General features: G+C 40.5%; 1 long non-coding RNA gene across 1 annotated transcript; it reads right to left on the reverse strand.

Annotated features, from left to right (window-relative positions):
* Positions 1-44,533: 44,533 nt before the first annotated feature.
* On the reverse strand, positions 44,534-54,884 carry LOC132229421 (uncharacterized). Its single transcript, XR_009451681.1, has 3 exons — positions 54,756-54,884; positions 52,195-52,267; positions 44,534-44,740 (listed from the first exon to the last, which is right to left on the reverse strand). It is a non-coding gene; the product is annotated as an uncharacterized LOC132229421 (long non-coding RNA).
* Between the last annotated feature and the right edge of the window lie 17,205 nt (positions 54,885-72,089).

Raw genomic sequence — 72,089 nt, forward strand, 5'->3', positions numbered from 1 at the left:
TTGGATCGGGAGACCCACATAGATTGGAGCTGGGAGTAAAGGGAAGGACATGGCAACATTCAGATGGCTACATTTCTAAAATGCTTCTGTGTCCTCTGAGAGGGCTTGTAAGTATGTTTCTATTTATTGCTTAACAAGTGAAAAGTTTCTTACCCACAAATATGTTTTGAATTTTTCCAAATGTTTTTTCAGTGTATCTCAAAATGGTCCTGCTGTTTTTCTCCTCTGCCCCATGGATGGAATGGACTGTATCAACATCGCTGTCAATTCAAACCAACACTGTCATAGCTGGAATAACCCCCAACCAAGTCACTTTATCAGTTAGATGTTTTCACCTAAAAATTGTAAAAAGCCCAACTCACACCAATTTAAACAATAAAGAAATGTACTGAGATATATAATGTCCAATTAAAAAATAACCAAACCTGTAGAGAATTTTTATAATAGTTGGTTTGAGCCAAATTGATGACATATGCTGGGGAGCATCTCAAATGCTCCAGAGAATGAGTTATGCAGTTTCTATTATGCATTTGAAATTAAGGAGGGAGCTTGAAGATTAATGAAGGCAGGAGAAGGCAAGGCAGGGATGGGATTACAGGCTAGTTAAGATTATGTGCTCTCATGCTTTAGAAGGAGGCATCTGAAAGGGGGTATTTCAAATGTTTATTAGCCTAGATGGACAGAAACAATGGACAGGGCTTGATTAAGGAAAGAGAAGCCTTTTACTAAAGAAGTGTGGGGCGTGGCTACTCACCATGATCTGTCAGTTAGGAATTTATAATCATATCACCCTGTGAGGTTACTTTCCATAGAACGCCTTCTGTAACCAAAACCAAGGTTTGGCTTTCTGCTGCTGTGAGAGCCAAATTCATGAGATAGGTGCTGGTGAAAAAGGAAGGAGGATTATTCAAGTGCCAGTCACTTGAACAGATGGAGACTCTTGTCACAAAGCCCATCTTAACATCTCTGTGCAGGTAGAAATTTTTATAAGGAGGAAGAGGGAAAGCAGAACAGGAGATCAAAGGAGGGAATTGAAAAGTTCTCTACATGCAGACCAGTACAGTCCATTCCAATAAGGACCTCAAAACTGGTCAAGAGATGGTTGGTGTGCATCATCCTGGTTTTAAGTCATCCTGGTTCTACGACTGAAGGTCAGCAAATCTCCTAGAGCTGGAATGTCTGAAGGTCAGAGTCTGCGTCCTTTGAAGTCAGTTCCTAGGATTCTTATACAAACACTAGTAGCCCGGTGCACGAAATTCATGCACATTAAAAGGGAATTAATTGCCCTAACTGGTTTGGCTCAGTGGATAGAGCATCGGCATGCAGACTCAAGGGTCCCAGGTTCGATTCCAGTCAAGGGCATGTACCTTGGTTGCGGGCACATCCCCAGTAGGGGGTGTGCAGGAGGCAGCTGATTGATGTTTCTCTCTCATCAATGTTTCTAACTCTATCCCTCTCTCTTCCTCTCTGTAAAAAATCAATAAAATATATATATATTTTAAAAGGGAATTAATTAGCAGAGATATTTTAATATTGCTATTTGCCCTTTCTCTATAATAGAAATGTGAGAGATGAAAGGAAATTAGTAAAATGTATATGAAAATAATATATAAATTTATTAATAAATAAACAGTAACAAAATGATATAACAGCAGAGGCATGATATAAAAACAACAAAAACATGATATGAAAACAACAAAAACACGATATGAAAACAATAAAAACATGATATAAAAACAACAGTGATGCAAACAACGACTGATAAAGTGATTAAACTTATTCTAACATCTCCCTGTATACCACATTAAGAGTGAAGACACTTTCAGAGTGCTTGACTAATTTCCCTTGTGATGAAGTACTTAGAACTTTAACTGTAACATCACATGATCTTCAAACTCTAGAGAAAGCAACATATAACTGACCATGTGCAAAAACGGGTTCAGGTAGGAATATGCCTACTTTGTCTAGAGTTTGTCCTTGTGATTTAACAATAGTCATCACAAATGTTGGAATCATGGGAAACTGTCGTCGAATCAATTTAAATGGGAGGCCAGTGTCAGATGGGGACAAATTAATTCCTGGAATCAAAACAACCTCTCCCTCTACAGATCCTGTTAATACTTCAGCTTTGATAATGTTAGGTCGTAATCTTTTGATAATAAATCTGGTACTGTTACAAAGACCCCATTTACTATTGAGATTTCTCAATAGCATGATGATTGCACCCACTTTCAATTTTAATTTATGACACAGCATTCCCGAAGGAGTAATACTATTAAGAAATCCGATGGGAAAATTTTCCTTTTCAGCATCATCTGTGGAATCAATGGAATCATCACTCAAATATGTGTGAAAATCTCTATCGAGTATATCCAAATTTTCTTCATTTAATTTTTGAACATGCTCATTTTTTGGACATGTTTAGATATATTTTTAATATTATCTATAGCAGTGGTTCTCAACCTTAGAATTGTTTCTTTTTTATGGGGTGGGGCCACAACATTAGTAACAAAGAAACAGAATTTCCAGAGGATGAGGCCCAGAAATCAAGATTTTAAAAAGATTCTCAGGTGATTTTAATGTACAGCCAAGGTTGAGAACCACTGATCTATACATATAGTATTTCCAAAGTTAGCTTCAATAATAGATCCATTACAAATCATTTCACTTCCATGTTCTGCTCCGAGGGTGGGTTCCTGCCTGAACCTTGCCCTCCAGGAAACAGCTTGGGGAGGGTGCAGCTGTTTCCAAGACGACCGCTGCAGGACTGACTTCCTTCTGGTTGGATGCGCTTCTGGCTGTGATGTTACACCCAGGGTTTTTATATAAGTAGATTAAAACTTTATTGTGGGGAGGTGCTACAGTGTTTTGGACAGGTTCAAGCCTTGGACTGATGAGAGGGCACAGTCCTCTCATTGCCACGTGCAAGTCCCAGCTTGGAGGGCAGGGCCCTCCCAGCACAATTATAGCCAACAGCTATAGTTGTAAGCTTGAACCTATGGTCCAAACACATGGCCCCACGTGCCTGAGTGATGTAGGCTTGATAGAGTTCAGGCCCCCACTCAGGTTCACCCTTGGCCATGCTGGCACAGCACACTTTATAAAGATATGCCTCCAAACTCCGAGGGTGGGTTCCTGCCTCAAACCCCGCCCTCACCGGAAACAGCTCCGGGAAATAGCTCAGGTGAGGGTACAGCCATTTCCAAGACAACCCCTGCAGAACTGACTTCCTTCCGCTTGGTCGCCAGACTGGTCGTGATGTTACACCACCCAGGGTTTTTATATAAGTAGATGCTGCTTATCAACAAGCTACATATTAGTCAGAGTCAGCATTTACAAAAACAATGTCAAAAGAATGGTGGGATGGGTTATAATTTCCCACTGTTACACATTTTTTGTTCACAATAACCAAAACACACAAGATATGAAAAGTCCATAGTTGGTTGATCCAATGCTCAGCTGTCACCTCAGAGCCAGATTTTTCTGTCTCTCTGCTCTTCTACCCACAACCATCAGCTTTATTCTAAGATTAATATTCCTATAGTCATAGGATGGTTTTCAGTGGCAATTGGGGCTACATGTTTCCTTACTTAACTTTGGCAGAAAAGAGTTGTTTCCAGAAGCTCTCCTGCAAAAACATGAGGAAATTTCCTAAAGGATCTGAAAGTGTCTCCTTGCATTTCATATTCCTGGTTTGTGTCCATGCCAATTCCTGAGCCACTATCAACAAAGCAGGAGTTACCTTTAGACCAACCAAATCCTCCCTAGGAGTTGGGGAATAGGATCACTTCCCCTGAGGCAAGTTGTAAAGGGTTGGATACGTGAGTAAAATTGTATTTCATTCAGAAGATGGAAGAGCAAATGGATGCTAGATAGGCAAGAGATAATGTAAATCATGGATCAGAAAGTGTTATTATTTTAATTTAACGGTGGGTTCATTTTACTAATATCTTACTTTGAATTTTTCACATTGTTTTTTTGGTTTTCTTCATCATGGTATTTCTCACAAGAAGTTCTTAGGAATTAACCTAAAGGTGCACAGTCCTTTCTCCTCTCACTCTGCTGAATTTGGGCCTGATTATCTCCGGATATTGTTCCTGCCAACCATTTACCACCGAGAGATGTGACTAATTTGCTTCCACTTCACAGAATTTGAGAAGGTACACTGATGAGCTTTGGACTGCCCATTCAATTGTTCCATAATCCAATTTATTCTTGTTCGGGTCTTTGATCAGTTTGCTTTTTGATACTAAGTCACACTTTATTATATTTTCATTTTTTTTAAGTAAACTCTTTATTTTTAAGTCATAAGAAATAATACAGAGAGATCCCGTGGGCCTTTTACCCTGTTTTCCTCCGTGGTATCATCCCACAAAACCATAGTACAACCAGGGTATTGACACTGATGCAGTCAAGATATGGATAGTTACATTACCAGGAGGATCCTTCATGTTGCCTTTTGAAAATTATTTATTTATAATTTTTATTTGTGGTTAAATACACATAAAATTTACTATCTTAACATTTTTAATTGCACAGTTCAGTTGTGCTAAGCATATTCACACTGTTGCACAACTGCCTTTACTTTTGATTGTTTCTTCTTCATTCTCCAGTCTTTGGTAAAATTTAAGCACCTATTCTTTGCCTGGTCTTGTAATAGATACAGGTAAGGTGGGCATGTCACAAGCAATGTTTAAAATGGGAAAGCTGATTACAAAAAAATTTTAACCTATTGGGGGAGGGGAAACACATGTATACGTGACAAATTTTAAAAAATAGATAGTATATTTCCCAAAAGACAAATTATATAATAATTAAACAATTCTTCTGTCTCCTACATCCTTCCCTCTTTTCCCTTTGTGTGCCTCTTTTTAGTCTTCCCCAAACTCTGCTTCTCTCTAACACATCTTTCTTTTTCCTTCTATTTCTTTTCTAGATATTTCAGAAGCCAAGATTTGTGAAACTGATTGCCTCTTGTTATAGTCCAAAGTGATTATCTATTTAATTACGGTATTCTAAGAACTTTTCTATTTTTTTTTCACCCTCCGGAAATTTATGAAAATCACAGGGACTTTCCTTGGAGGCCTCATCCTTCTATCCTTATTTACTTTGGTCTCTGTCCAGCAGGTGGCGATAAAGGATAGTTAATAGAAGTTAATATGAGGCACAATTGTAGGAAAAAAACCTGTTGGATTTTATACCAGTTGAGTCATTCTACTTGATTGCATAATAAGCAAAACTTTGAATGGCTTATCCTTTGAATATTTTAGCACCTGAGTCCCTATTGAATTCGTTAGCACTCTTTTTGCCTTAATTCTTGATGATCTCAACATCCTTCCCACATCCTCACTTCTTCAGTTCCTTGACTTCCTCATATCCCTAATCTCTTCCCATTGGAGACCCCGAATTTTTTTCTTCTAACTTCTTCTCTTTTCTATATAGATTCTCACCTTTGGTGATCTCATCCAGTGTGATGGCTTCAAATATTGTCCATGTACGATAACTACCAAACAGATTAGTATCTCCAACACAGACATCTTCCCTAAGTCCAGGCTCCCCTTGGATATCCCATCAGAGTCTTAACATGACCTGCCCTAAATACAACTCTCTGCTTCTCCCAAGGCCTGTCCCATCTCAATGAATGGCACCTCCACCTCCCCATGGCTCAGGTCCCAACCTTGATAGTTATCTTTGACATATCTCTTTCACTGTTTTTTACATGTTTTTATCGTTTTGGGGTTTTGGTGGGTTTTATTTTGTTGGTTTGTAGTTGTTTTTTAAAGAGAGGAAGAAAGGAGAGAGAGGGAGAGAGAGAGAGATCAATTGGTTGCTTTCTATACACACCCTGATGGGTATCAAAGCCGCCACCTGGGTATATGCCCTGTCTGGGAATCAAACCAGCGACCTTTCGGTGCATGGGACATTGCTCAACCAACTAAACCATACTGGTCAGGGCTCTTTCACATTTTTTATCCAGTCCTTTAGCAGATGCTGTCAGCTCTTCTTTTAAATACATACAGAGTCTGACCACTGCTCACCACCTGTGCCCTAAAATTCTTGTCCAAGTCACATCTCTCGCCTGAATTATTCATCTCCCTGCCTCTGCCCCATCTCTGTTCAGGCTGCTTAGAAGACAGCAGCCAGATTAGCCCTGTTAAAACATAAAAAGAGATTTTATCACGTTTCTAATCAACATTACAAAGATTTCTCATCTCACACTAAGTAGAAGCCAACTAATTACAACTGCCTACCAGGCCATATATGACCAGCTTCCTCCTCCATCCTGTATTCTCTTGTACCTCATCTCCTGATACTTCCCTGTTGCTCAGACATGTCAGGTGTGTTCCAGCCTCAGAGCCTTTGTGCTTTGTGTTCCCTCTGCCTGGGACGTTCCTCGCCCAAACAGCTGCACCTCGCTCTTCCACCTCCTCCAGGCCAATGAGCTCTTCCCTGACCACCTGACTTAAATGCACAGTCTCATCATCATTCTCATAATTTTCTAGCCTAACGCTAGCTTTATTCTTCTCCATAGTGATTACACACACAGAGACATATATATTTGGTTTATTGCCTGTTTCTCCCCAACTAGCATACAAGATCCATGCGGGTGGAGAATTGTGTCTGTTTTGTGCCCTGCTGCATTCCCAAGGCCAACAAGAATTCCTGGCACATGTTTGACCCTCAATACAAACTTGTCAGATGAGTGAATATATGAATGATTACTCTGCATTGAGTAGTGATTGAATCCCAGAATATTTCTCAGCTCATAAATACCTCAAAACACTCATAATGTACAGCTATTTTGCCCTTCTGAACTACAAGTATAATCAGATCTACAAGCCATTGGCTGAGGTTTTATTGAAAGGAAAGATTAAAACTCAGAACAAACCAACTCACAGGCTTTTGCAAATCAATTACCTACATGTGCTCTGCCAACAATCCCCTTTCCTTGATCCAGCTTTTATCTGAATGTACAACTCCCAATGGCATGCATTCTACAAGGCTGAACCCAATGACATGTTTTATAAAATACCAGTCAGTGCCAGAAAACATCCGCACCCTTAGAATCATCTATAGATTTAGGTTTCCAAGCTTAGCCAATGTTTTAGAATCCTGAGAATGGATGAGTGTAATTTATTTTTTGAACCACATTAAATTTTTCCTGTAGCCACTTAAATGTCTGTAAGCCCTAAGATACTTACACTAATTTCATTTTTTAAAAAGGATTTTGGGTCTCCATCCTCCAAATTACAGTGTGTCTTAAATTTCAAATGTGAAGGGTATTAGTAAATCATTTCTCTAGATTTTTGTCAGGTGAAATAATCAGTGTATTTCCTCAAAAGAGTGAGATCACACCCAAACTCTCTCTTTCGTACCAATCAGATCTAAACTAGTAAAGCCTTTTTGGGAGGTTGGAGTAGGAAATGGTGAACAGGGTATTAATTCTGGTGCAGAGAATATAGTGGTCTAAGGAAATTCTTCTTGGAACTTTGCATATTTCCATAGTTTGTTTCCTGAAAACAGTTGACAGATCCAGCTAAATGATATGCCCATCCCTCACTAAAGTCTGACTCTGTCTTTTCACTTCAAGTATTTTTATGCTTTAAAGAAAAAGTCAACAGAACAGAGAACCCAGAAGTCGACCCAAGCCATTATGCTCTATTAATATTTGACAAAAGTGGCAAGAGCATAAAATAGAGTCAAGACAGTCACTTCAATAAATGGTGCTGGGAAAATTGGACAGATACATGCAAAAGAATGAAACTAGACAACCAACTTACACCATACACAAAAACAAACTCAAAATAGATAAAAGACTTAAACCTAAGATAGGAAACCATAAAAATCTTAGAAGAATCCATAAGCGCAAAATATCAGACATTTGTCATAGCAATACCTTTACTGACACATCTTCTAGGACAATGGAAACTAGGGAGAAAATAAACAATGGGACTACACAAAAACAAAAAGCTTCTGCACAGCAAAAGAAACCAACAAAACAGCAAGAGAGCCCACTGCCTGGGAGAACATATTCGCCAATGTTACATCCGACAAGGGTTTAATCTCCAACATTTACAGAGAACTCATACAACTTAACAAAAGGAAGATAGACAATCCAATTAAAAAATGGGTAAAGGACCTATATAGACACTTTTTGAAAGTGGGCGTTCAGAAAGCCAAGAGACATATGAAAACATGCTCAAAATCACTAATCATCTGAGAATTGCAAATCAAAACAACAATGAGGTACCATCTCACACCTGTCAGAATGGCTATCATCAACAAATCAACAAACGACAAGTGCTGGAGAGGATGTGGAGAAAAAGGAACACTCGTGCACTGCTAGTGGGAATGCAGACTTGTGCAGCCACTGTGGAAAACAATATGGAATTTCCTCAAAAAACTAAAAATGGGCTTGACCACTTGACCCAGTAATCCCACTTCTAGGAATATATCCCAAGAAAACAGAAGCATCAATCAGAAAGGATATAGACACCCCTATGTATATAACAGCACAATTTACAATAGCTAAGATTTGGAGACAGCCTAAGTGTCCATCAGCAGATGAATGGATTAAAAAACCGTGGTACATCTACACAATGGAATACTATGCTGCTGTAAAAAAGAAGGAACTCTTACCTTTTGCAATAGCATGGATGGACCTGGAGAGCATTATGCTAAGCAAAATAAGCCAGTTGGAGAAAGATAAATATCACATGATCTCACTCATTTGTGGAATATAATGAATAACATAAACTGATGAACAAAAATAGATTAGACTATCCAACCTCAGAGGAAAGGCGGTGCAGCAGGGGTGGGGGAGAAGAAGGAGTTAGAGATCAACCAAAGGAGTTGTATGCATGCATATAAGCATAACCCATGGACACAAACAGTAGAGGGGTGAGGGCAGGTGCTGGGGGGTGGGAATGGCTGGGAAGAGTTCAATGGGGGAAAAAGGAGACATATGTAATACTTTAAACAATAAAGAATTAAAAAGAAAGAGAAAAAGAATGAAAGAAAGAGTCAATGAAATTTTTGCTTATATAATTTACCCTTGACTACCTAGCCTTTCATGCAAGAGGTGTTAATTTAGCATGTATTTTATGCTGGACACTGTACTAGGTCTTAGAAACACAGAGACTATAAGGTTCTCAACCTTGGCTACACATTAGAATCACCTGGGAATCTTTTTAAAATCCTGATCTCTGGGCCTCATCCTCCAGAAATTCTGTTTCTTTGTTATGGGGTGGGGCCACATTAGTAACAAAGAAACAGAATTTCCAGAGGATGAGGCCCAGAAATCAGGATTTTAAAAAGATTCCCAGGTGATTCTAATGTGCAGCCAAGGTTGAGAACCACTGCATTAGAGAGATATGCAAACTGATCATCAAAATGCACTGCAAAGCATCCCAAATTAGAACAGAGAGAAGAGAAAGAAACTGTTTCTGAAGGGTTCTGTGATAGTTTCATTAAGAAAGTGACATTGAAGCTGAATCTTGACTGATGAGTGGGAGTCTACCCCAATATAGAAACAGGAGAAAAAGACTCTGGGTGAGGATTGCATAGGCAAAGACTGAAAGTGTGAAAGAAGACAGCATGTTGGTAGAATGGGCAAGTGTTTGGTTCACCTGAACTGGAGATACAAAGGGGAGGAAGATATCCTGGAAAATCTGACCTGCTGTGCCCCTGCTCAACTTTGGGCTTTGCCCTGTAAACATGAAAGGGCTTTAGCCAATGGAAGAATGTGCCAATCTGTCTGAGGATGATTACTCTGTCATGGTGATTCTCAAGATGTGGTTCCAGACCAACAATAGCAGCCTTATCTGGAAACCCGATAGACACCCAAATTAGAGTCCTAACCCCAGACTTCAGAATCAGGAATGCTGGTCAAGAGGTTGGGAATCTGTCACATCAATCTTACAGCTGCTTCTGAGGCTCCTCAAGTTTGAGAACCTCTGTCCCAGTAACAGCATGGAAGGTGTAGTAGAGTAAAGGCAGATGGAAGCTTCATAGCTTGTTCCAAAGAGCTCAGCCCTGAGGAAAGAAAAACACACACAAAAAGCCAGGGACAAGAGTTTGGGCAGTACAGGATGCATTAGGGAGAACTTTCTGGCACCGCTTTGGCAGAAGAGAAGCACAGAATATCTGGAGTACCAGTTTTCAAATCTCACTAGTTACCACAATTTTCTGGGTGTTTTCAAAAATAGCTAATCTAATAAAAGAGAAACATGCAAATTGACCATACCTTTGCCACACCCAAGCCACGCCCACCAGCCAATCAGAGCGACTATATGCAAATTAACCCAACCAAGATGGCAGCTGGCAGCTACGGAGCTGGAGCAAAGCAGGAGGCTTGATTGCCCCAGTGATGGAGGAAGCCAAGCTTCCTGCCTGCCCTGGCCAGCTGTGGCCTTCACTAAAGGCAACAAAGTTTCAATTATAGAAGATAAATAAATCACAGATACCTGCTTCCAGCCAGCCTCCACTGGGAGCTTGGGTGGCTGGGGGCCGTGGCCAGCCTGCAAACAGCCATCAGCCCCTCACCCAGGCTGGCCAGGCACCCCAGCGGAGACCCCCACCCTGAAGGGGCTGTGGCCAGCCTGCAAACAGCCCTCAGCCCCTCACCCAGACTGGCCAGGCACCCCAGGGGGGGATCCCCACCCTGAAGGGGCTGTGGCCACCTGCAAACAGCCATCAGCCACTCACCCAGCCTGGCCAGGCACCCCAGCAGGACCCCCACCCTGATCTGGGACACTCTTCAGGGAAAACCAGCCAGTCCCCACCCATGCACCAGGCATATAATAAAAGGGTAATATGAAAATTGACCCTAACAGCAGAACAACTGGGAATGACTGGTCACTATGACACACACTGACCACCAAGGGGCAGACGCTTAATGCAGGAGCTGCCCCCTGGTAGTCAGTGTGCTCCCACAGGGGGAGCTCTGCTCAGCCACAAACCAGGCTGATGGCTGCCAGCACAGCAGTGATGGTGGGAGCCTCTCCCACCTCCTCAGCAGCGCTAAGGATGTCCGACTGCAGCTTAGGCCTGGTCCCCGCTGGCAAGTGGACATCCCCCGAGGGCTACTGGGCTGCAAGAGGGATGTCTGACTGCCAGCCAGCAGGTGGACATCCCCCGAGGGGTCCCAGACTTCGAGAGGGCACAGGCCGGGCTGAGGGACACCCCCCCCCCGAGTGCACAAATTTTTGCACATCAGGCCTCTAGTATATAATATCGGAGCCCCATTATGACATACCAAACAGAATCAGTTTCCTGTTTTGGGCTCTTCTTCTTCTACTATTCTTATATCTTGATTACATTTTGTGTTTTCTGTTCTTGGAATCTTCTAAGGTTCCATCTTGCTAAGGTTCTTCAACTACTTGCACTTTTGAGGGATTTCCGGTAAGTACCACCTGCCTTCTTTATATTGGAAGGGAGCCTTACAGCATCAGAGCTGGGAGGGGCTGTCACTACCCAGAATTGGTTCTCAATTCTGGCCATTTATTAAATCTGCTATAGACAGGTTTTCTTTGTGGGGTTTTTAAAATACGAATGCTCATGATCCACCTCAAGCAAATGAAAGTAAGAATTCCTGAGAGTGAAGCATTTCTAAAATGTTCCTAGGTGATTCACATGAGCAACTAGCATTAAGAACTGCAAAGTAGTCCATTACCTTCATCTTAATGTGCATTGTCAGAAAAAGAAAGACCCTAGGCCATTAAGGGCATAAGCCACTGTATGAAAATGTGTAAAGTGGAGGGGGGTGAGTACTGAGAAAATATCGTTATATTTCATAATGAGGACAACACTGTGGAACTTCCAGGCACAGATGGCCAAACAAAGCCAATTATTAGACCCTATCCCCGATAATTAAAGCAACAAACAAGAAATTGAAAACAAAGATAAAAGCCAAAAGGAAACAATGAAAACTTACCAGGCATAATTAAACAAAAGAAAGGAACAACCTTCATGTCACACACTTTGACAAAGAAGCAAGGAAAGGAGCAGTTGGTTCTGGAGCGGGACTGTCTGGTGTGACTCCCACATGCTTTCTGCTCCCCCAAAGCACTGCTGGGGAGATGGGGATGAATCAACAAAATCTTGAGTCTTCTCATTGGTGCCTTTTGATTTGCAGAGCAGTAAACCAAGAGTTTGGATTGGAATCCAGGGGGGTAATCGTAGGAAAAAATCGTAGTCTTCCAGATTAGAAGTCCTTCTCTCTCCTGGAGTCCTTGAAAGATGTTAGAAAGACTACGTGGCTTCCCACCCTTCAAGACATCGTATTGAACGGGGGCGGGAGCGGGCGGGCGGGGGCGCCAAAGGGGGGATGAGCCAAGCCTCACGGGAGTTGGATGTATCCCTTGTTGGGTGGAGTGGGCCCTGTTACATTTGATAGAATCTCAGAACACTTTAAGAATTCATGTCTCCTGGGTTCAGACGTCAGCCTGAGCTTGGCTTTATTTCTGCCCTCTTCAGACCTCCAGACAACAGAAAACTGACTTAAAAGCAACAGTGAGCCTTAAATCTGGAAAGGCACAATAAATTTGTCTCAAAATAAGGTAGGGAACATGTCAAATAGAATCCATTACACTGTATAAGAGCAATTAGGCATTTGAGCAGAGCTGTCTAAAGTATGCATAATTTCTATCTGCTCTACAGGAGTTCTACAACTAAAAACAATACTAAACTCAAAGAAAGTGAAAAGAAGAGAACATGCAAAAGAACCGGTCTGGTAGAAAATATAAACCAAAAAATAGAGGTAGATTTCCCATGAGTACATCCTGCTATAGCAGATTCTGTTTTTGGAAACAAATATTTAATGTTTATTCAAGAGAATTCTAATACTGTTCAAGGAAATAGTTTTAAAGGAGTTGTGAGGTAGGAATCAGATCCTAAAGGGTAAAGGAGGGAGCAAGGGGTAGGGAGTAGGCAGGGGTGGGCAAACTTTTTGACTCGAGGGCCACAATGGGTTCTTAAACTGGACCGGAGGGCCGGAACAAAAGCATGGATGGAGTGTTTGGGTGAACTAATATAAATTCAAAGTAAACATCATTACATAAAAGGGTACGGTCTTTTTTTTCAATAATTTTATTCATTTCAAATGGGCCGGATCCGGCCCGCGGGCTGTAGTTTGCCCACGGCTGGAGTAGGGCTTTATGATGATGATGATGAGTGAAAAGAGGAAAACCAGAAGTGTGAGGGTTTATCTGAGGAAAGACAGGAAATTGTGATTATTTTCGTTATTTTTATTATAATGAGTTGGAATCACCGAACATATTTATATGCTAAAAATAGTAATAAAAAAATACAGAGATTTGGTCTTAAAAGAGGAGATCCTGACACATGCTGCACCATGGATGAACCTTGAGGACATGATGCTGAATGAGTTAAGCTGGTCCCAACAAGACAAATGCTGTGTGGTTCCACTTACGTGAGGTACCTAGAGTAGTCAGACTCAGAGCCTGAAAGCAGAGTGTGGTGGCCAGGGGCTTGGTTGGGGTTGGGGGATGGGAGTTGTTTGATGGGTGTAGAGCTTCAGTTTTGCAAGCTGAGCGAGTTCTAGAGAACTCTACACAGCCATGAAATTTACCTAACACTACTGTGCACTTAAAATGGCTAAGGTGGTAAATTTTATGTTATGTGTTTCTTACCACCACAATTATTAATTAATTAATAATAAATAATTATTCTTAGGGTCCAAATTGCCACCTTTCATCACCTTGCTTTGAGGGTGGCTGCTCATCTGGTTAGAGTGCTTTCCATCCTCCCTAAAGGAAAGGAATTCTGATTCAATACAGAGGAGACAAAATCCAAAAGACAGAGAAAGACTGAAATTTAGAGATATCGTTTTAGCCTCTCGGTCAAGTTATACCAGAAACAATAAGCCTTGGGAATTTTCAGTTAGGAGAGAAAACAAAATTCCTTTTTTCCCTTTAAAAAAAAAAAAAAAAAAAGGAATGCTATCAGATCTAGCCTGACTTTAATTATATCCTTCAGACCACAATGTAGGAAATGACTTGGACTAACTCATTTTTAAATAATAGGTTAATAACTTTTCATAATAAGTTAATAATAGATTACAAGTACTCTACCACAACTTAATCTTCATTTAGTTCACTATGTATTAATTAATTGCTTAGAGCTTGGCTATGGCACATTTTCTGTACAATCTAAGAGCTCTGGCTGGGTTCATTAGCAGAAAAATGAACTGTGGCCTCTGTGTTAAGCAACAGCTTTGCTTTCTCAGACAAAACTGTTTCAAGTCGACTCCCATGCTCCAATATCCATATAAGTTCTGGAATTTTCACAGATGGATTTGAGAGATAATTCTTATTCATTTTGTAACCATTCCCCTTCCATGCATCCAGTTTCCTATTTCATTATTTTTATCTTTACTCAAGCTGGAGGGCCTGCTCTACCCATAATGAACCAGGCCCCATACTGCTTTTTAAGGTAGTCAGCAAGGGTCTTACTTTTAAAGCACCCAGAAATGTTAATTTGAGGGGGGAAGGACCCAAAGAATAGATCACATAAAAGATGAATGGAATGGGTTTCGTATTTCTCCTCGTGCAATACAAAGAGAAAACTTTCATTGGCTTTAATTGCTTCCTCTTTCATTGATCTCTGGCTCTTATGATGAGGAAGTACAAGATAGATAGTTAAACATAAAAAACTGTCTATACTTAGAGTATCCTCTGACGAAAATGACCAAGAGCTATTGCAAAAGATAGAGAGTTTAGCCCTAGCCAGGTTGTCTCAACGGATTGAGCATTGGCCTCTGGACTGAAGGGTTCCAGGTTCAATTCCTGGTCAGGGGACATGCCCCGGTTGCAGGCTTAATCCCCAGTGGGGGGCATGGAGGAGGCAGGCGATCAATGACTCATCATTGGTGTTTCTCTCTCTCTCTTTCTCTCTGAAATCAATAAAAATATATATTTTTAAAAAGATATAGAGAGTTTAGATGAAAGAGCTGAAAACAAAACAGCCATTATAGACCAATCAATATAGGAAACAAGTGTCTGGTGTGTCAGAATAACAGCTCTCTAGGAGAGGAATATTTTGGAACTGAAGATGTCCCAGGTGACTTTTTCAAAACCCAGTTGAAATTATAGTTTGCAAAGAGCATCATAGCATAGTTTATTTAGCACTAGAGCATAAATATTTTTAAGTGCAGCATTTTCAGTTGCATCCATTCTTATAATGGTTGCACAATATTCCACCCAATGGATATATAGCCTATATAACCTTTTTAACATTTCTTGTGTTATTTAGTACTTTGGCTGTTCCTGATATTGCAATATTGGATATAACCATGGTAAACATTTTTGTCCATGTAGATTTTCCCAACTTGTGAATTATTTTCTTAAACCAGATTCTCAGAAAAGTCATTATGGAGTCAAAGGGTAAGGACAACTTTGGCCAATATTGCTCAGTTGTTTGGAATGTCGTACTGCACATCAAAAGATGGTGGGTTCAATTCTGGGTCAAGGCATATACCCAGATTAAAGGTTTGATCTCCGTTTGGGGTGCATATGGGAGGCAACCGATCAATGTTTCTCACATCAATGTCTCTCTTTCTCTCTCTCTCTTTCTCTCTCTCTCTCTCTCTCTCTCTCTCTCTCTCACACACACACACACACACACACACACACACACACACACACACACACACTGTCTCTCTCCAAACTCAATGAAAAACATATCTTGGGGTGCGAATTTTTAAAAAAGATGTAAGAACATTTTTATTGTCCTCGGTTCATGGTGCCTAACTGAGATGCAAAATAAATTTAGTCAATTAAAGATTATTCTCACTTTCTCCCTGTTAACACTGACTATAATTAAAATAATTGTTATTGTAATTAAGAGGGAGGAAATGTTCATTCTCACTCATGATTACTACTGAAAATAAACATTTTTCATATGTTCTTTACTAATGTATTGCCCTTTTTGCAAATTGTTTGTTCATGGGATAGTTTGTAAACCAATAGCAGAGATGAGGTCTATTCCTGGCACCCTCAACCTCTTTCACTCATCTCAACTACCTGTGATTACAGGCCAGGAAAATTCCCACAATGCTTTACTCTTACACTAGGCAACTTGATAGGAACATTCACATTGTGCAGGGGCTTCTGTGTTACCCACTTCCTTCTTCTGGCTGCCCTTTACCTCCTATGAGAAGGGATACTGCTATTTCTGCAATTGGAGAATTCATTCCTGAAATCAGTGGTTTCCAACATTGACTGAATGTTAGAATCATCTAGGGAACTTTTAAAATTCCCCATACCAAGCACAGTCTACTCACCAATTAAGTAAGTCTCTGGAGGTGGATCGTGGCATCAATGTTTTTGAAAGCTCACCTGAGGATTCCAAAGTGCAGCCAAGGTCGAGAACCACTGCTTTAAATTCACAGTTGTAGGAGCACTATGCCTACACTGAGGGGACAAGTGCCCATTTGCAGGGGCCTCTGCCCCTGGGGAGCTCACAGCTGGGCGGTTTGGGTAGCAACGTACACGCTGAATGTTATGTGTATGTGTATACATAGATAGACACACACAGAGAGACATGTACATACACATAGAGGGTGTCCCAAAAAATGTATACACACTTAACAGCTGATAGCCCAATTTTAAAAACAAATGTATTTTAATAAACACTGCCTTTATAATTATTCAAAGTGTGCATACACATTTTTGGGGACACCCTATATATCCACCACTTTATTAACTACTACCTATAACTTAAACAATCAGTGGCATTAACTTAATGGAACTTTTCTGCACCCAGTTTTTGTCATTAAGAGGTAAAGTATATAAAAACAAAGAGACTTGTTCAAAAGACACAAAGGCTGAAATAGTTTGTGACAATCTCTACACTTTCTGTCACTACCAACCTACAATACCAATTTCTCAAGAGGAAGACCTTACGGCACCATCTGCTTCTGACTTGCCTGAGAAATGGTTGGTTATGTTCACTATGATGTTTTTTCTAAGGCAAAATATATGTTAGAAAATATATTAGAAAAATCATTTAAAGACTAGAGACAAAAATGGGTTTTCACTTTATTTCTCTTAAGAAATTTAGACCCATGTATATCCCTCCCTCAGGTTTCTGCAGTAGTACCAGCCTGTTCAGTAGGTGGTGCTTTGGACAAACTCATTCGTGGGTGGGTTTACCACAATTAACGTCCCTGAGAAACAAGTCTCATTCTGTGGCAGAAATGGCTGTTCATTCATGGTCCACATCTGAAGGAATCAGAAACGGTTTTCTTCCCTTTTGCTAATTGAGAAATAAAGGTGAACAATATTTATAATTATCATTTCAAATATTGTCTTTAGAATTTAAAAACTCTACCTTATCATTTTATTGAATTCTACTCCATTTGCCCCCAATTATCAAGACAATTATAGGCTTTGAAATGGCTTCACAGGCTTTGTCCTACAGATATTTACTGCCTACTTTTTCTCTTGAAGCCAATAATGAAATATAGCTCCCATCCTCTATATTAAAACCCAAACACACATTAGACCTGGAGGAATTGGATTTATGTTTATGGCTTAAAGCATCTGAATGTTATCTGAGACGGGATTAAATGGAAAGCATTCCTGACTCTTCTCAACAGAGGCAGTGCTGCCCCTGGCCCTGGGCCCGGTTGACTCCATGGCTGGAATGAAATACTGTTCAGCAAATGACAGGCCAGGCTCAGAAGCACCACTGGGGGTAGAGTGGCTGCCCATAGAGGTCGAGAAAATTCTCAGGAAGCTAGATCAGAATTTCCAGAGGCAGCTGGTCACTGCCATTCCTTCAGCTACCCTGGAAAGGGCCGGATTCTTGACCATCCAGGAGGCCCAAACACCACATTGCTTCCAGAGTTCATCTTCATCCAACCCAGGTCCTGCCTTGTGCATTCTTTCTGGCATCTATGTTGATATAGATCGCCCAGCAATTTTCAACCTTCTTCATCTCATGGCACAGATAAACTGATTACTAAAATATTTTATTACTAAACTATATTACAAATATATTTTCTGCTGATCTGAACAAAAAAATAGGTATGCTTTTAATTCATTCACACCAGATGGCTATTGTGTTAGCTGTTGTCAAAATATCAGTGGCCCTGACTAAATAGTCAGGTATTGCATGTTTTAAAGATTCTTGCAGATCACTGGTTGAAAATCATGGAGATACACCATCGGAATGAGTTTGGGCTCTTCTGTTGTAAGAGCCAGCAAAGGCCAAAGACATGTTTGCTTCCTTCTAGCATTAGAAGAAATGCTGTCTCACAAAAACTGGCTATTAATGAGAAGGAAAAACAACAGTAATATTTCATCCTTCTATTGGCATGGCCTCGAGTTTGGCTGGTCTCTGATCTTGCCTCAGAAAATATGATGCACTTGACATTCATAGCAATTTCTTGGATGAGGATATTGTTGCCTGCGTGTTTATGTGGAACTATTTCTGATCAACAGTTGATTCTCTTTCCTGTCACCCTCCAGGGACCAAGCCAGCCCTGGGTAGGAGTAGCCAGTCCCCTCACTTCACAGGGCAGTGCCCCCCACCTGTGCTGGTGCTTTCACGTGAACACTGCTGCCTCCTCCTAAGAAGTGTTCTCCAAAGAACATGGGGTATAGAATGAACGCTCAGTAAATATAGAAGATAAGAGAGAGGAAAACGTGAGCACCAACCACGTTACAGCTTTCAAAAGAGAACAATATTCTGCTCTCACCTCGATGGGGAACCAGGACATGCAGGACAGGTGGACACTCGTATCAGATGATGCTCTCCCTGTGTGAGGCCAGCCACACAGGTGTTCATATAAAAACAACAAAGCAGAAGGAAGCTGTGGGGAAAGTGATGCTACTAGAAGTGTGGCTCTTCCTAAATGCCCATCTACCCTCCTTGGGCTGTGGGAGGAGGAAGAGGGCATCCAGAAGAGAGACTCAGATGACCTAGAAACAAAAATGAGGTCAGAGTCTGGTTGGACCAAATAGGACTCTTGCTAAGTAATCATGCACCCAGGATTTCACATAGTCTCCTTTATCCTCAAAACAACCCTGTGTGATATCATTCCAATATTACAAATGAGAACATCAAAACTTTAAAATATCACACAGTAAGTGGTCAAGTCTAAACCCAGTTTGAAACCAGGCCTATCTGCCTCCAAGCCTCACCCTCTGCAGTATATCCCAGCAAGAGGTCCAGGTTTTCGGCTTAGTCTTCCAGCCTTTGTCCTTACCCTTCAAAGAAGTATTCCTGAATGAAGTCTAGTTACCCGCAAGGAACCAGGAATGGAGAAAGAGCAGGATAAGGAAAGAATTTTGTTTTATTCAGTGATGAGTTAGTGCAACAAAGCTGAGCCTAATGGTAGAACTTGGTCTGTTTTCTGTAGCTGCCAATACTTTGTCTTTTTTAAGGTGGTGACATGTACTACAAGTACGTACTCTTATTCTTAAAATATGGGGACATAGCTCAAAACTACTTTTATCAACTCCCCACCCCCCACCCTCAAAACCTCAGCTTTAGTTCCTCAACAAATAAAAGGTGTATTTAAAATAGAACAGAGATTTTCTTGGTAGACACAATATTACAGTGCTTATGAAATCTATAGATTATCCATTCACTAAATATTCTTTACATAATAGCACTTAACACAGGCTCTTAAACAGAATATGACCCATTTTAATAAACTTGGCATAGCAGACAGAGATTTCCACTTGTTCCAGAAAGGTTCTGTCAAAGGAAACAAAAACCATATTCAAAGCATCAATTTCCAAGATTTGCACTACATAAAGGAGGAGATGACTTAGCGACAGTGAAAGATCTCAATATAATTTCAGAGACTATCTGCAGAAAGTGACTTTTCCAGAAAACTGAGGGCTCTTGGATCCAGGAGTGACGCCCTTGCCCAGGTTGAGCCAATCACAGCCTTTTCCTGGCATTTGAGTTTACCTTGGGGTGGGGGGGGGGGAAGGAGAGAGAGAGAGAGAGAGAGTTCCGTTCTAGTTGTGGAAACAGCAAGATGTAAAATTTCACACAACATTTGTAGTGAAAATGAGGTCAACAGGGAAAAGCATAGACAAAGCACAGACCCTTGTGATATGCAGGTCTCTCATTGCAGTTTTTCAAGTGAAGCTGCATCCTGGCTGTCTTGCCGTTGGGCTGTTGGTTTCCTTTGGTTATAAAAGAAACCCCAGTATCCTGTTAAATACCTCTTTGTATTTAAGCCTATCTTTTATCATACTGAAAGAAAAAAAGCAAAAAAACCTCAAGGCTATTGTACAATCAAACTGAGGTCAGAGTATGGTTGGGACCAACTAGGAAATTTTTTGTCTCAAAAAATTTCAGGATTCTATCAGAATTTTCACTTTTGATGTAAGGAGGCTAACTTCTTTGATAGAGCTGGTCCCTACCTTAAAAGCGCCCTGTAAGATCTGAGCAAGATGAAAGTAGTCAGAGGACATCTCCGTGTGGATCGGACATTTACATAAAGGACAGCACTCAGCTCCGCTGCATAGGAGCACTCAGCCTGCCTGGTGGAACATGCTAATAGTCCGACACTCCAACCCTGGGCTTGTCCACTGCCCACAAAGAAGCTGCACTGATGAGCCTGTGAGACCCAAGCTTTTGAATGCAAAGATGAAAATTTCAAAACAGCACTCAGTAGAGATGTTGAGGGGTCCAAATGCATTGAAGTCGTGCCAGTAATTAACAAGAACACTTAGAGCAGTGGTTCTCAACCTTCCTAATGCCGCGACCCTTTAATACAGTTCCTCATGTTGTGGTGATCCCCAACCATAAAATTATTTTCGTTGCTACTTCATAATTATAATTTTGCTACTGTTATGAATTGTAATGTAAATACCTGATGTGCAGGATGTATTTTCATTGTTACAAATTGAACATAGTTAAAGCATAGTGATTAATCACAAAAACAGTATGTAATTATATATGTATTTTCCGATGGTCTTAGGCGACCCCTATGAAAGGGTAGTTCGACCCCCAAAGGGGTCGCGACCCACAGGTTGAGAACCGCTGACTTAGAGGATGCCATTTATATGAGTGAATACCACTAATGATTTTTTTTCCTGGACAGAACTTCAAACACCAGGCTATCACATTCAAAAAAATCTATAGTCCAATCTCTGTGAAGCCTTCCTAAGCTCCTGAAAATCAGGTCCCTCTGAAGGAAGGAGCTGGCGGGGGGGGGGGGGGGGGGGGGGCGGGGGGGGCGGTAGTTAGGAGGCAAGCTGAGAAGAGAATGTTCTCCAGTTATACTGCAGAGTCTAAGGAAAGGAAGAGAGCTCAACCCCATAGCAGGGCATTTGCAAGTACCACCTCCTGCACCCTTGGGCCTAATTTTCTAAAAGAATAAGACACATCTCACCAGACAAGAGGAGAAGAGAAAGGACCAGTTCTAGAGAAAACATTTAACTTTGTAGCTTGTTCTGTCTCCTATCCAGCACCACCTACCTCCTACCTATAAGTCCCCGTGCCACTCTCTCCCACTCTACAATGCCCATGTAGTGGTCAAAGAGTGTCCCACTCCAAGTTCATGTCTAACTAGGACCTCAGAATGTGACCTTGTTTGAAATAGGGTCTTTGTGGATGCAATTAGTTGAGAATCTTAAAATGAAATAATCCTGGGTTTAGGGTGGGTCCTAAATCCAATGACTGTGGTCCTTACAAGAAGAGAGAACTCACAGAGACACACACAAGAAAAGCCATGTGATCGTGAAGAAAGAGGTTGGAGTGATGCTGCCACAAGCCAGGGAATGGCAGGAGCCTCCGGAAGCTGGAAGCGGTAAGGAAGGATCCTTACCTCTAAGACCTTCAGAGGAGGCCTATGGCCCTTCTGACACCTTGATTTTGGACTTCTAGCCTCCAGAACAAATTTCTTTTGTTTTAAGCCACCCAGGTTGTAGTAATTTGTTACAGCAGTCACAGGACTCTAATACAGCCTTTGAGGAAGTCCCTAGACCACCTTCCTCATGCCGAGAACCACAGTACCTATGCAGACCTCTTTTCTCCTTCCCTCATCCTACTACATTTCCCCTCCACTTTTCTATCCCAGTGTCAAAGGCCCCATTTCTTAAATGTGGCTTATGTCAGGTAAAAATTCAAAAAAAGTCAATTCTCATCAGAATATACAATATCACCATTTGCCTAGAACATTTTCATTTTAGAGAGGATTCTTAAAAACAGATCTTTAATTGGTAGAATTTTTATATGGGAGGACATATTTGAGGAATAGGCTCACTTATTTATTGAAGAAGGAGAAGAAAAGCTCACCCCTGGGGTTTTCCAGGTTCAGAATGTGGTGCCTTTAGAGGAAACTCAGAGCAGGAACTAATTGATTCCCATCAGCCAAGATCATATAAAAAATTCTTCTCTAATCTTCTTGATGTATTCCACCACCATCTTCCTAGCCTGGCACCCCAGACCCAGAAAGACATGAGAGCTAAAACAGACCTTAGGGAGCTTCTCATTTTTATTGATCAAATCAGTGCTGATGTCACACAGCTCACCAGTGGTAGGACTCAGGCAAGAACCAAGGTTTCTTCTATTCTGACATAGGCACTGACTTGCATTGAGTGCTGACCATGTGCCAGGTGTTGTGCTCAGTGCTTTGCATACAGATTAGAGCATTTAATTCCCTCTGAAATAAGAGATTAAAGTCACAATACATGCAAGAATGTACAGGAACCATTCATTACAAAACAACAACAACAACAACAGGAAGAAGATGGTGTAAAATACTTCTTTTCCCATTGAGAACTTTTCAGCCCACTGGCTCAGAGGCATCTGAGCGGTCCTTCTTTTTCAGGTCTACCTCTGGTCTCCTTCACTCAGAATCCTCTTCCTTTTCCACCCGTGTATTTCCCCAGCAGGTTGGTTGCCTCTGGGGTGGGCATTGTGGGGTCCTCAGTGTTCTGAGTCTCAGCCCTGTTTGTCCTGGGAAGGGCTTGCCAGACCTTTACTAGGTCCATAGAGGAGCACCCTCATTGAGGGACATCTATAGGAGAGACCCTCCTTTTGCCAACATGGCCGTGCTCACAGCAAAACATCAGGACTATGCAGTTATCCACACAAAGCTTTGCTTTTCCTTCTTCCTTACTTGGACCCATTCAGCACTGAGATTGGGAACGATCAAAGAGAAGGAAGACAAAAAACAAAGAAACAACAAAGCCCCTTCACCTTGCCACCAACAGGAGCACATAGTCTGAAGCTGAATGAGGTGAAGTCATTGGCCAAGAAATAGGTCAAGGGGTCAGCTTCAAATCCAGATGTGTCTTTATCTGCTTTGCCTCATTTGTTCTCTGGGGAGCTGAACTGTAATTCTGGGCCTCTGTTCCCTTAGCTCTCTCCTAATGCCCGTGGAAGCCACCTCAGCCTCGGTCATTCCCTTGCTGGGACTCGCCTAAGCATAAGGGTAACTTTTGGAAGTGGCGTGAGCTCTGAGCAGCTGGAGAGTCACCACTGCTTATATCTCCCACTGCTTATGTCCATGACGTTGTAGGTAAGGCTCATGTTTGCCTTCACAATGTGTGACTCAGATATGCAATTGCATAGCTTACATTTCCCAGTTCACACTGGCCTGGAGGGAAAACAAGGCCTGTGTTTGTTCGGGGTGGCAAAATGGTGCTCAGAGACTGAGTTTGTTTTTGCCACTATTTCATTTAACACAGGTTCATTGTAGGAACTATAAACATTTCACAAGACAGTAGCATAGGGGCTAATGTCTCTTAATAAGCAAATAATATATAACATATTCCAAACCAATGATAGATTCATTGCACTAATGTTTCAGGCAAGGAGAAATAAAAAAAAAAATACAGCTTTTAAAATTTAATTGGAAGAGTGCCTTTATTTTTATTTTATTTTTCAACTACAGTTTACAGTCCATATTATTTTGTATAGGTTTCAGGTGTTCAGCATACTGGTTAGACAATCATATACTTTACAAAGGGTTCCCCCGATATTTCAGGTACCCATCTGGCACCATACATAGTTATTACAAAGTTATTGTCTCTCTTCCCTATGCTGTATTGTACACACCCATGACTATTTTGTAACTACCAATTTGTACTTCTCAGTCCCTTTCCCTCTTTCACTCAGTCTCCCAAACACCCTCCCCTCTAGAAACCACCAATTTGTTCTCTATCTATGAGTTTGATTCAATTTTGTTTTTTCATTTATTCTGTTATTTAAATTCCACATCTAAGTAAAATCATATGGTATTTGTCTTCCTCTGTCTGACTTGTTTCACCTAGTATAATACCCTCTAGGTCCATCCATAGTAAGATTTCATTCTTTTTTATTAATTTTTATTCTTTTCTATTAATATTTTATTTCATATATGTACAAAAACTTCTTTAAAATATATTTTTATTGATTTCAGAGAGGAAGGGAAAGGGAGAGAGAGATAGAAACATCAATGATGAGAGAGAATCATGCCATGAGCCTCCAAAAGAATCATGCTGTGGGCCTGGCCTGGTAGCTCAGTTGGTTAGAACATCATCCTGATAAACCAAGGTTTTGGGTTCCATCTCCAATCAGATCACATACAAGAATCAACCAATGAATGCATAAATCAGTGGAACAACAAATTGATGTTTCTTTCCTCTCCTCTCCTCTCTCTCTCTCTCTCTCTCTCTCAAATCAATCAATAAAATTTGTGGGTGCCTCTGAAGTAGGTAGAAACTTCTTCAATGCATTACACAGATACCTTTGCTAGATCAGCTATTCGGGGTTATTACCTAAAGACTTTTATTTGTTGGGGACTTGGATATAACTATATGTCCATGCCTTCCTCACCCTTTATTCCTTCCTGCTTGTTTGAAAATAGACTTAGTGGCTGCAACTGAAGCAACAAACATAGGCCATAGGTGACAGAAAATGAGGTGATGGGTTGCTGATCATTCAGCCAGAAGGACCTCATGTTTCTGATGCCATAGGATACTACACCAACTGAACTGCTTGCTTCCAGGTGCTTATATGAAAGGAATAAATTTCTATCTCCTTTGAACCACTGCTATGTTGGGGTTTGTACCTCACAGTAAACCAAATCCTACTAATATTCGTTAGCTTTGTTTGTACTTAATATTCTCAGTTAAGTGTGCTTAGTGCAAGTGACAGAACAGTTGGCTATTGGGGGTTTGAGCAATAAGACATTTACCTGTCCCCCATTACAAGAAGTCTGAAGGTAGGGAGTTTCAGGGTTTGTTAAAGAAAAAAATCACAGGCCCAAAAATGGCATCATTCTGCTAAAAGCCCATGCTACCAAACCTAGATTTAATATCTGATATAATTGCAGTTTCAACTTCTCCCAGAAACATAATCTTAATCAACTAGTCTAGAATTTCTGGTCACCCATCAGGAAGGTAACCTGTGGGCTCTCTCCATCCCCCATAGAAAGAAGAAGCAGCCTTCATAATAAACACCCTTATGTTCTCTTCCCCCAAAGAAAAGATGTTCTGGCCCCCAAATAATTTTTTTTCTAATAAAAACCTCCTATTTTGTGCAACCATTTAAAGCCCCTTCTAGTTGCTAGACAAGATGCTGCCTGATTCATGAGCAGCTTAATAAAGCCAATTAGATCTTAAATTAACTCCTTTGAATTTTGTTGCTTAACAATTCTGTGGTTCAACACCACCAGGACCTTGGGGCAGTTTCTCTGGTAATCATGGCCTGCTGCGTGTTCACAGTCTGGCTGCCGCAGCTCCTCACATAACAGCATCCAGAGAAAGAAGGAGCTCTCTCCTTTATCAGGTAGAAAATCTTCCCCATGAGCCCCCAAGCAGATTTGTACCTCATTGCTCACCCCTAGTGCAGTCACTACAAAGGGGAGTGAGATCGCCAAAACTGGTGGAGCCTATGGTCACTTATTCCTGGGCCGGGGCACTTAGTCATTCGAACCACACACCATTGTTCCATTAGCGAAGAAGCAGGGAGAGTGGCTGTTGTGCGGGGGACCACTGTTCTCTGCCCTACTAATTAAAAAGCACACACTGCGGGATACAGACATTCTGGTCCTGGATTTGATTTCACTCTACAGTCGTGTTGACATTGTTCTAAAATGCCAAAACTTATTTCGTTCATTTGGGGCTTTTCCATTTAGAGGAGACTACCCCATGATTTAAGGATAAAGGAGAACTTTGTGTGAACAATTCTTAACTAACCTTATCATTAGGAAAGATTATGATTTAATCATTTATGCTCTCAGCACAAAGCAACCTCGCAGAGAAACAAGTGCTATTTATTTTAAGAAATACCAGCCTCAGGGGCTCCCAACCATCTCCTCTCATTCTGGATTACTGGTTCTCTTCTTGAATACTGTGTCTCCCCTTCCTCCTCAGACTCTAGCTCTCCTCATCTCTCTCCCTCACACTCTTTCCTCCTCCTTCTTCCAAACTTGCACTTCTCTTCTGTTACTGTTCTTTTTCTCTTTATTTATTTTGTCTTTCTTGCTCCTCCCTGCCTTTCAACTTCTCCTAATACTGAAGTATTTCTGATAGGATCTGTTGTTTCATTAGATTTGTTTCCTGTTCATTATTCTTACTTTTAAAAGCAGGTGAATTAAGTGTGGGGCATCCCCTTTGCAGAAAAAGCTTTCACAAAATTAAACTAAACTACATGAAAGCAAAATAAAGACTTTCTCCCATTTTTCTCGCAGGATTGATCAATTACATTCAGTATTTGGTCTGCTGAGGGAAAGAACTAGCAAAAAGCAATATCTTATTAGGCTCTCTTCTTTACTTGATCTAATCAACTCAGCCAAGCTCTGGCAGACAGTGCAAAGCCATATGGGCTGTCATGAAGCCCAGCAAATATTCATGTCGCTGGATCCTCTTGGGTACTTGGCTACCAACACAGAGATCTGGCTGGCACCCAGCACTGAGGAAGAGAGTCCTGCATGGGGTGGTAGAGACTGAATTGTGTCTCCCAAGTCTCATATGTTGAAATCCTACCCCCCACGGTGACTGTACTTGGAGATGGGGTTTTTACAAAATAATTAAGATTAAATGAAGTCATAAAGGTAGGACCCTGATCCAATAGAATTGTGGCCTTTTAAAAAGAGATTCATTCTCATTCTCTCTCTCTCTCTCTCTCTCTCTCTCTCTCTCTCTCTCTCTCTCTCTCTCTCTCCCCCCTCTCCCCTTCTCCCTGTGAGGACATATCAAGAACGTAACTGTCTGCAAGTTGAATCAGCCAGTACCTTGATCTTGGTACAGGCTTCCAGACTCTAGAAATGTGAGGAAATTAATTTATGTTGTTTAAGCCACCCAGGCAAAGATATTTTATTATGGCAGCCCGAGCTGACCAATACAAGGGGCACAGTGTCAGAGCCTAGGGATGAGAGACAAGACTAAGACAACATGAAACCGCTTTCCCATCCAGCCTCCTCCCAGCCTGTAGCTCAGACCCCACCTCCCAAGTAGGCTCTGCTTGTTCATCCATTAACCAATGGCACAATAAACTCTAGCTTCAGAGAGTGGGGTGGGAAGGAATGAAACTTTCCTGAAATGAATTATATCTCTCACATGTGTGAATTCTCTATTACTTCTAGAATGATTTCTTTCTTTTAAAATTTCACTTATTAAAATTTTTAGTATAAAATCTATAAAATATAAGAATTCTTCAAAATTAGCCATAATTATTATATCCCTCAAAATTAACAATAATCCATCGATATTATCAACTTTCTGGTATCCAGTATTCATATTTCCAATTGTTTCATGAATGCACTAATGTGTGCATTTTTATTTTTACAAATTGTCTAATTAAATCAAATCCAAAAAGGCCTATCAATGGCAGGGGTTACTATGTTGCTTAAGTTTCTTATAATCTATAGAATCCTCTTTCATCATTTTATTAATTAAAGTTTTTTGTTATTGCTTTTGTCAAATAATTTTATCCTATAGTTTCCATGTTTGGATTTTCATGGCATTTTAACACGTTACTCTCGCCTTTGTAATTTCCTGTGAATGCCTAGTTGGACCTGGAGGCCTGATCAGAGTCAGGATGAATTCTCTTAAAAACTGCTTCATGTAGTCCCATTTGTTTATTTTCTCTTTAGTTTCCATTGCCCTAGGAGCTGTATTGGTGAAGATATTGCTTCGGCATATGCCTGAGATTTTGCTGCCTGTGGATTCCTCTAATATTTTTATGGTTTCCCATCTTAGGTTTAAGTCCTTTATCCATTTAGAGTTCATTTTTGTGTATGGAGTAAGTTGGTGGTCTAGTTTCATTTTTTTGCATGTATCTGTCCAATTTTCCCACACCATTTATTGAAGAAACTGTCTTGATTCCATTGTATGTTCTTGCCTCCTTTGTCAAATATTAATTGAGCATAATGGTTTGGGTCGATTTCTGGGCTCTCTATTTTATTCTATTGGTCTCTATGTCTGTTCTAGTGCCAGTACCAGGCAGTTTTGAGAACAGTGGCTTTGTAATACAGCTCGATATCTGGTATTGAGATCCCTCCTATTTTGTTCTTCTTTTTCAGGATTGCTGCAGCTATTTGGGGTCTTTTTTTATTCCAGATGAATTTTGGAGAGTTTGTTCTAGGTCTGTGAAATATGCAGTTGGTATTTTAATGGAGAGTGCATTGAATTTATAGATTGCTTTGGGTAGTATGGACATTTTAATGATGGTGATTCTACCAATCCATGAACACGGTATGTTCTTCCATCTGTTTATGTCCTCCTCTATCTCTTTTTTCAGTGTCCTGTAGTTTTCTCAGACAGGTCTCTTACCTCCTTAGTTAAGTGTATTCCTAGGTATCTTAATTTTTTTGGTGTGATGGTAAATGGGATTATTTTTTTTAAATCTCTCTTTCTGTAAGTTCACTATTGGTGTATAAAAATGCCACAGATTTATTGGCATTAATTTTGTATCCTGCTACATTGCCAAATTAATTTATTAAGTCTAATAATTTTTTGATGGAGTCTTTAGGGTTTTATATGTACAGTATCATGTCATCTGTGAATAATGACAGTTTTACTTCTTCTTTTCCAATTCGGATACCTTTTATTTCTTCTTCTTATCTAATTGTTATGGCTAGCACTTCCAGTACTATGTTGAACAGGAGTGGTGAAAGTGGACATTCCTGTCTCATTCCTGTTCTTACATGAAATGGTTTTAGTTTTTGCCCATTGAGTATGATGTTGGCTGTAGGTTTGTCACATAGGGCTTTTATTATGTTGAGTTATGATCCCTCTATTCCCATTTTTCTGAGGGTTTTTATCAAGAAGGGTATTGGATTTTGTCAAGTGCTTTTTCTGCATCAATTGATATGACTATGTGATTTTTAACTCTCAGTTTGTTTATGTGATGTATCATGTTTATTGATTTGTGGATATTGTACCATCCTTGCATCCCCGGGATAAATCCTACTTGGTCATGCTGTATGATCTTTTTGATGTAATGCTAGATCCAATTTGCTAGAATTTTGTTGAGGATTTGGGCATCTATGTTCTTGAGGGATATTGACCTATAATTCTCTTTCATTGTGTTGTCTTTATCTGGTTTTGGTATTAGGGTAATGCTGGCTTCATAGAATGAGCTTGGAAGTGTTCCTTCCTCTTGAATTTTTTGGAATAGTCTGAGGAGGATAGGTTTTAGTTCTTCTTTGAACTAAAGAAGACGTTTGGTAGAACTTCCCTGTGAAGCCATCTGGCCCCGGACTTTTGTTTGCTGGAAGCTTTTTTATGACTACTTCAATTTTCTCCATAGTTATCAGCCTATTGAGATTTTTAGATTCTTCCTGATTGAGTTTGCAAGGTTGTATTTTTCTGGAATATGTCCATTTCCTCTAGGTTGCCTAGTTTCTTGGAATAGAATTGTTCATAATATTTTTTAACAATCCTTTGTATTTCTGTGGGGTCTGTTGTTATTTTGTTTCTGATTTTGTTTATTTAAGTCCTCTCTCTTTACTTCTTGGTGAGCCTGGCTAGATGTTCATCAATCTTGTTTATTTTTTCAAAGAACCAGCTCTTGGTTTCATTGATCTTTTGTATTGTTTTGTTGGTTTCTATGTCATTTATTTCTGCTATGAACTTTATTATCTCCTTCCTTCTGCTCACTCTGGGCTTTTCTTGTTGCTCTCTTTCTAATTCTTTAAGTTGTAGAGTTAGATGGTTTATTACCATTTTTCCCCACTTTTTGAGGTAGGCCTGTAGAGCTATAAACTTCCCTCTCGGGACTGCTTTCACTTTCCCATAGATTTTAGATTGTTGTGCTTTCATTGTCATGTGTTTCCAGGGTGTTTTTAATTTTTTCTTTGATCTCTTTGGTTACCCAGTCATTGTTTAATAGAATGCTATTCAGCTTTCAAGTGTTTGAATTTTTTTTTGATTGTTTTAAAAAGCTTCTGTACAGCAAAAAGAAACCATCAACTAAACAATAAGAAAGCCCACAGCATGGGAGAACATATTTGCCAATGTTCTCACCTATAAGGGTTTAATCTCCAACATTTATAGGGAACTCATACAACTTACAAAAGGAAGATAAACAACCCAATCAAAAGATGGGCAATGGACCTAAATAGATACTTTTTGAAAGAGGACATAAGGAAGGCCAAAAAAAATATGAAAACATGCTCAAAGTCACTAATCATCCAAGAGATACAAATCAAAATAACAAAAAGGTATCATCTCACACTTGTCAGAATGGCTGTCATCCACAAATCAACAAACAGACAAGTGCTAGCGAGGATGAGGGGAAAAAAGAGCCCTCATGCACTGCTGGTGGGAATGTAGACTGGTGCAGCCACTGTGGAGAATAGTATGGAGTTTCCTCAAAAAACTAAAAATGGAACTCCCATTTGACCCAGTGATCCCACCTCTAGGAATATATCCCAAGAACCAGAAACACCAATCAGAAAGGATATAGGCACCCCTATGTTCATAGCAGCACAATTCACCATAGCTAAGATTTGGAAACAGCCTAAGTGCCCATCAGCAGATGAATGGATTAGAAAACTGTGGTACATCTACACAATGGAATACTATGCTGCGGTAAAAAAGAAGGAATTCTTGCCATTTGCAACAGCATGGATGGAACTGGAGAGCATTATGCTAAGTGATATAAGACAGTCAGAGAAAGATAAATATTACATGATCTCACTCATTTGTGGAATATAATGAACAACATAAACTGATGAACAAAAACAGATCCAGAGACAGCGAAGCATTGATCATACTGTCAAACCTCAGAGGGAAGGTAGGGGAGGTGGGGGTAAGGGGGAGAGATCAACTAAAGGAGTTGTATGCATGCATATAAGCCTAACCAATGGACACAGATACCGGGGGGGGGGAGCATGAGTGGGGGGCGTGGAGGGGGGCAATAGGGGAATAAGGACACATATGTAATACCTTAATCAATAAAGAAAAAAAACTGCTTCATAAGTGGTACTGTGTTCTTCCATGTGGAGGAATATTCTATCTAGTTGTTTTTCTTTGTGTGATGTTGGCAGCTACTGATGATTAATATGTAGATCCATGAATTGATTAAGTGATGTAAAATGATGGTACTCCTTCATTAGCTGGAATAATTCTATTAAGAGAAACTTCCCTTTGTCTACTATTCAGTTATCAAGTGGTACGGTTCATATAGAAATATCAGGATAAATGCTTGATTATTTCCTATTGTTTATCCGTGTTAAATTAATGTGTTATTCAATAATGCTCTCCAAAGATGACCAATTACAAATTAGCTTGAGTTGCTCTTTTGTTTTGTCCTGTTTTTTTGTGTGTATGTGTAACATTACAAATGTGTGAATTTTAATGTTTTATTTTTCTCAAATCCATAGAGTGATTATTTTTGATAACATGAAGTTGTTCAATCTTTAGAGCTCCTTCAGTTTGGTCCTGTGTCTTTCTGACATGCCTTTATTAAATCATCTGTGAAATCTTTCTTCTTTGATTTCTAATATAAAAAGATTCCCAGCATCTTCCTAGACATTACCTGCCTCAGACCTAGAATCAGTCATTTCTCCAAAGAGCTCTTTCCTTTCAGTGGGAAGTGGTCTTTTAAACAGAAATGGACAATTTTGTAAAAAAAAAAAAAATTTTATAAATTTTAAGATGAAATACATTATGAGAACATATTGATATTTCCTATTCAAAGTCAGGAGTAAAAGGTTTATTTAACCTTTTCTATGTTAAATATGTCCTTTCTCCTATACCAATTAAACTGGTTGTAAATGACACTGGAAATGATAGAATTCAATTATCACACCATTATTTATTTGCTTTATTCCACAATCCTATATAATAAAGTGGTAATATGCAAATTGACCATCACTCCCTTGGACACGATAAGCACCCCATGTGGTCACAAGATGGCCACTACATGGTGGCCTGCAGGCAAGGGCAGTTGTGGGCGATCAGGCTAGCAGAGGAGGGCAGCTGGGGGAGACCAGGCCTGCAGCGTAGGGCAGTTGGGGGGGACCAGGCCTGCAGGGGAAGGCAGTTGAGGGGACCAAGCCTGCAGGAGAGGGCAGTTATGGGCACCCAGGCCTGCAGGGGAGGGCAGTTATGGGTGACCAGGACAGTAGAGGAAGGCAGTTGGGGGGACCAGGCCTGTAGGGGAGGGCAGTTGGGAGCGACCAAGCATGCAGGGGAGGGAAGTTGGGGGCAACCGGGCCAGCAGGGGAGGGCAGTTGGGGAAGACTGGGCTGGCAGGAGAGCAATTAGGCATCAATCAGGCTGGCAGGAGAGTGGTTAGGGGGTGATCAGGCTGGCAGGCCGAAGCGGTTAGGGCAGTGGTCGGTAAGCTCATTAGTCATCAGAGCCAAATATCAACAGTACAATGATTGAAATTTCTTTTGAGAGCCAAATTTTTTAAACTTAAACTGTATAGGTAGGTACATTGTTATTAACTTAATTAGGGTACTCCTAAGGCTTAGGAAGAACCACAGTCAAGGGGCCAAAGAGCCGCATGTGGCTCGCGAGCCGCAGTTTGCCGACCACAGGGTTAGGGGCAATCAGGCAGGCAGACAGGCGTGCAGTTGGGAGCCAGCAGTCCCGGATTGTGAGAGGGATGTCCCACTGCCGGTTTAGTCTCAATCGCACAGGGGTTGGGACTAAACTGGCAGTCAGACGTCTCCCGAGTGGTCCCAGATTGGAGAGGATGCAGGCTGGGCTGAGGGACACCCCACCCCGGCACGAATTTCATGCACCGGGCCTCTAGTACAGACATAGCAGTCTTAGAGAAAAAATGCCACCACTCACCAACAATAAATACTGTCACCAATGTTAAGAAATTTTTTATTTTGTTGTTTGTCTTAAAATATATCTCACTGGGGACATACAGTTAAATTATTGTGTTTAAGTGTCCTGGAAGAGTTTTCTTTGTGTAGCCATCTTACAGAATATAGATCTGAGTCATCTGGGGAAGACCAAGCCAGGGCAGAGGTAAAGGACCAGCCCAGAGAGAACATCATGCTTCCCAAGACAACCACATGCTCTTATATCTCATTTAATTTTATCCCATGTTTCCTTCAGTCAGTCTCCCTGACTCCAGGTTCCTCTATTACTCACTCCATGCTTTGCTAGCCCAGCACTACCTTCTAACCTTCAAATTTCAGATATTGGTGGTATAGTTATCTTTACCCTATACATGGAGATATAAATCAAGATTGACCAAAAAAAAAAAAAAAAGTTCATACCCCTTAAAATTTTTTTTAAAATAGGCTTTATTTTCTAGAATCCTCTGTTTCACAGCAAAACTGAGCAGAAGATACAGAGCGTTTCCATATACTCCTGCTTCCATTTATGCATTAGCCTCCCCATGACCAGCATCCCCACCGGAGTGGTACATTTGTTACAATCAATGAACCTATATTGACACATCATCATCACCCAAAGTCCATAGTTTACCTTAGGGTTTCACTTTTGATGTTTAACCTTCTGTGGATTTGGACAAATGTATAAGGATATCTATCCACCATTAAATAGACTCGTTTCACTGCCCTAAAAGACCTCTGTGCTCTGTCTAGTCTTACTTCTCTAACCACTAGCCCCTGGCATCCACTGATTTTTCACTGTCTGCATAGTTTTGCCTTTTTCAGAATGTCAGAGTTGGAACCATACAGTAAGTAGCCTTTTCAGATTGGCTTTTTTTCACTTGGCATTATGCATTCAAGTTTCTTCCACATCTTTTCATGGCTTGATCGTGTATTTCTTTTTAGCACTGAATAATATTCCATTGTCTCAATGTGCCACACTTTACTTATCCATTCACCTACTGAAGGACATCTTAATTGTTTCCAAGTTTTGGCAATCATGAATAAAGCTGCTATAAATATCTGTGTACAGGTTTCTGTGTGAACATAACTTTTCAATTCCTTTGGGAGAATACCAAGGAATGTAATTTCTGGATTGTATGGTAAGAATATGTTTCGTTTTGAAAGAAAATGTCCAACTGTCTTCCAAAGTGACTTCCATTTTGCATTCCCAGCAGCAATGAGAGTTCCTGTTACTCTACATCCTTGCCAGCATTGGGTGTTGTCAGTATTCTGGACTTGGGTCATTCAAATAGGTGTTAGAGGTATCTCATTATTTTAGTTTGCATTTTCCGGATGACATATGATATGGAGCATTTTTTCATATGCTTATTTGCCATCTGTATATTTTCTTTGGTGAGGTTTCTGTTAAGGACTTTGGCTCGTTTTCTAATCAGGCAGTTTATTTAATTATGGAGTTTTAAGTGTTCTTTGAATATTTTGGATGAGTTCTTTTCCAAATATGTCTTTTGAAAATATTTTCTCTAAGTCTGTGGCTTATCTTTTTATTCTCTTGACAATTTGCAGATCACAAATTCAATGAAGTCCAGCTTATCAATTCTTTCTTTCATGCATTGTGTCTTTGGTATTATATCTAAAAAGTTATTGCCAATCTCAAGATCATCTAGATTTTTCTCCTTCTAAACATTTTACAGCTTTGTGTTTCACATTTAGGCCTATGATCCATTCTGAGTTAATTTTTGTGAGGGGTGTGTCTTTACTCATTTTTCTTTTGTATGTAAATGTCTCCTTGTTCCAGCACCATTTCTTGAAAAGACTATTTTTGCTCCATTGTATCATCTATTGCTCCTTTGTCAAACATCAACTGACTATATTTCCTGGGTTTATTTCTGGGTTCTCCATTTTTTCCATTGGTCTATTTGTCTATTCTTTTTCTAACTGTATAATAAGTCTTGAAGTCAGATAATATTAGTCTTCCAACTTTGTTCTTCTCCTTAGCTGCTGTGAAGAGTCTTTTAACTCTTCATATAAATTTTAGAATATGTTTGTTGATATTCACAAAATACCTTGCTGGATTTTATTAAGATTGCATTGAATCTTTAGATCAAATTGAGAAGAACTAATAATCTTGACAATATTGAGTCTTCGTATCCATGAGTATTGAATATCTCTTTACTTAGTTCTTATTTGATTAATATACCTTTGATGCAATAATTTCATTTCTTTTTTTAAAATTTCTGATAAGTAAATCACCCTAAAAAGGAAGAAAACATATATGCAGGATTGATTTTATTAACTCAAGGACTACAAGATAGTTCTGAAACTTTAAAATGAATAAAAAAATTTCTAGGGAACATGTTGAAAATATTGATTCTATTTGTGACTTTTAAGGACATTTCCTTGACCACCAATTAGGTTGGGTACCCTCTCATATGTCTATTGGCTGTCTTCTTTTTCTTTTTTGTGAAGTGCCTGTTTATATGGGAATTTTCCTTATTTTTTTTTCTGTGTTCTCAGTTCCTCCCTTATTGATTTGAGGTTTTAACATATTAAAGATAGTAGTCTTTGTTTGGTACTAATACATGTTGCAACTATTTTTTTCTATTCTGTGATACTCTTTTTCACTCTCTTAATGATGTCTTTTAATTAACAGAATTGTTAATTTTATTAAAGTTAAATTAATCAACCTTTTATTTCGTGATTAAGAAATTCTTCACTATTTTGGGGTCATTGAAGTCTTTCTATCTTCTATATGCTTTATAACTTTGCCTTTCATGTGTAGTCATCTTATCTACCTGGAATTGATTTTTATGTATGATTTGAGGTAAAGGTCCACTTTTACTTTTTTCTCTATGGATAGTTACTTGTCCCAGCAGTACCATTGAAAAGTCTATTTCCTCCCACTGAGCTATCCTGGTAAATAACTTTCCTTATGAGCATATCTCTGTTCCTGGAGTCTATTCTATTCTATTGTCTGTTTACCATTCCTGAATCAATACTGTAGCCTTATAGGATATGGAAAGACAAATTTACCTCTTGAAATTTTCATCAAGTGTGTTTTGACTTTTTTTATTATTTGCATTTCCGTACACTGTAGAAACAGTAATTCAACTTCAATAAATAATCTGATTTAAGCTGTATTAGGACTGAAAGGACTAAAGTTCAATTTAGGGAGCATTGGCATGTTTAAGTAATAATCAATCTTCCAATCCATGAACATGGTGTAACTCTTTATTGATTTAGGTCTCTCTTAATGTTCAATAAAGCTTTATTATTTTCCCCATAAAGGTATTTTATATGATTTTAGGTTTATTCCTAGGTAAGCCTTGATGTTCATATTTAAAGTATTCTCTTTCTTACTTCATTTTCTAAATATTTGTAGCTAGCACATAAAATGCAAGTGGTGATAGCAGATGCCCTTGTCTGATCCCAACAACAAGAGGACCAGTAGGTGAAGTGGTCAGAAAGTTAACGGGCTATATCATGTAGGGTTCTAGACTTTTGAACGACTTGGGATTCTCTGAGTGCAATGGAGAGCCACTGCAGGGTTTTGAGCAGAAACATTACATGATCTGACTTGCACCTTAAAGCTGGCAGCTGTGTTGGGAATAGACTATAAGACAGCGAGCATGAACAAAAATAGCAAGCATGAAAACAGGGAGACCAGTTGGGAAACTACTGCAAGAATTCAGATGTAAGGTGGTGGTGGTTTAGAAAAGGATGATAGTGGGGAGCCATGGTTAGGTTCTGGATATACTTGGAAAGTTGAGACTACAAGATTTTTTGATAGATTAGATGTGGGTCATGGTTGGGGAGGGAGGAAGATAAATTAAACTGGCTCCAATTTTTTTTCACACATGTGGCTGGAAGAATAGTTAATGCACTTTTGGCAGATAACATTTCAAGTTCATTTTGTTACATGTTGAGTTTGAGGTTTCTATTAGACAGCCAAGTGGCATTGTCAACTAGTAATTGACCTTAAAATTGGAAGAGAAGTCCAGGCTAGAAATAAAAATTTGTGAGCCTCAGCATATAGATGGTATTTAAAGTAAATAGTCTAGATGAGATTACAAAGAAGTAAGTATACATAAAAATATCAAAAGTGGAGCCAAGGGTTCACCCTGATGAACCCCAACTTTAAGAGTTTGTGGAGAAGAAGAGAAATCTGCAAAAGAGTTAGGGAATAAATAGACAGTGAAGTAGGTGGAGAGCAGAGTAAATATGCTGTATTGGACACTAAAGAAGAAGGTATTTCAAGAAAGGAAAAATGCTCCTTTACTCTGTCAAATGTTATTGATAGATGAAAGCAGAAGTTGGCCATTAGATTTAGCAAGGTCATTTGATGACCTTGATAAAAGCTTTGTTTAGTCAAGTGGTAGGGGAAAAAGCATAAGTGAGTGGAAAGAGAATGGGAGAAGAAATGTTGAGCCTTTTACTATAAATAGAAGCAGAGAAATGGGTAGATGGAGGGAGATTTGGGGCCAAAGGGGTGTGTTTTTTTCTCTAGGAGGCAAAAATAAACATGTTGGTATGTTGACAGAAATAACCAGATAAAGAGTAAAAAAAAAAATGATATGGAACTAATAGAAGGGACAACTGATAAGCAATGTTCTTAAGTAGGAGAGAAGAATGAGACCTAGATCAAATGGAGGGCTTGTGTATAGATAGGAGCATGGATAAATTCATCATATTAATAGGCAAGAACTATGTCAGTGCAGATAAGGGCACTATAGGGGAATACTTGCATAGCAGAGGTCTGTGGAAACCCTCTTCTAAGTATTTTATGTTTCTCAGTGAATTAAGAAATGAGGTCATCAGCTTAAGATCCATAGTTTCAAAATTTTTAGAACAAACTTGCTCATACTATACTCTTACTAGAGGCCCAGTGCATGAAATTCATGCACTTGGGTTGGGGTGGGGGGGTGTCCCTCAGCCTGTCCTGGGCCCTCTCACAATCCAGGAGCCCTCGGGGGATGTCTGACTGCCACTGTCACTGCGTTCACCAACCATGAGCCCAGCTACTGGCTGAGTGGTGCTCTGCCTGTAGGAGCACACTGACCACCAGGGGACAGCTCCTGCATTAAGCGTCTGACCCCTGGTGGTCAGTGCACATCATTGTGACTGGTTGTTCCGCTGTCAGGCTGAAACCGGCTCTCCAACATCCCCCGAGGGGTCCCGGATTGTGAGAGGGCTCGGGCCAGGCTGAGCGACCCCACCAGTGCACAATCAGGGCCAGGGAGGGATGTGGGAGGTTGGCCAGCTAGGGAGGGACTGCAGGAGGGCTCCAGAACGTGTTCCACCCATCTTGCTCAGTCCTGAGTGGCTGGACCCCAGCAGCAAGCTAACCTACTGGTCAGAGCATCTGCCCCTAGTGGTAGGTGCACATCATAGCGACTGGTCAATCAGTTGACTGTCTACCCCCTGGTGGTCAGTGCATTTCATAGCAAGCGGTTGAGCAGCCTTAGCATATCATTAGCATAATACACTTTGATTGGTTGAACCAATGACTGCATGACTACATGACCACATGACTGGATGACCGCACGACCGGACACTTAGCATATTAGGCTTTTATTATATAGGATTTATAAAATAACTACAGCATTAATAGCAGAAATCCATTTTCATTCCTGCTCTTGGTTATTTATGCCTTCTTTTCTTGTTTTTAAATGGTTTCTTTGGACATTTGTCATTATTTTTTTAGAGAACCATCTTTTGTCAATATTTATTCTCTTAAAAATATATATTGATTCTCTTTATTAAGGTTTCTTCCTTTAGTGTCTATTTTATTTGTTTCTGTACTTTATTTTATTTCTTCTACTTTTTTGAAGGGGCAGTTATTTTTTTGCTTGTTTCCTAAATTCATGTGACAGATGCTCTACTCATTAGTTTTCAACCACTCTTCTTATTTAATATTAAATTTTAAAAAATAAACTGTTAGCTGCATTCCACAAGAAGATAAACATGTACTAGTTTTACAATTAGTCAATTGAAAATATTATCTAATTTCTATTATGATTTCTTCTTTGACCCAAGTGTTAAGTTGAGGTGTATTTTTTTAATTTCTGAAAATAGGAGATTTTCTACTTATTTCATTTATTGATTTACTAGAGGTCCAGTACACGAATTCATGCACAGGTGGGGTCCAGCTGGCCTGGCCCCAATTGGCAGATTGGGGTTGATCACAGCTGGGCTGGACATGGGGAGGGGCTGTGGGTGTTGGGCTGGCCATCCCTGCCCCCAATTGGTGTGTAGGGGGTTAATGGGGATGAAGCTGGCTGGGGGAGGGGCTGCAGGCTGATCGGGGTAGGAAGGGCCAATTGGGAGCCAGCGGCCTATGGGAGAGGCCATGGGTGGTTGGCTGGCTGGCCCTGCCCCTGTTCAGGGTAATGGGGACCCATCTGAGGCAGGGCCAGTGGGAGAAGGGGCTTCAGGAGGTTGGCTGGCTGGTCCTGCCCCCTGTTGGGGTAGAACATGACAATTAGGGGCAGGGCCAGCTGGGGGAAGGGCCTGGGGGCTGATCAGGATAGGGTGGGCCCATCGGGGGCAGGACTGGCTTGGGAGAGGGTCCCCGGGAGGTTGGCTGGCTGGCCTGACCCTTGATCTGGCTGGTTCGTTGGCTGCAGTGGGTGTCATAGCAACTGGTCATTCTGGTCATTACTGCGTTCTGGTCCCTGGCTTTTTATATATAGAGATAGCTCAGTTATATTGCAACTGAAACCAAACTCTGTAAAATTTAAATTCTTTGAAGTTTATTAGAACTTGCTTTATGACCTTGTATTTGGTCCTTTGCTACAAATGTTTTATATGTGCTAATGAAAACTGTGTGTCCTGCAGTAGGGGGATGCAGTTTTCTATATGTGCTCATGAGGTCAAGTGTGTTAATGCTATTAAAATCTTCTATAACTTATCTAATTCTTATGTGCTAAATTTATCAATTACTGAGAGGTATCTATTAAAATCTGCTATGACTGTGGATGTGCCTCTTTCTTCCTTACATTTTTGTTAATATACATTTTCTGTATTTGAGATTGAGATTAACTTATACTGCCAAAAATGTATTATCTTTTAATTCATGCATTTAGTTCATTTACATTTAATGTAATTAGTGATGTGATATGTTTTGGCTAATATTGACTATATCCTTTTGTGTTTTATATTTTTCTACCCATTCTATATATCTGCTTTTTAAAATCCTTACATACTTACTTAGCAAAGCCTATAGTTAATCAGTAGACTTTCCCCCCTTCCAGACAATACAAGAACTAAGAAACTTAGAACACTTTTAACTCTATTTATCCCACTTCCAACTTATCTGTCTTATTATCTGTCTTATATTAAATCTATCTTATCTTTAATACCATAAGATAATGTTTTATTGTTTCATGTGCTCTTGTTTTTTCTTGTACCTCAAACTTTCCATCTGGAATCACTTTCCATCTGCCTGAAGTTCATTCTGTATAATTTTCTTTAGTGAGTATCTGTTTGTGACAAACTGTCTCAGTTTTAATAATTTAAAATTACATTTATTTTGTCCTCATTCTTAATAGATACTTTCATTTAGTATAGAATTCTAGATTAGCTGCTGGTTTGGGTGTTTTGTTTTTGTTTGTTTGTTTTTGTAAACACACTGAAGCTATCATTCTACTACCCTCTGGCTTGCCCTGTTATTATTGAAAAAGCTGGTATCTGTTATGCTGGTCCTCTTAAGATTGTGGTGGATTGTGATGCTAACAGCTCCCAACAAATCACAGCTCCTAGTATTCCTGCCAGGTGGAGAGATCAGCCCCCACTGATCCAAGAATCAATGGCAAAAGCCCAGCTTCCAGCCAACACACTTAATAGTCACATAAGTAAGCCCACGTGACACTAGTAGAAGAATCTTTTAGCCCATCTGGAGAATCATAAACACAACCACAAATAATAATAATAATAATAATTATTATTATTATTATTATAATAATTATAATAAATCATTGTTGTTTTAGGTTCACTAAGTTTGGGGGTGTTTAGTTACACAGCAACATAGAATTTAAACAAAACTTGGGACCTAGAAATGGATTGTTGCCATAACAAACACCTAAAATGTTTCTCATTGGCTTTGGAACTGGGCAATGGGTGGAGGCTGAAAACCTGGTCAGCAAACTGTTGATTAAGCCTAAAGGTATGATGACTAATCTATTAGCAGAGGCTGGAAAAACAGGGAGAAAATTTTTTATTGGAAGCCGTTAAAAGATAATCATTGTTTTATATAGTGAAGCAGCTGGAAAAATTGTTGCCTGCAGTAACTTGAAAGAGGAAAAAAATGCACGTATCTAATGAATTGTAGTTGTGGCTAAGATGTATAGATGGAATGTTAAAAGTATCAATTGGCTTCCTTTTGCTGCATATGAAAAGATATATGAACAGAGAAGTGAACTAGAGGGAACCACCTGTTTAGATTACAAGTCTAATTTAGAGGAAATACAGTTTCCAGGACTTATTGGGCCATAAAATGCAGTTGTTTCTCATTCGCAGTCCCTGCAGCCAGCAAAATTTATAAAGTAAAATGAAGATCAAATCAAAGTGCAGCAGTAAACTTCTCTATTAAGACTTCTGAAAGATTAAGGCAGTGCTTAGTAGACTGTCTTAGGAGACAAAAGCACTTCTACAAATATTCAGAGTGGCACCCCACAGTAGCTTAATATGCCCAAAGTAGACAGAACTCTGTTTTGGTCTCTCTGGGCCTCGTGACTTTTGGAATATGGAATACTCCATGCAGATTCACAAGAAACCTATAAAGTTTTTAAAGAAAGTTTTTTCATCTTGGACTAAAAGGAATAGAGCTAGCTTAAAATGAAAAGAGGTTTATAGACCCCCCAATTATCTATAGGCAGAAGGAGGCCAAAATGCAAACATGGGCCATTTGCTATAAAAAATGGGAGATGCCTAAAGGTAAAGCGAGAACACCCAGAGCTGAAGAGAACCATGATCCAGGCCTTAGTCAAGAAGTATTCTCTGCCTTAGGACAAGAGCAACATGACAATGTTAGGCCAACTCGATTTCAGAATTGCTATGGACCAGTGCTGATAAGTACATTATTTTCCTCCTTTTTAATGACAGTATCTATTATGGTCATTCTGATCCATCTTACCATTGTATGCTTGGTATTCCCCTCCCCACCCCAAATTAATATGTTGAAAACTTAATGCCCAAGGTGATAGTATTGGAAGTGGAGCCTCTGGATGGCAATTGGCTCACGAGGGCAGAGCCCTCATGACTAAAATTAGTGCCCTTATATAAGAGATGCAAGAGAGCTACCTTGACCCTTTTGCTATAAGAGGATGTAATGGGAAGTCTGCAGCCCAAAATTTGGCCCTCACTTGACCATGCTTGCCACCCTAATCTTGGACTTCTAGCCTCCAGAACTATAAAAATAAATAAGCCATCCACTCTGATATTTTATTATACCTAAAATGGACTAATACGTTATGTAACTTTTGCTTTTAGTTCTTTTCTCTAAGCCAAGAGGAATAGCTACACCTAAGGAGCCTCCTTTGCATATAGACCAAATAGAGATCATAAGATGATGGACTTTGAGTCTGATACTGTTATTGGAGGATACTTTGGGTCTTGAGAAAATATGAGTGTATTTTCCACAGAGGAGGGAACTGAATCATGGAGGATGGAGGGCAGACTGGTTGATTGCTACATCAATGGATCCCAACAAATCATACCTCCTGGTATTCATCCCCTTGTTATAGTCCTTTCCTATACTGACTCTGAGATTGGTCAGATAATTTACTTTGTCCAGTGGGACACCAACAAATATAATGCAAGCAGAGGCTACATAAACATCTGTGTTTTTTGAGATTTTTCCCTCCTGGAAGGCTGTCATCACCATGTATAGAAACCTAGTCTGGTGTTTTTGAAGATGAAAAAGCTCATGGAATGAGAGAGATCAACCCCTCCCAGGCATCTGTTAAATCCTGTCCCTTATAAACCCACTAGGATTGCACACAAGACCAGTAGAATTGCCCTAACAACCCACAGGATCGTGAGAAATAATAAATCATTGTTATTTTAAGAAAATAAATTTTAGAGTGGTTTGTTACACAATAATAGATAACCAAAAACAAGGATAATCTATCCTTTTTCTCTGGCTACTTTAAGTTTCTTCTTATCTTTGACCCTCTGCAGTTTCATTATAATGTATCTGGTTGTTGTATATTTTTATTTGTCCAGTTTTATATTTATCCAACTTCTTGAATGTATGGATTTGTGCCTAGAATAATTTCTGGAAAACCTCAGCCATTATCTCTTTCAATATTGTCAATGCTTGATTCTTCCTTTGCTCTCCTTGCAGAACTCTGATTGAACATAGGGTAGGCCTTGTCATTCTATTCTGCAAGTCTCTTCTCTGAAGTTCTCTTTCATTTTTTTATATTTCTTTGTCTCTCTGGATTCTGGATAATTCTTCTGTCATTCAGCAGTAATCAGCTCTATTGAATTTGCTTTTTAATCCATCTTTCGAGTGCTTTATTTCAATTATATATTTTATTTCTAGAATAAATATTTGGGTTTTTTTAAATCTACCTAGGATTCCATCTTCTTTTTTCTTTAAACATAATAAGCAAAGTTTTTTTTTCAAAAAATGAGTAATGATTCTAATATCTAAAGATTTTGCTGTCTATTTGTTTTCATTGTCCTTGAGAAATTATTAATGGGAATTTTTATTTGCACTTTTATTGTAATAAAACATACTCAACCTAATTTTTACCATTTTAATTATTCTTAAGTGCACAATTGAGTGGCATTAAAATCACTCATAAGGTTGTGCAACCATCACCATTGTCTATACTCAAGATGTTTTCATCATTCTGAACATAAACTCATTAAACAACTCCCCATTTCCTTTCCTCAGACCCTGGAAAGCTCTATTCTACTTTATGTTCATTGAATTTGCCCATTCTGGTTATCTCATATAAAGGGAATTATACATTTGTCCTTCTGTGTCTGAATTACTTAAAAAAGCATAATGTTCTCAAAGCCCTTCCATGTACTGTAAGAGTTTGTTGTTGTCAAATATGAAGACACATTTTTCTGAGCGAATCTGTGTTTTCTTCTGCCTGGTACCTAGAAGCAAAATTAGTGTGGGGCCACTTTAAATTAGATTCACTATTTTAGGATCTTGAACTGTTACTGGAAAGGGGACATGGCCCTGGGTCTGCCTAGGGCCGGCCAGTAGTGTGTGAGTTCTTCACTTTGTGCAGAAAAAGTTGACAACGTGAGTCCAGGTGAATTTTAGAGGATGTTTATTAAAGCTGGGGACAGTGAAACAAGGAAGGGCTGGGAAAATGAGCCCAGGCTAGTCTGCTTCAGCTCACTAAGAAGTCAGAGAACAGGAGGCCATGGGGACAGGCTCAGGGGGGTTGCCCTGGATGAATTGCCACTTCCCATTGCTGCTCTGGTTGCAAGCCTTGTGGGGTCCTTCAGCGTTTAGGAGATGCATGCCTGTGGGGAAAGAAAAGGGGAAGGGTAGAGGCACAGGCATGCACCTGGGAGATAGAGTGGGTGCTGGGTCCTTTGTCTTGAGGCTTTTATTTCTCTCTTGCAGGCTGGAATCTTAGGGGAGGCCTCAGGGGGAGGGTTTCAACAGAATATTCATCAGTTTTCTAGGTGTGTTCTTTTAGGGTTGGGGTCTTTACTGATCGGTCTGTGTGGCATCTTTTTCATTGCAGATGGTATGGGTGTCACCCACCTGGTTTTGCTGTTTTTCTGGGCCTGGGGCTGAAGTACAGCTGAAGCCCAGATGTTATTTCTAGGAGGTGACCTGTGTCTGCTGTAAATTGCTCTGTCATTTTGTTTAGGTACCGGTCTCAGTTTCCCTATTCCACTCCTCCTGGCTTACTGGCCTGTCTCAGAACCGCTCAGGTAATATGAATTTGAGTTTCATCTATTCAGAGGGGCCTGGAGGCCGGGCACAACTCAGAGGTGGCTTTGTCCCCTCCTGCTCTACTCTTCTCCAGCGTAACTTTCCTTGCTGTCCCCTGAGGACGAGGAGGCAGGTTTACCTCTGGCTCTCCCTACCCCTATGTTGTAGTACTTTGGGGAACCCATAATTGTTTGTTTTGTTTTGAAATGTTTCTTTATTGTTGAATGTATTACAGATGTCTCCCTTTTCCCTTCCCATTGATCCCCTCCACCCAGCTCTGGTCCCCTCCCCAGGCCTTCCCTGCACTATTGCCTGTCCATGGGTTATGCACATATGCATATAAGTTCATTGCTTAATCTCTCCCCCACCCCCCCTCACCTTCCCTCTGAGATTCGTCAGTCTGTTGCATGCCTCAATGTCTCTGGATCTTTTTTGTTCATCAGTTTATTTTGTTCATTAGATTTTTACATATGAGTGAGATCATGTGATACTTGTCTCTCTCTGACTGGCTTATTTTGCTTAGCATAATACTCTCCAGGTCCCTCCATGCTGTCTCAAAGGGGGTCCCATCTTTATGAAGGATGCATTAGTCTGCTAAGGCCACCATAAGAAAGTACCAGAATGGCAGAGCTTAAACAACAGGAATTTATTTTCTCAGTTCTGGAGGCTGGAAATCCAAACTCAAGGTGCCAGTAGGGTTGGTTTCCTCTGAGGTCTCTCTCTCTGGCTTGCCAAGGCTGCCTTCCTGCTGCCTTTTTACAAGATCTTTCCTCTGTGTCTACAGGCTGCTGGTGTTTCTCTGTGTGTCTTCATCTCTTTTTTTTAAAAGGACACTAATCAGATTGGATTAAGCCACACCCTAAAAGTCTCATTTTACTTTACTTATCTCTTTCAAGGACCTATCTCCAGATATAGTAATATTCTGAGTAACTGGGAGTTAGGGCTTCAACATATGAATTTTGAGGTGAAAAAATTCAGCCCATAGCAGAGGAGAGGCTCCTAGACGACTCACCCTTAGGGAGAACCCATCTTTGGTATCTGTCCCCTTCACATCAGGAAACTGTCAAAACCTAAGCCTGCATTCACCTGGCTCAGCAAATGCCTTCAGGGCACAAGAGGTTTAAATGATTGAGTTCCCATTAGTCCTCTTGGTTTCCATTTCCATTTAGATTTTAACCTGTTAATTTATTATTATCTTGTCAGCTTTTTCATATTTTAATAACCTAGCTTGACATAGTATCAGTATCAAAAATTATATTCTATTGAACTGTATATAGCAAATACAAGAGCACTTGGCCAGTTCCATAAATGAATTTTCCCATATGTGTTTTGTTTGAATTTTATTTTTCATCATACAAAGATGTAATTATTAAGTGTAGCAGAGCCTCAAGCACTGAGTACAGAGCCAGTTACAAAGTGGGATTTCATTAAATATTTGTTGATAAATGATGTTCTGTATTATTATGTGGCCCAATATGCTGCTCTTTTCCATTGTGAAATGTCCTATTTATAGGCTCCAAAGTTTAAAAAGTTATCCCTATCATTTATACATTAAATGCAAAAGGTACTCTGAAGTAAAAAAAAAAATAAAAAAAATAAAAAATCAGTTAATGTTTTTAAAATAGATGGTGGCACAAATATAGGTGAAATTAATACAGACCTTAACTTTATTTAGCCAATGTGACTACACGCCAGGCCCTGAAGGCGCTCCATGGCTGAAGACCCCCCCTGAGTGTGATCAGCACCTGAATTAGGTTTTCCTTCACTCCTGAAGTCAGTTCATCATATTGGGAGATGTGCCTGAGTACCACCAAGGGCCTACACCTATCTCCTTATTCAGAATTGTTTTCCCAAGCCACTTCCAAGGACCTGGACTTGAGAAACACCAACGCAGTCTTAGGACATAACTTGGCAAAGGCATTCACTTCTCAGAGTCCTCGCTCAGCCTTCCTTCCATGTCCATAATCCCTTTTACCCTTCCCAGTTGCAATGCCTGAAGAGCAAGGAGAACAGTAAATCTCCATCCTGGTGACATGGCCAGTGCTCACAGCATGCGCTCCCTCCTTCCAAAAACTCCAAGGAGCACGTCCCCATTTGGTGAGGTGTCCTATTTATACCAGTGACCTTCCCCACATGCAGAACTGAACAGCTGCACAATATATATAACGGAATGGAAAGTAACATGACACACGTTTCAAAGAGAAAACTGGAAAGGGATAAGTATCCAATGTTCCTTCCAGCTTCGAACAGCTATGCTTCTTGAGTCTATATCATAAAAATAACAAAAGAGTCAGCGTGGGGTATGACCGAGGAGGCTGCTTTGGGCAAAATTATTTTGACTTCCTAAAGAAAAAGCCTGAAATAAGGAAGGAAATGTTTAAAACAAACAAACTAACAAAAATAGATTATTGATAAAAACTCTTGAGTGATATAATTATTCTCTTTCTGAATTTGAAACAGTACATTTTAAAAGGTACTAGTCATTCTACTTAATATATTTTAATATAATTATACATTTATTTTTTTGTACCTTTGAGACCCAGGATCATGTGTGTATGACTGTGTATCTCCAGGGCCTATTTAACACAGTGCCACACTTATAATAGTAACTTGATTTTTATTGTAATTAATAAACTGTGACAATCTGAAGAATCGAGATACATGTGTGTGCTTTGATACACACCTGTAATTATAAGGAATTGTTCCCATTCATGAAGTAACCACTATATATATCACGATGCTCAAGGGACTGAGACCTTTGAGGGCATACCACCCATTGTCATAAAGTGAAGATACTGGGCTTTGTGTAAAATTTTAAATTCAAAGTAAATAAACTCTTTCCTCCATGAAAAAAGAGCTCCCCTGTCTGTCTGTCCAGTTACACATGAAGCTCACCACTGGTCTACAGAGCTAGAAAACTAAGGCCAAAGGCAAAGATCTCTTCGTTTGCCTGTGCCCATCTCCCTCCCTCTCCCTACTCACCCACCTTCCCTATTATGTACCACCATCAACTGGAAGCAAGTATGTGCTGCCGGCTCAGATTGCTGCAAATGCTAGATGACACCATCCTACACCTGCATTCTCCTTGTTTCTGAAACACACTCCCCCTTTCTAATATTGTAGCAGAAAAACAGTGATGTTGTTTTGCCGTTATTAAAGTGTCAGTGCTGCTTAGTACAAATATGTGAATATGTTCAAATAACTTTGAAATAGGTTTGTTTTATTTTAATTTAGGAGGAACATGGGGACTTATTTCTATCATGCCGAACCCAATTTTACCCACTAACCCAGTGGTCAGCAAACCGCGGCTCGGGAGCCACATGCGGCTCTTTGGCCCCTTGAGTGTGGCTCTTCCACAAAATACCACGTGTGGGTGTGCACGTACAGTGCGATTGAAACTTCGTGGTCCATGCACAGAAGTCAGTTTTCGGCCTGGGTGAGTCTATTTTGACGAAGTGGCATTAGAAGAAGTGGGGGTATGTTCGCTCAAGTCGACCCCTCAGATTGAGAACGTTTTTAGCAAAGGCCAGCTTAGGAGTACCCTAATTAAGTTAATAACAATGTAACTACCTATATAGTTTAAGTTTAAAAAATTTGGCTCTCACCCTGACCAGTTTGGCTCAGTGGATAGAGCATCGGCCTGTGGACTCAAGGGTCCCAGGTTCGATTCCAGTCAAGGGCATGTACCTTGGTTGCGGGCACATCCCCAGTGGGGAGTGTGCAGGAGGCAGCTGATCGATATTTCTCTCCCATTGATGTTTCTAACTCTCTATTCCTCTCCCTTCCTCTCTGTAAAAAATCAATAAAATATATTTTTAAAAAATTGGCTCTCAAAAAGAAATTTCAATTGTTGTACTGTTGATATTTGGCTCTGTTGACTAATGAGTTTGCTGACCACTGCACTAACCAATTTCTGGGATATAAAATTAATTCTTCTTTCTTCTTTTTTTTTTTTTTCAGAGAAGGGATGTTTTGAATGGGAGAATGGGAAAGTCATTTTACCAATATGAAATGAAATCTTGTCCTCAGAATTCAAATGGGCACCAAGGTGGAAATATGGGGCAGGAACACAGATTTATTTGTCGGTAAAACTTGGGCTAGGGTTCTAGGTAGACTCTAATCCCCTTCTTCTCTAGAATTCCAAAATTCTGTGATTTGAATGAAGAAAGGTGGTAATGGAGAAAGACGGGTGAGCAAAAGGTTTGGAGCTTTCTCCAGAGATGATTGTCATGTCCCATCTTAACAACAGAGGTACAAGGCTGACCTGGTGGGACTAAGACAAAAGAAAAGCTATTTGTTGGGTGAGATAGGCCCTGAAAGAATACACCTCATTGCAGAAGTTAGGAGGAGGTGCAGAAGCAAGCAGAGGCTGACATATGACTGGTCAGACAATGAAGAGAGGATATCAATGCAAAGGATCAGTGAATTCCAAATAGCAGAGAACAGGGAATCGAAGAACTGTGGATTTTTATAGATCCAAGCCGAACAGGGGAAGGTGGCATAAGGGAAGTTGGCTGGGACCCAGATAGATTAAAAAAGATAAAAACTGCTTAGAATTGTGTTCAAGGTAGACTCCCAGGCCCCAGGAAAAGGAAAAGTCCAGTTTTCAAAAACAGACATAAGTAAAGCTGGGTAGAGGGTACATGATAGTCTACTGTGGTGGATTAATTGTGGCTACAAGTCTGATACTTCTTCTACCAAGAAATAGACCCTATATCCTGTATCCTTGAATCTGGGAAGGCTTTTTTATTTATTTGACCAAGAAAATAGAAAGGAAAAGATGCTATGCTGGTTTCTTGGCCAGTCTCTTAGCAACTGGCAGCTTCCACTTCCTGTCTCTTGGTACACTCTTGGAAACGGTCTGCCATGTTTTGAGGAAGTCCGAGCAGTCCTATAAGGAGACCTACGTGTAGAGGAAAAAGGTCCCCAGCTGACAATCCCTGCTGATTTTCACCCAACAGCCCGCACTAACTTGATAGCCATATGAGTGAGCCATCGTGGAAATGAATGAGCCATCTTAGAATTGGGGCCTCCAGCCCTAATTAAGCTGCCCCCAGCTGATGACAGATGGAGCAGAGACTAGCTATCCCAACTGAATTACGGCCTAACCCAAATTATAGATTTATAAGCATAATGCATAATTGTTGCTGTTTTAAACATCTGAATTTGGGGGTGATTTGTTATGCAGCAACAGAGGACCAGAATATTTATTATATTACCACCTCTATTTTTATGTGTGTATGAAAATTTCTATATTAAAAAATGTTTTAAATGGGTGGAAGGACATAGCAGAATGGTGTGACTTGGTATTTGAGACTTAGCAGGGCCGTGTTCCTCAAGGAGTGTTTTGGGAACCATCTGTATCAGCATTCCGCTGGGGTGCTTATAAAATGGATCCAGCCTCAGACCCAAGGAGTCAGGAATTCTCAGAAAAGAAAAGGAATATGCAGTTTTTCACAGGCACTGCCAGGGAGTTCTGATTTCTCTTAACGCCGGAGAGACACTGGGTTAGAACAGTGGTTCTCAACCTTGTAGTAATCAGCTACACTGCACAAACAATTCTGGTGCCTGAGTCCCTCTCTCCCCCACCCAGAGTTACTGACTTAATCTGAGGTGCACCCTGGCACTGGGATTTGTGAAAGCTCTCCAGATAATCCCAGTATGCAGCCAGGGTTGAGAACTAGTGAGCAAAAGGGTTTGGATCTGAGAATTTACCACATTTGAGCTGTAAGGGAATCAGCTGGTACAAGGTATGTGGGGAAGAGGGCTACAGAGACTGGGGGGCAAGCAAAAGCTGCCATCTATGACCATGTGTAATTCCAAAGAGCAATAGCAATTCTTTGGGAGACATTTCTTTCTATCATGCCCAACCCAAAGGTGACAAAGACTAAATTCACCAATATGGGTTGGGAACTGGGAGACTATCAAAGCAAAATTCTCCTTTAATAATTTTAAAGTAATGAGAACTGGAGGTTCCAAAGCATAAACTAAAGTTTTTCTTCATGATTGAGTAAAAAATAGATGTTTTTCTACTGAGGAAAAAATATCTGATTATAATTTCCTTTCCAAAGTTATGTCTACCTCCATTTTAAAGTTTTTATTTCTCTTTTGGTATTTCAAAGGAGCTGCTGAGAATGGCATCTGAGCCTCTGAATTTTAGTGGCAAGGTGAGTTATTAAAGAAATGGGACTGTGGGAGAGTTGGTAAGTACCGGGATCATGCAAAATCTGCAATGTATTGCAAAGTAGGCAAAGGTGCAAATTATTAATGCATGAGTAGTCATGCTTTTCCCTTTCCCCACAAAGATAATTTAGTATTTTCCACTTAATTTGTATTGGTTGTTTATTGAGAGAGTTTTACTCTGGACCATCTTTGAGGCCTGAGAGAATTAGATGTGACAATACTTATGTGTTGCTGTGGATTATGAAAGGAATCTATTTAGATATTCTCTGAGAACCAAATAAGAGGATGGAGTTGCTTTTTAAGTACTTCCACTTGCTCCTTGAACACATCATCCCTATGGGACTGGTCCCAGATATGTAAGTATGGCATAATTATGAACCTAGATTAGGAAGCTGTGGTGCTACCCTAGGGACTTTCTGCTCTCTTTTTAAATTAGATGAAAAATTCCTGGGCCAACATTCCATCTTCTCAGTATTTATATGCACTTTTGTTAATCAACTGCCAAGAGTTATTATATATATATATATATATATATATATATATATATATATATATATATATATATATATGACTAGTTGATTTTTCAGCACCATGAGAGGAAAACAAAACAGGTGTTCTTACTACTCTATTGCAGATGGAATCCCAAATCAAAAATATTTTGATAATAGTTATATGAGAGAAGCAAGGGAAGATTTCTCCCTGGTCAGTAATAACCCAGACTACTAGCTATCTTGTATAAGCCCCATCTTTTGTGAGGAAGAACTACTTTTAATTTGCTTCAAAATAACCAGACAAGTGTGTTAGTGGGAAATGGGGCTAAATAGAGCCCTTGGAGACAGAGATGACTCACATGCCTCAAATATTGGTGGGTCCTCTTCATTTCACAACTCCTTGCAGTTGGGTTGGAAGCTGCATGACTCAACCTAGACAATGAAGTTCAAGTAGAAGTGATGCTTGTCTCTTTCAAGCCTGTGCATTTCTAAGCCAATACCTTTCCTCTATTCCTCTGCTCCTCTTTTTATAGTAACCTGGCAGTTGTATGATTCAGATGGCATACTTACAACTCAGAAGCAGCCCAGATGCGGAAGTCACTGCTTGGTGAACACTGCTAAGGGCTGACTGCATCAGGTTGTGGAACGAGCAAGTACATTTTTGTTATGGTAAGCCCATGAAGATCGGAGATTTATCTGATACAGAAGCACAGCCTAGATTTACCGACTAACGTGGTCCCTGGAGGAAATGAGGAAGAGAGTTTGCTGTCTTCTTTTACTGGAAAACTGTGCAGAGAGAGGAAAGACTATTTCTACTACTTTAGAAATCAATTCATGAAGGCTACCTGTCTATGTGGTGTCAGCTGCAAAGACAGATGAGATATAAATGCTAGGGAAGATAATTTTGTATCAATTTGCCCAGATTCTGAGGTCTCCCCTGATCTGCTGATGAACGCCTTTTATGACCAACTTTTCAATAAACCTTATTATCTTTACCTGGGGTCGAGCCTAGGCAGAATTTCAGGCCGACTTTGAGAAAGAGGTGGCAATACCTTGGATGAAGCCACTAGTCTTAATCTGCTTAATGATTTCAACACTGCTTTTTCACTTGTTCAATTCATCACAGTCATTAAAGACTTTCCAAAGCACTAGGAATTCCCCAAGGATCTTTTGCTCAAGGCCAGCTGATTCAAAGAAAACCTGCTTCTTGGCTCTAGGTTCTCAGAACTTCAAAATAGTTCTATAGGCTCTAGCATTTAGACAAAATAACATTTCTTTTTATCTACACTAATAAAAGAGAAAGATGCAAACTGACCATACCTTCTGACACCCACCAGCCAATCATGAGTAAGTATGCAAATCAACCCAACGAAGATGGCGGGCTAATTTGCATATGCAGGCATCGAGCGGCTGGGGGCAGGGCAGGAGTCACAGGCGTTTGCACCACTACAGACGTTCTGGGCCTCTGGGCAGTGTGGGAAGGCAGAAAGGCGGCTCCAGCAGGAGCAAGGTGGTGCCGGCAGCCAGGGGAAGGAAGGCCCATTCTTTTTTTTTTTAATTTTATTTTATTGTTTAAAGTATTACAGATAGTAGTACATATGTCTCCCTCCCCCCCCCCCCCCAGGAAGGCCCATTCTTGCACTAATCTTCGTGCATCGGGCCTCTAGTTTGTTTTTGTTTTTTTTTTAATTAAATCTTTATTGTTCAGATTATTACATTTGTTCCTCTTTTTTCTCCCCATAACTCCCCTCCTCCCAGTTCCCACCCCACCCTCCGCCCTCACTCCCCACCCACTGTCTTCATCCATAGGTGCATGATTTTTGTCCAGTCTCTTCCCGCATCTCCCACACCCCTTTCCCCCCCAAGAATAGTCTGGGCCTCTAGTTTTTACATAAATAAAAACCAGTGGCAAATTAAAACAAGGTGGGACTTCCAAATCAACCCTTTCTTTCTTACTTAAAACTAAGAACTTTTCTTAAAGACCCAATGAGATAGCCCTGCTGGAGTGGCTCATTTGGTGGAGCATCATCCTGTGTACCAAAAGGTTGCCAAGTGGATCTGTTTCTTTCTCTCTCTCTCTCTCTCTCTCTCTCTCTCTCTCTCTCTCTCTCTCGCTCTCTCTCTCTCTCTCTCTCTCTCTCTCTCCATGTCCTCAGGTGAGGATTAAAAAAAAAAACAAACCCATGAGATAATATTTTTGAAACCCCAGTTGGATAATGCACTTGAAATGCTGTATGAACCATTTGTTTTTGCTATTATCCACAGAAACGCTCTCTTACTTGGTCTTAGGAAATGGAGAATACTCTTCTTATTTTTAAAAGACCATTTCATCCCAGAAACAATTTAGAATTATTGTCATGCAGCCAGCTGCCTCATAGGTGCCTTTGTCTTTATCTGATAAAGCTGGGAATGCCCCCTCACAGCCTATCTCTGTTTCAATAGAGCGCAATCTGGTAATTATGTGAGTTTTATTTTTTTAAACACTGAAACCCAGGATTTAGCCCATGGGTTTCTTTATTACCATCTAAGGAGTCCTGGCCGACTGGAGCCATTTTTCCCTCTGACAGACCTTTAAATGATTCTTCATGCTTTTGTCACATAATTAAAATTAGATTACTTCAACTCCCTGCTGGCCGGCCTGAGTGGGGGCCTTGTAAAGCCTCCAGCTGGCCCAAGGGCCTTTGAAAAGAGGAATATGGTCCAAACACACTCAGCCACAGCCTCACCCCACCCCCAGCCTGCAAGCCATTGTGCTCCTTGCCAGTTAGACAAGATTTACCCCGAGTTTATCAATAGCTGCTTATCTTCCAAGTGCTAGATTTTCTATTCTGAAGACTCAGAGTCAGAGGTTGGTATGTTTGTTTCTAAGGAGCTGAAGCTGTCTGTGCTGGTCCCCATTTTCAGCACCCAGGGAACTCACCTCGAAGTGCTTTGCCTGGTGGCTCAGCTAAAACGGAGCCAAGCAGGAGAATCAAGCAGCTGAGCTCACGCATCGTCATGCCCGTTTGCTTCCAGATACTTGTTTGGTTTCTCAGCCAAGGCTGAATTCAAAATCCCTTCTCTCTTCCGTTGGCCTTCCCCTTTAACGCCCCTTGCCCCCCCCCAACCCCCTGACCCCCCTACACACACACACACTCTGCCATCAGACACTCCCTGGTTGCGTCCCTGCCAGCCTCAATGAGGTTTCTACACTGAGCAACCTGAGTGTGCTCATCACTGTAGATAACACCAAACAACTCTTCCCAAAACACCCACTTGCACTGAATATTTGACATCGGCCTCTTCTCTCTCCTCAGTTTCCCCAAAACAAATATAGAAGCAGGACAAATCGAGTCCAGCGTTACTATCCATCAAGGAATCTCAGCTTTCTTGGCTAAATGAACAGTTCTTGTTGGTCACAGTTGGCGCTCTCTCTAGCCAAACACCTGCTTCATAACCATTCCCTAGATCATTTCATCAGCCCATCTCTCTGCCTGTCACCTGTCCTCTTTCTATTATATACTGTGGCAGCCAATGAATTAGAGCAGATGTGGGCCAGACTCCTGACCTTGAGTAGGGTCTTAACCTTTCTGAATTTTATTTTCTTACCATAAAATTAGAGCTAATATCCACCGCAAATGGCTGACGGGAAGATTAGGAATAATATATAATGCCTGTCCTATAGTAAATTCTTCAACCTGGCTTCTCAAAGCAGAGAAATTGCACTCATGCCTAGTTCTTAAACACCACCTCCGCTCTTCCAGTAAAAGGTAGTTAGTTTCCCTTGTCTTTTTATTACTGATATGGGACTTTTGGACTGGAAAATGCGGTGTTCCCCTGGGCAGGATGGCTTCCCAGATTCTTTGTCCGTCAGAATCGAAGAATGACTCCATGGATGGAAGATGGTATAGCAAAGGTGGAAATTTATTGAAGAACAAGGACAGACTCCCACGTGGGGAGGGAGAAAAGAGTCCCACCAGAGTTTCTTTTTTCCCGTTTTTAAAGGCTGCAGTGTTTGTGCCTCAATCTCCCCTTTGATTGGCCATTATTCCCCTTTGATTTGGTCACTATAGCAACTCCTGAGCTCAAAGGTCAAACCTCACATGGGACATGTGAGGCCCTCCTTCTTTATTTTGTAAATATAGACCTTTGGCTGCTCTCAGTTCCCTTATCTTATGGAAATGTAACTTCTGCCTCCCCCAATTCCCTTGTCTTGCAGTAATGTAACCTTTGTAGCTCTGTAGCCCTGTGTTTCTTTCCATGGACCCCCTTAAATTTAAAAATTTCCTAAACCTGCCTTTTTCACCCCTAAAAATTCCTATTTCATTACTGTAGTCTTGATTGCTTCACAATAGGGAGGATCTCTTTTAATGCCCTAAAAAAGATAGACATCACAGTATTTTCTGCCAGAAAGCCTCCCCAGCTCTTGTGTGTGCACGAGGGTGTGTGTAATGCATGCCTGTGTTTGTGCACCTAACATTCACTGAGTAACGTGCCAGTGTTATGATCGCTATGCATGGATCCTCTTACATGAGGCAGCTTCTGTTATGTCCCCACTTTACAGGGGAAGGAACCAAGGCTTGAGGGTCCTAGGTTATCTGAAGCCACAGAGTTTACAACTGGCAAAGCTGAACTTTGAGCCCAAGCAGTCTGGTTCTGGAGCCTGCACTCTATGGCCTGCTTCTCAGGGATTCAGGATGGTCAGTGCTGAAATAAGGACTTACAGGATTTTTCAGACAAAGAGAATGCAAAAGTCACTGCAGGCCTTTTGATAGCCTTTACTGTCCTATTCCCACAGCCCCACTCTAATGTTTGGATCCTCTGAACCAGGGGTTCTCAATCAGGAGCTGAGTTGTATTTGGCCATGTCTGGAGATCTTTTGATTGTCACACTGAAAGAGTTAGGTTGGGCTGGGTACTGCTGGTTATGTGGGCAGAGGCCAGGGATGCTACGAAACATCCTGCAATGCACAGGACAGCCGTCCCTCTCTGCCCAACAAAGAATTATCAAGGTAGTGTTAACACTGCAGAGGTTGAGAACACCTGCTCTGTACCTATAGACTATCTTTGTTTCCGATCCCCCTACAACCACCAGGAGGAAGGGGATAAGAAACTCATGCGCTTGTTTTTCCTATGCTACCATCTTGCACAAAGCTTTAAGTTCAGGGCCAAAGCAACTCAACCTATACAATGTCATCTATTGGAGGTTAGGATCATTCAAAAGCAATAAATGTTGACATTTTCATTGTTGTTGTTAATTCTCACCCAAGGATATTTTTCCATTGATTTTTACAGAAAGTCGAAAGAAGGGGGAGAGACAGAAACATATCCGGACACACCCTGACCCAGGGCCAGGGATTGAGCCTGCAACCAGGTACTTGCCCTTGACCAAAATCGAACCAGGGACCCTTCAGTCTGAGAGCTGACACTCTATCCACTGAGCAAAACAAACTAGGGCAATAAATATTGACATTTTATTAAAAACATTTAGAGAAAAGTACTAAAATGTTTAAAAATTAGAAAAGTAATAGTGAGATTATATAGCATTGAATTTATACCTAACTGCAATCTAAAACATTTCAGAACCTAATAGTTTGCCCCTTGACACTGTAATTAGTGTTAAGGGGCAAACTATTAAATACAAGTAAACTTTGTACTAGCTGCTTAGAAAAGACTGCTCATTGTATTTTGATATAAATTATGAGGTTTTGTGGCACAGCAGGAAGATTGCAGGGCTTAAAAGAGCAGAAGATTGGGTGAAACTAAGTGAAGGGTCTACAGAATCTTTCTGTGTTATTTCTTACAGGTGCATCTACAATGATCAAAAAAAAAAAAAAAAAAAAGTGTAGGCCCAGCCGATGTGGCTCAGTGCTTAAGGGTGGGCCCATAAACTAAGAGGTCAAAGTTCACCGGTTTGGCTCAGTGAATAGTGTCAGCCAGTGGACTGAAGGGTCTCAGGTTCGATTCCGGTCAAGGGTTGCAGGCTCTATCCCAGCTGGGGTCAGAGTGTTCAGGAGGCAACCAATCAATGTGTCTCTTTCACATTGATGTTTCTCTCTCTCTCTGTGTCTCTCCCCCTCCCTTCCACTCTCTAAAAAAATCAATGGAATCTCAGAGGGAAGGCAGGAGAGAGTGGGTGGGTGGGAAAAGATCAACCAAAGAACTTGTATGCATATATGCATAACCCATGGACACAACAATAGGGTGGCAAAGGCCTGAGGCAGGGGGTGGGGAAGGGCTAGAAGGGGTCAATGGGGGGAGAAGGGGAACATATGTAATACTTTCAACAATAAAGATTTTTTTAAAAAAATCAATGGAAAAATATCCTCAGGTGAGGATTAACAAAAAACAAAAAAAGAGGTCAAGGTTCAATACCGATGGGGGAAGGGCATTATTTGCCCAGGTTGTGGGCTAGATCCCCAATAGTGGTCATGTAGGAAGCAGCTGATCGATGTTTCTCTTTCATCGATGTTTCTATCTCTCTATCCCTCTCCCTTCCTCTCTCTATAATCAATAAAAATATATATTTTTTAAATGTTTAATTTTAAAAATGGAAGGAAGGGTGAGGGAATGGAAAGGAAAGAAAAAAAAGAAAAGAGAAAACATGTAGGAAATTTGACTTTTGTTTTTTTAAATTAATTTCTATATGTAGCAAATCACTACCAGTTACATTTATATTTAATACATATTTCCAAAAGTTAAACTGTGTGCTAAGTTCTCAGGAGGAATATGGACATTCTGACTCCTGGCCACATCCCTTAGGCCAGTGATGGCGAACCTTTTGAGCTCGGCATGTCAGCATTTTGAAAAACCCTAACTTAACTCTGGTGCCATGTCACATATAGAAATTTTTTGATATTTGCAACCATAGTAAAACAAAGACTTATATTTTTGATATTTATTTTATATATTTAAATGCCATTTAACAAAGAAAAATCAACCAAAAAAACGAGTTCGTGTGTCGCCTCTGACACGTGTGTCATAGGTTCACCATCACTGCCTTAGGCTCAGCAGAGCACCTGGGCACAGAGCTTAGGCCTAACAACAATTTCTTAATGTTAATTTTTTTAAAGTCAGAAGAAAAAAAATTGGATAAAATAATATTGAATACAATAAAATTGAATACAATAATCTTATTATCATTGTTGCAGAAGACGAAAGAAATAGCAAGCACACTTCCTAGAGAAAGGGAGGGACCCAGTTTATTAACACTAGTGGACTCCGGGAATAATTTCCAAATCAGAGTGAAGTAACACGCAGAGGGCTTCACTTTTTATAACCTCCTGGGGTCTTTGTCTTGCAGATATGGTTCTGACCCCTTTCGTGGGCTTATATGGTTGGGAGTCCCCAGGTCATATCCAGTGATCTGTCCAGGGGCCAGCAATAACGACCTTCCCAGAGAAGTGCACTGTTCACAGTTTTTATGGCCTGACACACCTTGCAAGACCTGTTTCCTCCTCATCATTATGTTTTGAATATGAATAATAACAGTCACCCAATGACTACAATAGTAAATTCAGCCTAGATTGTATTAATCTTTTTAGCAACAAGTCATCAGATGTTAGTTTTATTTTTTTAATGGAGGAAATAGTCCACAGGGGGTTTAGCATTAAGCTGGCACTAAAGGGGCAAGAACTGCAGTGGCACCTCCTATTTGCCCAGCATTGCCAAAAATGAACTGCTCTAATCCATAAGATGTATAGATAACTAAGCTTACCTTTTAAAGTTGCAATAGTTATTTTTATTTGAACCATTTCATGAGGAAGAAAATCTAAGACTTCGCTACTTTCTTAAACAGAACATCATTTGAGTTTTTGTTGAGGGACGATGTGGACATTTATGATGCAGCCACTTGGCAGTTTCTGCCCCTCTCTTGTAGCCTCTTGGTCTCTCCATTGCACCCCCTGCCACTATGTGTGTGCCTTTTACTAAGTCCCTACTTCTGATTTGCTCCTTATGGTCTGTTCTTTATGTGAAACTAGAGGCCCGGTGCACGACATTCATGCACTCAGGGGAGGGGGCGTTCCCTCAGCCGGTCCTGTGCCCTCTTGCAGTCCAGGAGCCCTGAGGGGATGTCCGGCTGATGACTTAGGCCCGCTCCCCACCTAAGCCAGCAGTCCGACATCTTAGTGCTGCCATGAAGGCAGGAGAGACTCCCACCACTGCCACTGCACTCGCCAGCCGTGAGCCCAGCTTGTGGCTGAGAGGTGCTCCCCTTGTGGGAGCACACTGACCTCCAGGGGGCAGCTCCTGCGTTGAGCATCTTCCCCCTGGTAGTCAGTGCATGTCATAGTGATCGGTCATTCTGCCATTCGGTTGATTTGCATATTAGCCTTTTATTATATAGGATAACCTAAGCTGTCTAAGATCATGAGGGGAGTCAATGAGCCCTGAATAATGACACGGGGACTCTCTGGAAGGTCATACTCCTCAGATCCTGTCTGACAATGTCAGTAACTGAGAGGGCTTCCACCCACACTGTTACTGTAGGTTTCTCATAATCTAGTTGAGGAAACAAAGCAAACATGCAAAACAATTAGAGAATCATACAGGATCTACTAGAACCAAGCACTACTACAAAGATCAGGAAGGAGTACAGTGATTAATCAACCTCCACTGGCAGACAAAAGGACATTGACTATAGATCTCAGCTCTACCACTCACTTGTGGTATGACTTTGAGTAAATTTCATAGCCCCTGGTGCCTCAGTTTTCTCATCTGTAAAATGGGGGTGATGCCCTGACCGGTTTGGCTCAGTGGATAGAGCGTCGGCCTGCAGACTGGGGGGTCCCAGGTTCGATTCCAGTCAAGGGCATGTACCTTGGTTGCGGGCACATCCCCAGTGGGGAGTGTGCAGGAGGCAGCTAAATTGATGTTACTCTCTCTTCAATGTTTCTGACTCTCTATCCCTCTCCCTTCCTTGCTGTAAAAAATCAATAAAATATATTTTTTAAAAATGGGGGTGATAATACTATGTACTTCAACTATTTTTATGAGAACTAAATGGCTGCATGTCTGTGAAGTTCTTTGATTAGGGCTTTGCAGACATAATAGATGCTTCTAAGTTTTGTTCTATGTTATCTGAGATTGTCAGATAAATAGAACATAGAGGGAAAGGAAGCCTGGGATGAAAAGGGAGCCACTCAGCCAAGTCAGAATTATATCCCTGCATCCCACATTGCTGAGCAGATGTGCTCGTCCACCCTGGCCTGCTCATTGCCTCTGCTGTTCCTCCGAATATCGGGTCAGGCAGGTCCCTTTCTCAGAGCTCTCTGAGAAGTAAAAATCATCTCCATCTGAAAGGCCACGTATCCTTAAGTTCCCTCATCAGATATCCCTTTGACTTGAGTCTCCAGAGGCAAACCAAAAAGACTTTAATAGACAATTTTTTCTGCGTTTGTACTATGACTGCTCTTGGCATATATATGTTTATATATGTATGAACCTCTATATGCAAGGATGTATTTTCTACTTTATTCCAGAAATGATTCAAAGCCACTGGAGAAAGTTTTGGAGATGATGCTGACCATCTGCAAAGCCTGCACTAGTGCCTATGCCTACAGAACCAGCTCTGTGACTCCCATGTGGCTCTATTTAGCACCAGTCCAGTGAACCCAGATGAGTTTAGCAGGTGCTCACGGCAGTGTTAGCCATTAGCAGGTACCACAAAACCTCAGAACTTGTTTCCCTGTGCTCTGATTTCTCTTATTGGCACCATGAGCTGGCAAGGATGAGTAGGTGGACATGGTCTGTGGTGTTACAGAAGCCCAAGGACACTTTCTGAGTGGGCAAGATGGCAGAGACTGGTTGGGTGGCAGGGCCACAGTGGAGCTCAGCAAATTCAGCCACAGACCACTGAGAGATGTGGATGGAACCACAAGGAGTGGTCCACCGATACTCACCACCTTGCTGTGGCCATTTTAAAGCATCACATCCACATTTATCTCAAAATTAAATGCCAGGAGCAGGTGATAAAGTGTATTCAGAAGCCCAGTTTCATTCAGGAATATTTTTCCTGGTGTGTAGGTGTAGGGAGCATCTGTAACTCTTATATCACTCTCTCTCAGCACCTCCTTTTGCTTTGCCTATTGCTGAGGCAGCTAGGTGTCTTCCTGTGGATCCTAACACACTAGCCTCGGGAAGGTGGCCTTTATCTTGCTGACTGCCTGGGCCTTCCCACCTGGAGGTCTGAGGAAGACCACTCAACTACTCTGCCACTTATACCAGTACAGGCCTGGGATAGGAGGGAGTCAATACCTTTAGAACAATCCTTGAACAAGAGAACTAGAGCCAAAGACTAAATACCTCCTGTTCCTTCTCCTGTAGAAAATCCCAAAGAACATTCTAGAAGGTTTCTCAGAGGGTCCGCAGTGAACTAGTTTCCCAATTGATAGCAAGACTTAAAATTGTTCCAAAATGGGTAAGAGGACAGTTACTATGATTAGGGAAGAGGAAATGTAACATATCCCTTTTATTATTGAGTTTAATGAAGTTTCTTCTTCTAAACTAAAATGTTATTAAAATGGGTGGTGACCTTAAGAAGGAGTCCTCAGTTTAATTCCCATAATTTTTTGTAGTAGAAAACTGCCTCCATTTCATAGGAACTCACTTGCTAACATTTGTACAAGTGTGTGTGTAGGAATAGCTTGAGACCCACAAGAAACCAGCCTTTTTCTGGTCATAACATGTCCTCATTTTATGTCATCAGATAAAATAACTATCATAGCTAAAAGGAATATTATGAAAATATATAGTAAAAGCAGATATTCCTAGTTTTAAGCAATGTATTTGAGTTCCAATTCTTGTTTAGTTTTTTAAAATCTTTATTGTTGAAAGTATTAAATATGCCTGCTTTTCCCTCCCAATGGTTTCTCTTAGCCCCCTCCTCCCAATCCACCCCAGGCCTTCGCCACTCTATTCTCTGTGTCCATGGGTTATGTATATCTCTATATATAAAAGTCTAAGCAACCAAACAACCAAGTGACCGAATGATCTGTTGACTGGTTGTTATGATGTGCACTGACCACCAGGGGGCAGACGCTCAATGCAGGAGCTGCCCCCTGGTGGTCAGTGCGCTCCCACAGGGGGAGCTCAGCCACAAGCCAGGTTGACGGCTGCCAGCACAGTAGTGGTGGTAGGAGCCTCTCCCGCCTCCTCAGCAGCGCTAAGAATGTCTGACTGCAGCTTAGGTCTGCTCCCCGCTGGCAAGTGGACATCCCCCGAGGGCTCCCGGGCTGCCAGAGGGATGTCTGACTGCCAGCTTAGGCCCAATCCCCCAGGGAGCGGGCCTAAGCCAGCAGGTGGACATCCTCCGAGGGGTCCCAGACTGGGAGAGGGCACAGGCTGGGCTGAGAGACCCCGCCTGAGTGCACAAATTTTTGTGCACTGGGCCTCTAGTTTGATTATAAGTGACATTTGAAATGAACACAGAAAAGTGAATTATTCAATTAATGGTATTAGAACAAGGAGGTGGTCACCTGGAAATTTTAAAAATAAGTTCACATCATATTTCTTCAACTAAAATAAATTCCAGATTGAAAACATATTTAAATGTAAACAATAAAACCATAAAGTATGCATAAAGAAAATGAAAAATTTAAAAATAATTATGGAGTGGGCAAGAGTTTTGTATTGACTCAGAACACAGAAACTATAAAAAATATATAAATTTTACTATTTAAAAACAAAAATTTTGCACAACAGAGGAAAAACATGAGAAATTGAAGACAACTGATAAACAGAAAAATATCTACAATTTATATAACAGATATTGAGATAATTTCCTTAATATATAAAGGCTTTAAAATGACTCTTGCCCTGGCTGCATGGCTCAGTTGGTTGGAGTGTCATCTTATACACCAAAAAAAGGTTGCAGTCAGGGCACATACCTAACTTACGGGTTTGATCCCTGTTCGAGGTGTGTACAGGAAGCAACCAACCCATGTTTCTCTCTCATATGGATGTTTCTCTCTCTCTCTCTCTCTCTCTCTCTCTCTCTCTCTCTCTCTCTCTCTCTTTCTCCCTCCTCCCCCCCCCCCCCCACTTCCTCTTTAAAGTCAGTAGAAGCATATCCTTGGGTAAGGATTTTTAAAAAAAGGATTCTTAAACACGTAAAAAGATACCCAACCTCACTTAACTGAAGAACATACAAAATAAAACCATAAGAAGACAATGAGATTGACAGCTATCTGTGAAAAGGCTGCAGGACTTCTCAAACGTTACATGCTTACAAACCCCCTGGAGATATTAACATGCAGATTTTGATTGAGAAGGTCTGGGATGGTACCTGAGAATCTGCATTGATGACAAGTTCTAGTGATATATATGCTGCTGGCCTACTGACAACACTTCATGCAGCATACGTTATTGGTGGGCATGCAAATTTATATTACCTGTCTGCAGGGCAATTTGGTAATATCTTTCAATATAAAAAGGGCACATTCCGGTTGTTACCAATTCCATATTAGTAATTATCCTACAACATATATGCAAAAGTACATGCAAAGAAGGAAATTTACTGCAGAATCATTAGTACTAGCAGCAAATTAGAGTCAATATGAATATCCTTCAATAGGGGACTATTTATATACTAGGGGCCCAGTGCACGAATTCGTGCACTTTGAAAGAACTGTGGGCCGTGAGGCTGCGGTAGGTATAGGGGTGGGTCTCGGCCCATCTTCCGCACCCCTGCCCAGCCCCTCCCTCCGCAGTCCTCGGTCCCCTGTCCCCTGTCTGCCAGCAGCCCTGCTCCCACCACCGTTGCTCCCACGCAAAGATGGCGCTGGCCCCGCTTGCACCCACTGACGGCACTGAGCAATCAGGACCAGTGCCGGGTGCTGGCAGCGGGTGTGAGCAGGGCTGGCGCTGGCAATGGGTGTGAGCAGGGCCAGCACCAGCATCAGGTGTGAGTGCCGGGTGGGACTGTGGAGCGCAGGAGCAAAGAATTTTCAGTGAACACCAGAAGCTCACCCCAATGACCAACTAGTGCCCCACCTTGGTCTGACACCACTACTCACCTGCTTCACCATCCCGCCGCGGCTGACACCCACCATGTTAGCGCATACCATAGCAACCGGTTGTTCGGTTTTTTGGTTGTTCCAGTTGTTCCACCATTCAGTCTATTTGCATATTAGCCTTTTATTATATAGGATACATATATTATCCATATAATTGAATATGCAAATGAAAGGAAGAATAAGGCTGATACTGATGTGGAGAAATCTCCAAGATACTTTGATTTTATAAAGCTTCAGGAAAGAAAAGACACATACATGTGTGCCTGTGTGTGGATAATTGCTTTATTGAAGAGGCTGAAAACATGATGGGTTTTATCTCTCCCTATACATGTTCAAACCTGCTCTGTGTTCAGGTTCTATCTAAGACAGTTTCATAACTTTTCCAAACACATTTGGAAAACATGTATGTGAAAACATGTATGTGCACATAGAACAGTAAAGCACTACTTGCTTCCAATGTAACTCTGTTTCTTTCTGCTCTATCACTGCAGGCAGATGGCCACAGCTCCTTGCCTTTGGATTGCTCAAACATGAATCTTCAGGCATCATCCTCGATTTTCCCTCAAACTCTAGAAAACACACGGTAAGCCAGGGGTGGGCAACCTTTTTGTGAGTGCGTGCCAAAACCAGCAAAATCTCTGACTCAAAATTCTTCTGCGTGCCAACCCTAATTTTTTGAGAACATGTTACGCCCACTTGATATCTCTTAAGGTGTACGTATGTGAAGAACCTTGAAGAAATAATAAAATTCATTCAAGTGACAAAAACACAGTATATGATGATGAAAAATACATTTATTTTTTAATGTAAACATGTACACTGATAGTCCAACAGAAAACTTTATGACTCCGTTTGATATTATCAGTGGGACTTTTGCTGCTGCATCACTGATGACAGAGATTTTACATCAGGTTTATATTTCGTGACCTTCAGAGATATGCATGAGCTACTACTTTCATCCGTCAGGCTACTCCTATTACGAGACTTAACAAAATTCATCACTGAGAACAAAGATTCACAAGCATATATGGATGAAACCAAAACACTGGTCGGATCTAGGAAGGCAGGGAAAGTCAGAGGCATAGAAATTGCTCTTCCCCTCTCTTGTCAATCCATGTCTATGGTCTTTAAGATAACTTGTTATGTAAAATTATTTATTTATCTAAGATGCACCTACACTGAATTTATCTGAAAAATAAAAAAGTCGATATTAAGAAAAAAATTGTAAATGGAAGATTATAAGAGAGGGCTTTGCGTGCCAGCAAAAGTTACTGGCGTGCCATGTTTGGCACGCGTGCCAGGGGTTGCCCACTCCTGCTATAAGCTCTCCAAATAAACTCCTTGAAGGCCCTCAGGTTTAAGAAGTGGTAAGTCACTATTCCTGGAGTGTCTGCTCCTTGCTTCATTGAAAGAAATGTAACTATAAGATAGGTCCTTTCTATGTAGACCCTACTATCAGAGGCCACAAACTGGTAGCCTCATCCATACCTGGCAGTGGAGAAGTTTGTTTGTTTTGTTTTTAAATTTTTCCAGCTTTATTGAGATATAAATGACATACGACATTATGTAAATGTGTTGATTTGACACATTTTCAAGTTGCAATACAATTATCACCATAGTGTCACCTACCACATCCTGCCTGTCACATAGCCCCCTTCTTTTTTTGTGTGGTGAGAACTTTTAAGAACTACTTTCTTAGCAACATTCATGCATATGATACAATATTATTACCTATAGTCATCATACTGTACATTAGATCCCCAAACTTGTTAATCTTATAATGGAAGTTTATACCCTTTAACGATATCCCCCATCTCCCTCACCTTCACCCTCCACCTCCATCTTCTGACAACTACCACTCTCCTTCTTGTTTCTGAGTTTATCTTTTTTAGATTCCACAAGAGATATTTTGTTTGACTCTCAGAGCATTGGCCAGCATTCCCAAGTTAGATTTTACATGAACTTCCAGATTTATAAAAATTTGAAAGATCTGACAACACAGGGCCTACATCCTCCTTTGCAGTATATGCCTGGAGCTGTGCAACAGTCACCCCTTCAGGTTACGATGTCCCCACCATTCCCTGTTGTCTCAGATCAGTTTATTATTACACTGGCACTTTAGACTCTTCTACCTTCCTGTTTCTTTCATTGGTGTACATTGGATTATGTAACCTCTCTCCTGGCCATGGAATTAATCATGGACTGACCCTGAGCAAAACTGCAAAGCCTTCAGAGCATCCCACTACTTCTTTCTAAAATCTTTCCTCCTGCCCTGGCTGGTTTGGCTCAGTGGATAGAGTGTTGGCCTGCCGACTGAAGGGTCCCAGGTTCGATTCTGGTCAAGGGCATATACCTTGGTTGTGGGCACATCCCCAGTAGGGGTTGTGCAGGAGGCAGCTGATCGATGTTTCTAACTCTCTATTCATCTCCTTTCCTCTCTGTAAAAAATCAATAAAATATATTTTTTTAAAATAATAAAATCTTTCCTCCTATTATAACACCTCTTCCAGCCCTTCAAAGGTAGGAGGTTCATGATTTCCTACTTTTCCTGCTTCTCCTCTTTCCGGAAAGGAAGAAATGTGGTAATCTAACTTACACTATATGATTAGTGATATAATACATCTTTTTGGGGGGGAGAGAATGGGGGGTAGCCAGGAGATGTTTAACATTTTCAAATGGTGAAATTCCAGCCAATTTGGCACTTGAATGAATGAGACATTTAGGTATAGGAGACTTCTCTAGGATCCTTCAAACCACATCTTGTGGACAATTACTCCTTCCCCACTCTATGTCAGCCAGCTAAAATATCTGCCAAAACCATCTGTTTCTTTTTGCTTCTCAGGCTAGTGGCTTTCTAGGGAATCCCCACCCTAGTCGGTTCTCCCTGGGAAAAATATTTATTTAATTTGTTCCTATTCTGGGATGGGGTGCCCTGTGTGTTTTAGCCAACCAGAAGATTAATCTGTGCCAACAGTGCAATGTGGCTGCAAACACCACCCCCCCCACACACACACACACACATACATACATACACACACACACACACACACACACACACACAAACATAGAGTTAGCCACCATCCATAGTAGAGAAAGCATAGGAAGTAATTTCTTTGACATCTTAACCCACATCTGGAGATTTGTAAAGATCATTCTGACAGTCCACATTTTGAGAAGAACACTGACAAGTTAAGAGAATTCTGAGGAAAGAAACTAGGGGAGAGATTAGAGCCACGCCGATATAGTAATAAGAGAAGACTAAAGAAAGACTCAGTGGCTGTCTTCAAAAGTTTGAAAGCCTGTCTGAGAGGGAACAGGATGCATTAGCTTTTTGTTGTGCCAGAGAACAAACTAAGACCAATGGGTAGAAGTTAAGGGATGTGAGTGGGAGGAGATTTTGGCTTAGGAAATCAATTTAACCGCTACTAGATAGAGATTAGAGGAAAATGAATTTTTCTTTCACTAAAAATATCCCAGGAGAGGCTATTTGACCATCTGTTTGAAATGCTATAGAAAAAAAATCTTTACAAGAGTTGGTAGCCTGATTTGATTTTGTTGGGACTCTTCATACCAGAAACCACTTTAGTATGAATTCTGCTTGTATATCGTAGAAAACATATCCACAAATGCAGGATAACGGCTCTGCCTACTCTATTTGAACTTCAGTGTCATCATTTTGGCCCAATTACATCAATGTTCCTTCAAGACCCAGCATCTGTGATTTGTGCAATTTTGTCTTTCTGCCTTAGATGTGTACACTTTGTATTCTTGTTGTCAGTAAGCATGTGAAATAGATTTTCACTCAGTGGGTTTTTCTTAAGTGCTCTTGCAAAGAAAATGATGTTGCCAATTGTTTATTCCATGGATAGCCTTTTTCTGTCCCCAGAATATGGCCAATATATCCATGACTCACATTCACAGGACAGAAGGATTTTTCTGGCTTAAGCTTTTACTTCTTTTTGCCAATTGGAGAGTTCATTATAAACATTTATTGATTTGGATTCATAAACCAAATGGGGGGAAAAAAACCTTGCTGTGCTGGTTGCTATGGTAACTAGCATTTCACACATGTACCCGCCAGCAGTGATGGCTGAGCAGTGATGGCTCAGAACAGAAACCCAAAGCCTACCTATAGCTTCAAACTACATAGTCTTTTTACTTTTTAAATTGTGAACCAGTGATTTCTCCCCACCATTTCCATGTGGTAGCATATTGTATTAAAGAAGAAAGTTTTTATTTCATTTATTTCTATAGTTCTCTTAAGGAATTTTCCAAACAGACGTGACTTCTATCAATTTTCATTGTCAAAAATTAAAGGGATTCTACCTCAAGTTCAACTCTGTGCCTTGTGTTGACGGTGATATGATAGAAATTTGGGTTCTATTCTTTATCTTCAAGGAATGTATAGCTGGAGTCCAAGAGCTCAGACATAAAGTAGCAGGCAGGCAACACAAAAAATGTGGTTAAATGCAAAACTCTGCAACACAGAGGATTAAAGAAGCAAATCATTCTGGGTAGAGCACAGGCTACAGAAAGAGACAAAACTAGTTTGAACTGTATGGCCTTGAGTACATTACTATTTTTCTGTAACTCACTGAAACGAGAACCATATCAGTCCATAGAGTTATTGTAAGGATAAATAAGAGAATAATATAAGGTGCCTAGAATAATGTCAGGCCCATAAAAAGCACTCAATTAATGGGAAATATTATTTTTTCATTGAAATAATTTATTGAGATAAAAATTATGTTTTATTTTTGGCCAGGAGAGGACCCAGGTTTTATGGAGGTTGAAGCTTAGGCAATTTTTAGGCCCTGTTTTAAGAGCATAATAAAAACATCAGGATGTAAAATCAGGTAGTACAAGGAAGCACTATAAATTTAAAACTTAAAAAGTAGACAAAATTTTAAAAGATAACATTATTTAATTGCCCTATACATGCCATTAGTATTTCTTACAACACTTTTTGACTCTATAGTCTTTGATTAACTCTTCATTGTAACATTTTCTATTGAGCAAGTACAAAATAACTCAGTCACTCTTTTAGTAAATTAATTGAAGTTTGCTTATTATTATTGATAATTGGGATGCATAAAACATGATTTTACATATAGATATATTTTCTGTTTTTAGCACTTCTAAAAACACAGGAATTTTGACAAATTCTATTTCATGTGACTGCCATAAAACAGGAAAAAATGTATAGTGTACAACAAGCACATCAAACTCAAAGGCTAACATGGGCCACAAAAAAGCAAAAGCTTCAATTTTCTAGAAACGTAGGTTTATTTCGATAGAGACATACTGAATACAAAGGGCTGAAATAAATGAGTAATCATTAACATAAAATAATAGAACATTTTCATAAAAATTAATATTTTTCTACCAGACACTGAATAATTGCACAAATTAATAAGTATAACACAAATAAGTCTATTTTTCTTGATCTCTAAGAGCAAAATATTTCCTGTTGCACACACCAAACAAGTCAGTCCAAGACTAATGACGTGGAAATCGACTGCTAAAACATTCGCTGCTAGTATTAGTGGAGAGAAATGATGCACCTGCAGATAAGGCGCATAAGGGAAATGAATGCAACACGATTATAATAATCAATCATTAGCGAATGTTGTAGTTCATTATTAATAATTCTGTATAACAGAATATTGTAAAAATTAAGTTACAAAATTTTTATTAAAACATTTCTTACATACCGTTATATTGGCTGGGCCACAAAAATATTTGTTGTGGGCCGCATGTGGCCCTCTGGCCACGAGTTTGACATGCTTGGTGTACATGTTTAGAATATTGTCCAGAGAGAGCTTCTGTTTTGAGTAGGCATCCATAAAAACCAAATACTTGGCTTACATATTTCTACATTTGGTGATTGGAAGAATTTTCCACAAACTGCCTTCTGTTTCCATGCATTTCAAACCTTGTTTCTCTTCCACCTCCCAGTGTTTCTGGTGCTAGGTCCACAAGGAGACATGCACACCCTAAATGACCCCCTGGCTCTGCCCAGGAGTTAGCACCACAGCCATTAGGCAGATTCCTGGGAACCATTCCTGTACCAGAATGGCCAGAAATAACCTAACAATATATGGAGGTTATTGCCTACCACATAAATATATTCTAAATGTAAACTAAATGCTTTTCCAACTTAACTTCTCTCAGTTGATCACCAAATTGCCATCCCTCACCACCCAACACTAGGGGAAAGAGAGAGTTGTCTTGTCAATCGTACTTAGGTTATCTCATTTTTCCTGATTTTGCAATGACCATGTGAATGCATTGCTAGGGTTCCTCCCAGGGTCTTAGAAAGAACCAGTGCATGTGAGGGGTTCCGAAACTAAATTTTATTACCTTCATTGAAATTCTTTTGATTCTTTCCACTCTAGGGCAGAGACTTTATTCCGGATGAGAAAGAGAACATGAGCAAAGGCTCTACAGAAATGTAGAGGACTGATGGGGTTCTGGGGCAACTAGTCAGATATGAGCTGGGTCTTTATCAATAGGCTTGTGAGATCCATTTCTGGGCAAACAGAGAAAGGGCAAGGAGTGAAAGGCTTTTGGCAAGAGAGAGACAATATGGAAGCATTTAAAAATATTAGTTTGAATGAATACCTACTGAGCCTTAGTTATTTGTGAAAGCCCAAAGAAAAGCATGAGATCTCATTAGGAGACAGAACTCAGTATAGCGAAAAGAGCCCAGATAATAGACTAGGGAAGTTCTAGCTCCTGAAAGTATGCTGCTTACGGCCATCTGTAGGCCTAAACTATAGGTCATTCTGTCCAAATGCTCTTATGATGTGCCGCTGGAGAATAACCTACTAGGCTGAAGCACAGGGGAGTATAGAAAAATTGTTGTTAGCAGGCCTCTCGGGACACTTACTCCAACTGGGATTTTAAATCAACAAACTGTCTTGTCCTCAAAAGTTAAGATGCAAATGACAGATGCCAGAGAGATACTCTGCTCCTCTCACCAGTCAGTCCCAGACTCCTTGATCTCTCCCAGCTGCCATCAAGAGTGTCCCCATTTACCAGGCTGGTGTGGCTCAGTGGTTGACTGTAGACCTATGAACCGGGAGGTCAGGGTTTGATTCCTGCTCAGGGCACATGGCCAGGTTGTTGGTTCAATCCCCTTGTGGTGGGGGGGGGGGGGGTAGGGGGGAGGGAGTGTGTAAGAGGCAGCTAGTTAATGATTCTTTCACATCATTGATGTTTCTATGTCTCTCTTCCTCTCTGAAATCAATAAAATAA

This window comes from Myotis daubentonii, chromosome 3, assembly GCF_963259705.1.
Source record: "Myotis daubentonii chromosome 3, mMyoDau2.1, whole genome shotgun sequence".
NCBI classification, from domain to species: Eukaryota; Metazoa; Chordata; class Mammalia; order Chiroptera; family Vespertilionidae; genus Myotis; species Myotis daubentonii.